The 72,089-nt window shown below is 32.7% G+C and overlaps 2 protein-coding genes across 3 annotated transcripts; both read left to right on the top strand.

Moving 5' to 3' along the window:
• Positions 1 to 18,170: 18,170 nt before the first annotated feature.
• Positions 18,171 to 23,658, top strand: LOC109021261. 2 transcript variants are annotated; one of them, XM_019003861.2, is made up of 3 exons: positions 18,171 to 18,254; positions 18,863 to 18,947; positions 21,548 to 23,658. In XM_019003861.2, exon 3 carries the CDS (start codon positions 21,578 to 21,580, stop codon positions 23,486 to 23,488), a length of 1,911 nt encoding a protein of 636 aa, XP_018859406.2. In that variant the 5' UTR covers positions 18,171 to 18,254; positions 18,863 to 18,947; positions 21,548 to 21,577; the 3' UTR covers positions 23,489 to 23,658. The 2 variants fall into 2 exon arrangements, with proteins under 2 accessions (XP_018859406.2, XP_018859407.2); XM_019003862.2 differs by having other exon boundaries at positions 21,554 to 23,571.
• An 8,010-nt stretch (positions 23,659 to 31,668) lies between these two features.
• Positions 31,669 to 50,590, top strand: LOC118347677. Its single transcript, XM_035687697.1, has 2 exons — positions 31,669 to 32,130; positions 50,444 to 50,590. The coding sequence occupies exons 1-2, from the start codon at positions 31,669 to 31,671 to the stop codon at positions 50,588 to 50,590; spliced, it is 609 nt and encodes a 202-aa protein (XP_035543590.1).
• Positions 50,591 to 72,089: the final 21,499 nt, after the last annotated feature.

The raw sequence follows: 72,089 nt of genomic DNA, 5'->3' as shown, positions 1-72,089 counted from the left end.
CTCTCACGTTTTTCCCTCTTCTGGGTTTTCTCCATGCATGCCCGAACAAATCGCAGCCTCCACCATCGAGAAGAGCACCTTCAACCCACCATCGACGGACGCCAAGGCCTTCTCCACCATCGACTGCCGACGATTACCTTGGTATCTTCTGAATTTTCTGCACTTTATTATTTACATAGTTTTAGCTACTTTGTATAAATATAGAATAATCATTCAGATACAAAATCAAGAGGCAAAGCACTTAAGAAAGTATGTAATTGGTGAACTTAAGAAAGTATGGATTGTTTTACCGAGACTACAACTTTTTCTACTGTGATATTTTATCTCAGTTGAGGTTCCTGCATATTTATTTATGCACTTGTTTATTTTAGCTCAGTTGAGATTTTAGCTCAGTATAGGCTCGCATGCTTGTATAGTCAACTGCATGCACTGATCAGATTCTATATATGGTTCTTAATTTATTTCTTGCATTATTCTGTTTTTTTTTTTGAAGGAATATTTTCTGGATCTAAACAGCTAGCTATATATATATATATATATAATTGTTTGTAAATTTGAAATGAGCATATATATATAATCATCAACCTGAATAATATATCAATTAATGAACCAGCCAGTACTAGTTTTCACCTTATTATCCTTGGAATAATCATGCATGCTCTCCACTCATGATTCCAGCTTATATTAGATCACCACCATCTATGCATTACTATTTCTGCATTGTCGTTATAATTGTTGGCTGAGTCTACACTTTGTTTTATAGAAAAGGAAAAGAAAGACCATTGTTTGTGCATGTAAAAAAGGCTAAACAATGGGATGGTTTTACGGGCTGGGCTGGGCAAGGATAATTGATCAAAGAAAAATGGGAATAGACTACATGCCACAATTATCTACTCTCAATTTTTGTCAACTATCTACATGCCACAATTATAAAAACAGACTATCTAATCCCCATTACTTCCACTATCTACATGCCATTTTTTGTCAACTATCTTGTTTATCTACTCTCATTCATAAATAGAGCCCAGTCCGAATGGGGGGTTGGATAATTGTGGCATGTAGATAGTGGAAGTAATGGGGAGTTGGATATGGGAGTGTTAATTATTTTACCTATTTCATTTGCTTCTACTAGATTTTAGTGGAAGTAAATGAGAGTAGATAAACAAGATTTAACTAGATTATTTCTAGAAACAGTATAAATGATTTTACCTATTTCATTTGCTTCTACTAACATATGGGAGTGTTAATTTGTTGTGCTTTAAATATATATATATATATATTTTTACTCTCATGTTGTGCTTCAAAAATATATGAAGATTGTTCTTGATGGAGAAAGGGGAAGAATGCACATCTACTAGGCGACCACTATTTTTTTCAGAAAGCGATAATTATATGGATACCCCAAATGTGAGAGATGATGAGGTAGTGATTGATAATAATCATGTTGTATTGATGGGGAATGATGATGATGATGTGGTTTTAGAGCCAACGCCGGGAAATGATGATGATGGGGTTTCAGATCCAACGTCGAGAAATGATGATGATGGGGTTTCAGAACCAACACCAGGAAATGATGCTGATGGGGTTTCAGAACCAACGCCGGGGATTTTTTTAAAACTGAGAAATAACTCATTTACTACTACAAGCAATATGGGAGACAGGCTGGATTCGGCATAATGACCCAAAGAAGTAAAAGGGAAGATGATGGGAGTGTTAGATATGTAACACTTGGGTGTGCTCGTGGCGGTAAGGCAAGGAAACGTATTACCAACATTTCTAAACCACGCCTGATAACGAAGACTGATTGTAAGGCAAGAATTAATGCAGTTTTGGCTGATGATGTCTTACGTATAACTACTATCTGCAATGCACATAACCATGGGTTAAGTCCACAAAAGGCAAGATTTTTTAGATGTAATCGAGCAATTGATGATTCTGTGAAGAGGCAGTTAGAAATTAACGACAAGGCAGGCATAGGTATGGCCAAAAGTTTTAACGCATTGGTTGTCGAGGCTGGTGGTTTTGAGAAATTTCCATTTATTGAAAAAGATGCAAGGAATTATATAGATAAGGCTCGACACCTTAGACTTGGCAAATGAGGTGCTGATGCACTTCGTGGTTATTTTGAGAGGATGCAGTATAAGAATGATGGGTTTTACTCATCAATGGATTTGGATGATGAGGGTCGATTAAAAAATGTATTTTGGGCCGATGCACGCAGCAGAGCAGCATATGATTATTTTGGGGATGTTGTGACATTTGATACAACATACCTAACAGATAGATATGGCGTGCCATTTGCTCCGTTTGTTGGTGTTAACCACTATGGACAATCAATACTGCTGGGAGCAGGTTTGATATCAAGTGAAAATACTGAAATATTTGTTTGGTTATTTGACACTTGGTTGAAATGTATGGATGAGAGGGCGCCAAAAGCTATTATCACTGATCAAGACAGGGCCATGAAAAATGCTATTGCAATAGTCTTTCCAAATACCCGGCATAGATACTGTTTGTGACACATAATGAGAAAACTACCAGAGAAGTTGGGCTCACATGCTGAATTTAAGTGTGGGTTGGAAAGTGCATTACAGATATGTGTTTATGATTCTCAAACTTCTGACGAGTTCGAGAAGTCTTGTGAGGTGTTTATTGACACTTACAATTTGAAGGAAAATGCATGGCTTCAAAGTCTCTATAGTGAGTGAATGTATTGGGTTCCCGTATACCTGAAAAATACATTTTGGGCTGGGATGAGCACAACTCAGAGGAGTGAGAGCATGAATGCCTTTTTTGATGGATATGTACATTCAGGGACTACGTTGAAAGAATTCGTTGATCAATTCGACAATGCACTGAGGAAGAAAGTAGAGAATGAGATGGCAGCGGATTTCCACTCATTCAATTGCACAGTCCCTTGTATATCTCATTTACCCATGGAGAAAAAATTCCAAGCTGTGTACACGAATTCTAAATTTAAAGAAGTGCAGTCAAAAGTAATGGGGATTATCTACTCTCATTGTGTTGTCATAAAAACAGAAGGGGCAATTACCACGTATCAAGTTAATGACTAAAGGGTAGTTGAAGACGGCATCAAGAAGTCAACTTTGCAGACGTACTTCAATGAAGATGAGTGTGAGGCCAAGTGCATATGTGGACTATTTGAGATGAGAGGGATTATATGTAGGCACATTCTTTCAATTTTTGCTGCAAGGGATGTCCAAGTGTTGCCGGAAAAGTACATTATGGAGAGGTGGAGGAAGGACATTAAACGTAGATATGGTCTCATTCGAAGCAGTTACGATGACTTGAGTGGTAAACCAGTTGCTAGTCGATACTCTTGTTTGATAAAATTATGTTACCAAGTAGCTACAAATGCATGTGAAAACGAAGATAATTCTTTGGACATGACACAGAGCAATGAATGACATTTACACTAAATCGAAGCCCCAGGCCACAGTTGCAAGCACTCATGCTTCCATTGATGTCGAAACTGGAAGTTCGAAGAAAGTGTTGAGCCCTCGTGTTGTTAGAGGCAAGGGCAGGCCCCCATCAAAGAGGAGACAACCTACAATAGAGAAATGACAAACCAAAAATAAAAAAGCTGGTGGCAAGCGACAAAGAAAGAATGTACGGAATATTTAAATAATGTGATTTTGATATAGTTTAAACAAATTTATACATAAGTTATGTCATTTGTTTATGTATTCAAATGTAGCCCCAATCACGGATGGAAGACGTATTAAACCCCACAGAATCGGTAATACTGCACGACACACCAGAAGCTGTTGTTTCGCAGTTGCCTGGTACACAACAAAACGTTATTTCTCAGGTAAATGGTAAATAATATTCCTTTTTGTCTATATTTTGAACAAATAATGTTGAGTACTGCATAATGTTTTACAAAATATTTCAAACTACTTGCAGGTGAACTTCGCATGCCCTGGCCCTCTCGATGATTGATGAAAGACATCGTAGACTGCTGCCCCCATCAAAGTATTTGAGAATTGAAAATGCTGTAGACTGTTATGTTGAGAAAAGATCATAACTTCATCTGTATAACTCTACTTTGTATTCCTGTAAACTTGGTGTATTTTTTGTAACATTAGATAGTTATACCATTTCACTTGGTTGAAATGTTATGGGTATGAGATATGTTATTATTGTTCGGAATGAGGATTGATCAAAGTGTTGAATGCTTATATTAAAGTGTTAGTTCAAAGTAATAATCTCATTGGTTTTATGTAGAACAAAATACATGAAATATAGTGCAAGGAAAATACTTCTCATAACCATTCATAATGTTCACAAGGCTGATGGGTTTGAATAATACAATATTGATAAAGGTTGTAAACCTATCTATTACAACCTACTTAACAACATTATACAGTTTGATATACACTTATACTAATTTTACACTGTTCTTGATCCTATCCAACAACAAAATATTAGAATTGCAAGTCCCCAATACACGCAGGGTCGCATGCTTGTATGGTTAATATCTTTCATTACACCCTGAAGCTCATCCCGATCATTTCGGATGTCATCTTCCGATTTATGCATTTGTACCCTTGCACGTTGAAGCTCTTTCTCCCTCGCTTGGAGTTCTTCCTCCCATTTTTTGAGTTCTTCCTCTCTTTTTTGGAGTCGACGTTCTCTTTCGCACACAACTTTTCCTTCATTTTCTACTTCAATATATGCCCATAAAAAGTACTCGCAGTATGGCCTTCCCTGCAACAAACATCTAATTAGTGTGATAAATTACAAATAATACAACAATATATGAAATCACAAATTATTTTAATGTTACCTCTCTATTGTAATTTGGACAAGAATAAAAAGGTCGGCTTGGATTTTTTGTTGTTCTCGATAATTTTAAACGTGCCATCTCTCCGCATAGACATTTTGGAGTATGATTCGAAGAAGATGAAGAATGCGATGAAGACATTGCGTATCAAATATATTAGATGCGCAAAAGTCTAGATTCTAAACATCAGATAAAAAATTAGATATATTAAAACATATGATATATAGAAGAATGAAGAGTGCTTGAATAATGACCCATGGTTGAATGAAAAGAGTGTGAATCTTTATGCACACCAGCACTGAGTGTTTTGACAAAAAGGGAAAAAAAACCATAGTTTGGGCATTTTGTATATAGTTGTAGCAGACTAGCAGTGATATAAACTAAGTGTGGAAGAGAAAAAAAAATGTAGCCACAAAGGAAAGTTAAATATGAATCAATTTGGGGTTCAAGTTAAATACAACTAACCATTTTTTCCTCTCTATTCCTTAGTTCTCTTTCTTTTTGACCTTTTTTTTTTTTTTTTAATTCCATTAGGAAGTTAGAAAGGCATATATAGGGAAAATATTCTGACCATGATGATGTTTTACTTATCTGAGCTTTGATTGTTAATTAGAGTGAAATGCAACTAAAGTTGATACAATTCATCTAAAAGTTTATTTCTTTAATTGTTCCTGAAATGGCTTTTCACCAGTATAGCAGATGCTTAATATTGAGGAACAAGTGCATGGATGGCTGGGCTGGAATCAGGAAACTGATCCTCAACACGTTTTCACGTTTTCATGTTTTGGAATCAGGAAACTGATCCTTAACACGTTTTCAGGAAACTGATCCTTAGCACCACTGGAAATAAGCCTTCATAATCCAATAGTTTTATATACACTTACACTTCAACAAGTCTGAAAGTGAAAAACACATACACTTCAAGTACAAATTATCATACGGAACCCGTTCACAAATTTTAACAAACACGTAGAGTGCATTTCTAGAAGTAAAAATATTTTATACAACCAAGTAAAGATCTTAACACAAATTTACAAACTAGCTATATCAATTCAAGATTCATGCTCAAGCGAATCACAAACCAGAAAATAGCTTAAATCACAGAGAAAATCGATCACTGTTTTACCGCTGAAATCGAGAGATAGAAATCCCTCACCAAGATGGAGATGCCCGGGACAGATGGAGATGACCACGGCGACGGCACTCGGCGATGGCGATGGCGTCGCGATGGGCTTGGGCACGGCGACGGCGCTCTGCGATGGGCTTGGTGTGCTCGATCAGTCCTAGTGCGATGAAGGGACTCTAACCAGCAGGGGCGAAGGGGCGATGGGTCTGGGGCGACTGCAGCGTTTCATTTCATCTGGAACAGACGGGGCACGGCGACGGCGCTCTGCGATGGGCTTGGTGTGCTCGATCAGTCCTAGTGCGATGAAGGGACTCTAACCAGCAGGGGCAAAAGGGCGATGGATCTGGGGCAACTGCAGCGTTTCATTTCGTCTGGAACAGACGCAGCGCCTCAAATTCGTATGGGTTTGAGGATTGTATGAAACGCAGTGTTTCATTTCCTTTAATGAAACGTTACGTTTCATTAAAAGACTGTATTGCAATCCCCCATTCGAGGACTGCAATAAGAATTTCTCTATTCGTAATGGTGACCTTACGAAGATTTTTTTGGTCCAGTAAAGTAGATATGAAAAACTTTATTTATTTGTAAGTCGACATAAAAATACACTCTTTATATTATTTATTTTATAGAACTTAGATTTGCAAAAGAATTTAATTTTAAACTCTATTTTTAATTCAGTCCTGTCCTATCAACCATGTAAAGAATGTATCCTTCTAACTCCACTTCAGTTTCGAATATAATCAAAACAATCGTGCTGGTTGAGAAGGGGTAAATTAGGAATGTTAATATGAAACGATTTGTAAATTTGATATAAACATGATATGAAATTAATAGACTTTGGTTTGATATAAATATGTTTGTTAAAATGGGATTATCCGAGAAGACAGGATTAATAAACGAATCAATTGCGAGTCAATTTGTGAAACCCGTAATCAATCAGTAAAATACGAATAAATTCTATTTTTAATTTTTATAAATATTTAGTTTTATACGTTTATTTATTGTTGTTAGAATATAATATTAATTTTAGTATTTAACTACTTAACTAATGTCACAAACTATTGAGTTTTGTTGTTAATATGTGATTTTATTTTATGATAATATTATTATTTTTTTATATATTATGGGTTTGGATGTTAAAAATAAAATATTTTATCCCGAATCCAGTTGTAATTGTGAATCATTTTATGTATTTATCATTAATTATATATAAAATTATATTAATTGGGTTAAAAAATAAATATACAAATCAGTAGGGGGAAACATTTTCGGTTCGGACCGAAAAAAACTGACGAGATCGGACCGAAAATTGATGTGGTCAGTTTCGGTCCACAATTTGTGGGACCAAAGGGGAATTGTGGACCGAAAGGGTTCGATTTGGTCCTGTGGTTTGTAAGTTTTGGATCATACCGGACCGAAATCGACCGATTGAAATATATTTTTAAAAAATATTTTTGAATAATATAATATATTATTTTTATATAATGATTATAAGTTAATTATGTAATTTTTATCTATTCTATTATTATTGACCATATAAAATATTAAAAATATATACTACCAATTAATAATGTATCATAAATCATATAATAATATATGTAGATATATAATACATTCATACATATTCTACTATTTACAGTTAATTATTAAAGTAATTAGATAATTTTTTTTTAAATACCTAAGTTGCAAGCAAGTATGAATAATTTATGTAAAATGAAATTATTTAATATTCATTAACTATATATAAAATATAGGAAATTATTAATAATGATGCATACTAAAAAGTAAAGTCTAAATTATGAAGTAATAACTATAACATCATAAATATAATCATAGTTAAGTATTTTTTAATAATTTAGTTAAATAATTTAGTTACATGATTCATATTAATAATTTACTTTATTTAATTTTTTATTAATTTATTGGCAAAAAGGAAAAGATGAAACAAAATAAGTGGGCCAAACCGATTTACACCACTAAAACTCAGCTCAACCCATTTATATAAAGAATAAATCTTCATAACTTTCTCATACTCCATACTCTATATTTTTTTAATTTTTATTATATTTTTTATCAAATATTTATTATATAAATAATGAATAGTAAATTTGAAATAATTTGAAAAGAATAAACTCAAAATTTTTTTTTTTAAAAATATGGAGTGTGGAGTGTGATGGATATTGTATAGCAAAACTCTTATATAAAATGGACCAAGAACCGGTTTAGATAACAATAAATTTTTACAACCTCCTCACACTCTATACTCTATATTTTTTTTTAATTTTTTCTTTTATCAAATATTTATTATATGAATAATGAATAAAAAATTTGAAATAATTTAAAAAAATAAACTCAAAAAAAATTTAAAAAAATATTAAAAAATTAAAAAATTTTAGAAAAAAGATGAAATGTGGAGTATGATGGATGTTGTCTAGCAAAACTCTTTAGATAATGAGATGAAATAATTTTAAATAAAATTTAAAAATTAAATAAAATATCATTTTTCTTGTTTAATACATCTCAAGAAATAAACAATTACATAAATTTATTGTTTGGCCTACCCTAATAATTAGGTAGATAAACGTCTTAATATGCATGCTGATGTCATGTGTAGTGACGTAAAGGTTTTTTTTTTAAGAAATATTTTGGGGTTTGAATTTGTGTTCTGAATGGAATTTTTATTTATTTATTTATTTAGTGATTAAAGAAATATGTTTTATTGATGTTATGAATATTTTAAAAAAAATGTTTATAATAATTAAAAAAATACAAAAAAAAAAAACTAATTTTACCTTTTCGGTAGATTCTCGACTACATCTGTCATGAGATAGAACTGTACTTTTTTTTTCTAAATAATATATGAAAAAAAATATTATTCTTATCAGTGATTTTTATTGCTAATCTTTATTGCAGTGATTTTTTTATTTTTTTTATTTAATGATTAAATAAATACTTTTAAATAATATTTTATTTTTTAAAAAATATTTAAATGTATTAAAAAATACATTATAATAAAAAAATTTTAAAAAAAAAATCTTAAAACCAATAATAGAGCCCGAGCGGAAGCTCTAGAGGTGAAAATAGCACCGCTCATATGTTAGACCTGAAAATCTAAAATATTTAGAATAATGTTAGAGCTCCCGCTAGAGCTCTAGATGTGTTTTTTATATGTTTTTTTTAAATTATTTTTTATATAGATTTTTTAATATTTTTAAAAAATAAAAAATATTTATAATATTATTAAAAAATATTTTTTTATTTCGTGATTAAAGAAAAATTTTTTAATATTTTTTTTTACTTTCTAATTAAGAAAATAATTTTAATTAAAGATGTTCTAAATGTATTTTATTTTTTAAAAATATTAAAAAAATTTATATAAAAAATAACTTAAAAAAATACGTAAAAATACATATAAACACATGCTGTTTTTATGCTATAGCATCATCCAAAAATTATTGTTCGGCCTACCCTAATAATTAGGTAGACAGACGTCTTAATATTTATGCAGGCTGATGTCATGTGCAGTGACGTAAAGATTTTTTTTTATAAACAATATCTTAGACCTGAAAATATAAAATATTATGTCACCTCTAAAATATCGAAGACCTGGAAGTCTTTTCTGAACAGTTGAGCTGTATACAGCTGTTTCGAAAAGAACCAACGTGGATCATATATAGACCACAATGACCACGTGAATCCATGATCATTGGAAACAAATATATATATATATATATATATATATATATATATGTGTGTGTGTGTGTTATATCCAGCTGATCTCCTAGATTCGACGAGAACTTGGAGTTGCAGGAAGATGGTTTCCAAGGCATTTCTCCTCATCCTCTGCATAGCGCTCATAATTTCGGTAGCCAGATCAACGGGCAGTTAGTTTCGTTTCTTCTTATCATTTATTAGCATGTTTTGGCGATGAGATCAAATCACAATTTTATGAATAGAAAAAAATAGTTTATAAATAATAATGAATAGTTTAAGTTAAAATAATTTATTAGATTTTAGAAAATAAAATAAAAAATGTTATAAAATTAAATTTTTGTTTAAATATTATTTGTTAATATTATTTTTGTTTTAAAAATTTAAATTGTTTTGTATTTTTTTAAATTTAAAAAATTATAATGATGAAATAATAATTTGATAAAAAAGTTTAAATATTTAGATTTAAATAATATTTAAGAATGAAATTATATTTTATGTCGTTGCCAAAGTCGCATCCTGAGTGGTCGTTAATTGGTTTACTTTCTTATTTAAAAGTCGAATACGAATAACTATAGTTTGGGAACTGTTGCAGAAACACTCCAGTCCGCCAACAAAAAGTCCGCCAAAAAAGAGTCTTATGCTATGACATCATTCAAGCCCGTTGCAGGAGGAGGCCGATTCAAGTCCGCTGCACGAGGACTCAACTCCGTTGTACGAGGACTGCTCAAGTCCGTTGAGGGACCCAAGTCGTACCCCCTATGCCAACAGGGTGATCTAAGCTGTTGGTTGGACTATCCGACTATCGCTGACATATGTCATGGAGCAAACAGTTTTCTAGTTCCAGCAAAAAAAGAGAAGCAGATAATTTCTTGTTATCAGAAATGTATTCGCACATGCGATGGAGATAATAGTAAGATGTTAAAGTAAAATGTAAAATCTTGTGTGTATAAATTTATAATAATGGCCAACTGGTTTTCTCGGTGACTAGACACCTGTATGTTTTCATCAAGCACTAAGCCTTTTGTGTTATATTATGCATGCTTAAACGAGTGTTGTCAGTTGTAACTTATTGTTCTATATGTGGAATGTATCCGTTTTTTTAATAACCTTCATGTCCTTTTTATTTATCCCATATTCATTTATTATTTTTAAGTAACTATCTTTTTTTTTTCCTTGAAAAAAAAAATGATCTAGACAAAAGAAAGTTTGATACAGGACACATCAATCACCTTTAAAATAATGGAATGTAAAAAAAAACCAGGGATTAAATGTGATTTGGATAGTGAGTTAAGATGATATGAATTGATTTGAAAGTTTAAAATTAAATAAAATATTATTATTATTTAAAAATTTAAAAAAATTAAATTATTTATTATATTTTATGTAAGAACTTAAAAAAATTGTAATGATAAAAATTTGATAAAATAAAAATAGATGAAATACTTATTATATTCTAACAGCCTAAAATTTGTATTTGAAATTTTGATAACTTGTGTGCAAAAAGTTCCATCAGTTTTTCAAATTTGCAGTACATTAGATTCCTTGATTTTAAAAACAGCCATTTTGCTACATCCATCAATCAAAAATACATATAGCATCAGTATGATACATCGGAAATAAATCAAATATATAAAAATAATTTTTAAAACAAAGAAATTAAAAAATTCCTAGAAATGTTTTTTTAAAGAAAATAGAGAAAAAAAAAAACCTAATACATAGAAAATTGATGTAACACTTAGAGTTAGAAATTAATATTTTAATATTTGATAAATCAACATTAGTATTTTATCTTTGGCTAAATATTGTAGCTTAAATCTAAATTATTTTATATATGTCTAATCCAATATAAGGTCTTTTTAGTATAGATTATCTAAATTTTAATTATCATTTTTATTTGATCAAGTCAATAAGAATGCACTTAGGAAATTCTCCGTCTCCATAGTGGGGAGATCCCTCCTCTCATTATTTATTAACTTTTTCTTTTATGCTTTTTTAAAAATCTTTTACCGACTTCTATTAAAATTTTATGTTTGTTTTCCATTTTCAAGCTTTTGGTTGATTTTTATTTTTATCCTTTGTCTTTAGGTCGATTTTATTCTTTTAGGTTTTATGGTTTTTCTGGTTTTAGCTATTTTTTATTTTCCTATTTTTTAAGAAAATGCTTTTGGATATTCCGAACTGATTTTTTATATAAACAGTTTATATATTTTTTCATTATTTTTTACTACTATTTAATGTTTTATCATTATTTTTCTTTCCTACTATCCAAACGTACGCAGATTGATGGATATTGTGATATTTTATTCTAAATTATAATTATAATTTTTATTCTATACAATAATTTTAATGGAGTTTCAATTAATATTGGCTGATCAATTATAGTCTGCAAAAAGAAAAAATAAAAAGAAGTTTGGAAATCGACCCAAAAGTTCAATCCAATTGTGCCTCGGCACTTTGTCCAACATATAGACCCCATCTACACTTCAATCCAATTCAGTTACCTGATTTAATTCCTTTCTCTCATATTTTACGAATAGGATCATTATAAATACTTTCTATAATTTAGATAAAAGAAATACAAATAACTTCTTGATCCTATAATATTAAATAATGTCAAAAAATAATGTGGCCTCAATATATAATATGACGAGCCTAGAGTGATTAATTGATTCGATATCTATTTTTAAATTTTTAAAACGGATGGATATCAATTCAATTCTAAAACAATGTCTAAAGTCAGACTGTACAACTCTATTAATGTCATGCGTGAAGCTTTAAAAAAATGTCACATTTTCAATCTTCACCAGAAAGTTTCTGAAATGGACCCATGGTCTGTCATTGGGTGAAAGCCATTACCTAACAGTAGAAGACAGTTATTACCGAAAAGGGCCAATATGACAAATGTGGCTCGTAAATGGACTACGTGATCTATGTAGACAATATTGATGAGGATTTAAGAGTCGGAGCAAGATGGATCCCTAAAGGCATCTCTCTCCATCCTCTTCATTGCAAATTCTCCTTTTTTGTTTCTTTTTTTTTTCACACGAGGAGATTCGATTATCTTAGTGAGAAAATAAAATATTAATGTAACATAAATTAATTTTATAATTTTTTATGTTATAACCGAACAGGTACATATATATTATTTTTAATTTTTTAAATTTTATATAAAATATTTTTTATGTTATATATAATTTTGATGTTATATATAATTTTTATATTATATTATATTCTAAATTGCTAATAAATATAATATGAAATTTTAAAATCTTATCATTCATGTCTATTAATCTTATAACATAAAAACTTAATATAACATTTAATATAACATAAGATTAATCTTATTTATCTTAATATAACGTTTTATCATAATTTTTATAACATAAAATTAATATAACATTAATATTACATAAAATGAAAGATATTGACATAAAATGAGAGATATTGATCAATTACTTGCTAAAATTTTATTGAAATATGATTTTGTTTATTCATAAAACTCAAAAACCAAAACAGACCAAAATAAAAATAAAAATAAAAATTTTTAATTATAGTTATTAATCGATTCGGTATCGTTTTTAAAATTTTGAAACTGATGTATCAATTCAATTCTAAAGAAAAGTGTATAGACAGACCGATTACAACTGAGCCTTTAAAAAAATGTCACCATAAAGTTTTGTCAGGAACAGGGGCATACAACTGTTTCTTAAATGGACCATACGACCAACATGGTCTGTCATTGGGTGAAGGTCATTTCCTAACAGCAGAAGACAGCTATCCTAACAGCAGAAGACAACTATTACCGAAAGGGACCAATATGACAAATGTGACTCATAAATGTACCACGTGATCAATGTAGACAACATTGATGAGGGTTTGGAGTTGGAGCAAGATGGTTTCTGAAGGCATCTCTCTCCAATCTCCATCTCTGAATTGTTTAATGGTTAAAATTAAATAAAATATTATTAATATATTATATTTTAATATTATTATTATTGTTTTAAAATTAAATTATTTATTATATTGTATATGCGAATTTAAAAAAAATTATAATGATAAGATGAGATAAGATAAAATTAAACATTTTCATTATCTAAATTGGGCCTAAATCTCTCAAAATTAAAAAAAAAAAAAGAAATTCAATTTCCCATCATAGAATTTACTCCTTAGAACACTCACAAAGGGATTTGTAAAACCTATTTTTATGTAAAATTTGAAAAAAAGTAAATCAAAATTAGATTATACATTTATTCACATCAAATCTTCACATTAGATTATACATTTATTCATTATATAGTAATGGATAACTAATAATTTCAAAAATATTTAATTTTTTTAATTATTAATTTATGTAATTTTATCATATTTTATTATTTTACTATTATATATTAATTAATAATCGTATTCTTATTAAATTAATATATCACTAACTCAAATTAATATATCAATTGTGATAAAGTATGTGATAGAAAGAAAGGAAGAGAGAAATAATTAATAAAATATATATTTGATATATGTACAGTAACTTTTAAATTTAAATTTTTTTTTGAAAGTTACTGTAGTATATTTGGAATTTGGCTAATTCAATGTAAATATATTTTACTCTCTAATAACTAAATACTCATTAAATTTAACTTTTAACTAATCAAATATGGTCATTACCTAACAGCAGAAGACAGTTATTACCGAAAAGGACCAATATGACAACTGTGGCTAATAAATGGACCACGCGATCAATGTAGACAATATTGATGAGGATTTTAGAGTCGGAGCAAGTTGGTTTCCGATAGGCATCTCTCTCCATCCTCTTCATTGCGATTCCCCTTTTTTTTTTTTTTTTGTTATTTATTTATTTATTTGTGAGGGAGGTGATTTGATTATTGGAGTAAGATGATTCCCTAAAGGCATCTCTCTCCATTCTTTTTATTGTCAATTCTTTCTTTTTTTTTTTTTTTTTACATGGGAGGAGATTCAATCATTAATTCTCTTAATGAGAAAATAAAGTAGTGTCAATTGATCCTTTTAATTCTCTTAGTAAAAAAGTAAAATGTTGCCAATTGATCCAAAAAATCGTAGCCTCTTCACTGCCCACTTGAGCATAAGGAAATTAGGCTTCCTGATTTAATTCTTTCTCATATTTTATGAATGGAAAAATCTATTTATCATTTTTTGTTATCACCGTCCTTTTGATATCTATTAAAGTGATATTAAATCACAGATCCATAAATAAAACATAAGATTTTAAAGTTTAATATGACCAACTGTTTAGCAAAACCAGTTGAAAAGCATTCCGATCCTGGTTTTGACTTTTAGGGCTTGTTTGGATTCGCAAGTCATCTCAGCTCATCTTAACTCATCTCAACTCATCTCACTACTATTCATTACTATTCAGCAACTTTAACTCACAAATCTCACTACTATTCACAACTCATTTCATTACTATTCACAATCCATCTCAACTCATCTCAGCTCATCTCAAGTCATCTCAACTCATCTCAACTCATCTCAAGATTAATCTTATTTATCTTAATATAACATTTTATTATAATATAACATAAATTAATCTTATAATTTTTAATATAACATTTGAATTTTTATAAAATATATAAACTCTAATTTTATAACATAAAAGTAATATAACATTAATATAGCATAAAATGAGAGATATTGACACAAAATATTAATTACTTGCTAAAATTTTATTGAAATATGATTTTATTTATTCATAAAACTAAAAAACCAAAACAGACCAAAATAAAAAAAAATAAAAATTTTAATTATAGTTATTAATCGATTCGGTATCGTTTTTAAATTTTTAAAATAGATGTATCAATTCAATTCTAAAGAAAAGTTTACAGTCAGACTGATTACAACTGAGCCTTTAAAAAAATGTAACCGTAAAGTTTTGTTAGGAACAAGGGCATACAACTGTTTCTTAAATGGACCATACGACCAACATGGTCTGTCATTGGGTGAAGGTCATTTGCCAACAGCAGAAGACAGCTATCCTAACAGCAGAAGACAGCTATTACCGAAAAGGACTAATATGACAAATGTGACTCATAAATGTACCACGTGATCAATGTTGACAACATTGATGAGGGTTTGGAGTTGGAGCAAGATGGTTTCCGAAGGCATCTCTCTCCAATCTCCATCTCTGAATTGTTTAATGGTTAAAATTAAATAAAATATTATTAATATATTATATTTTAATATTGTTATTTTAAAATTTAAAAAAATTAAATTATTTATTATATTGTATATGAGAATTTTAAAAAAATTATAATGATAAGATGAGATAAGATAAAATTAAACATTTTCATTATCTAAATAGGGCCTAAATCTCTCAAAATTAAAAAAAAAAAAAAAGAAATTCAAGTTCCCATCCTAGAATTTACTCCTTAGAGCACTTACAATGGGTTTTGTAAAACCTATTTTTATGTAAAATTTGAAAAAAGTAATTCACTATTATCTCCAACGGATTCTTTATTTTCAAATGTATTTTACATTTTACTATAGTGTTCAGTTATATGTAGTGTGAATTGTTCATAAATGTAAAAATATTTTATTTATTTATTATCTTTTCATATACTTTATCTTTTACAATAGTTTCTCTTTCTTTGTACTTTTTTTTTCAATAAACTATTAAATAATATAATATAAAAAAATAGATAAATTAATATATGATAAATTGTAAAAACTAATATGTAAAATAAAAAAAATAAATTTTAATGATATATTTTAAAAGATAAGATAGATAAACTTTTGGAAATGCTTAAAAGTAATGACCACTTAACGGAAAAGCGATCTATGGTTTATTGTGGGGACCTACTTATCCTTATCGAAGTAAACGATGCCAATTATATATGATCGAGCAAAAATAGTGTGTCCAAACAACAACACATGATATATACGCTAGGTATAAGAGTTTGTGTGCATGGCAAATATTTTCTGTTGAAAATGGTGCTCCATTTTTTATATTGATCTATTAGAATAAGTATGATAAATGTCAAGACGATCATAAATCTATTCAACAAATTTTACACATGATTATAAATATACTTGAAAAAAATGAACGTAAACACATAATAAATCAAATGTTTAAAACCCATTATATTGAAATAATAATAGAACATGCATTGCTCCACTTGTTATCAAACTTATAACACCAATTAGAAATGTACATACTAATATTGTTCTTATAAATGAAAATGTAAAATAATATTATTTTTCATTGTTTCAGAAAACTATGGATATAATTTTTATTCGAATGATAAAATTTAAAAATAGACTATTCATTTAAAATTAAAAAAAGTATAATTTTTTTTCAAATGAAAATAATATCAGTTTAAAAAGTGTTATTTAGTATGATTTATTATTATGAGAAATAATATGCAGAAAATTATTATCTTTTTGAAACAATATCCTATAATAATAAAATATTATTCTTTTAAGTTTAAAGACAATATTTTCATTTTGAACTTAAAAATAACATTATTATTCTTTACAAATTTGGAGCTGCAGTATCGATGTTAGAAAACAAAAGCATGTTTTAAAAAGAGTTTTTACTGTTTTTTTTTTTTTTGGGAAAGCCTTCTAAAAGAAGGGAAATAATTCGAGACCCGAAGTGTGTCTCCAATGTAATTTTTTTTTTATTGAATGATTAAAAAAAATATTTTTTAATGATGTTGTGATTTTTTTATTTTTTTAAAAAATATTTATGATGATTAAAAAAATATATAAAAAAAAAGAAAAAAAAGAAAAAATCTATTTGGGACATAAAATGAATTTCGAATTCGAGATCATAGCAGTTACCCTAAAAGAAATACAGTTCGGTTTTCACTTTAATAGTGGTTACAAAACTAGTCGTTCTCTGTCTCTGTCTCTCGTCTCATCCCTACCAATAACATTTATTGGCAGCACGAGCTTTCCTCTGCAATGCTTTAGGGTGGGTTTGGTTATCAAACTCATCTCAACTCATCTTAATTCATCATTATATTTTTTTCAAATTTCAATACAAAATATAATAAACAATTCAACTTTTTCAAATCTCAAAATAATAATAATATTAAAAAATAATATTCTAACAATATTTTATCATCTCAACTCACTTCAACATTCAAACACAACCTTAATTGTCTCATTTTGTCCATATTTGATTTATTATTATAGTAAATAAAATTAAAAAAGAAATTATTTTATTATATGTGGTTACGCTTTATTTCTTAAATCTTAAGGTTGTATTTGGATGTTGAAGTGAGTTGAGTTGAAATGATAAAATATTGTTAAAATATTATTTTTTAATATTATTATTATTTTAAAATTTAAAAAAGTTGAATTATTTATTATATTTTGTATTGAGATTTAAAAAAATTGTAATGATGAATTGATATTAATTTGAGATCCAAATGAAGCCTAAATCTGACGTCGGGGAGATGTCACACAGCTGAGCTCACGAGGCCCAGCTGACAGTAGAGTCTACGTCTAGTCAACGTTCCGTTTAATTATATATATGCGGGTGCGGAAGAAGGCTGCTGCATCTTTATACAATCTATCCTTTAGGCCTTTCCGATTCAGCCGGAGATCGATATTTGAGCAATAAAGCAAGTAAGTTCCATTTCCTTCTTTCTCCATCGATATTGAATTTTTGTCAGGGTTATTTTGTGGGTAAAAGAATAAATTGCAATCACATTACTACATGGTTAGATATTATAAATATTGAAAGATCTATGCATATTACAAATTTATTAGTATTTGAAAATATTTAGAAATAATAAAGACAATAAAAAGTAATGTTCAAATGATTAACGTTGCATTATATAATAAAAAGAATATATTCTTTTTCTATATCATTTAAACATTATTTTTTTTAGATAGTTTGATTAACGTTGCATTATATATAGAAATTATTAGTTAAAATAAATAAAGTAAGTTTTTATCAGATAGTTTAGATGGAAATATAAAGAAGCCATTGTGAATTCTAAGCCAACGCTTCCTTGGGTTATTATTATTTTTTGTGTTTAGGGTGTGTTTGGATGTTGAACTGAGTTGAGTTGAGTTGAGAAAATATTATTATTATTATTTTGAGATTTAAAAAAATTAAATTATTTATTATATTTTATATTAAAATTTAAAAAAATTATAATAATAAATTGAAATAATTTTAAAATCCAAACGAAATTAACTCTAGTGATTTTTTTTTTTTTCCTGTAAAGCAAAAGAAGCAATCTGCAGGGAGCGATCTATGGCGAATCATTAAGCAAGTCCATTACCGCATTTCGAAAGGAAAAGCTTAAAACAGTAAGGCCATCATTGTTACCTTTCTCTTCTTTTTTGCTCTCTCTTTATGCTAAAGCCGTACCGTTTCAGAACTTCACGGTAGAAGTCTTCTGAAAACTGAAAAGTTCTAAAATCAAACGGTACATGAATTTTATAGTTTCAATAGTTATTATTGGTATTACCGTTTCAATGGTTATTATATGGATTTTACTGTTACATTAGTTTTTATATTAAATCGTTTATTTTTCTAAAAAAGAAAGTAACCAAGATTTTATAAATATTTGATACATAATCTAAATAGCAATACCAATATTAGAGTTTTCACTCTCCTTTTAGCAAATTAATATCCAGCTCAAGTCACTTCTTTTCAACCCAATCTTTTTTTTTTTTAAAAGGCCAAAACCCCAAATCTTATTAAGGAAACCTCGCTTTAGGCGGTAGAAAACCTTTTTACAATAAAAAAAAAAAAACTTGGGGAATAGAAGACTAGAAGTAATCCAAAACTAAGCTTTAAAACTACAACCTCATGTAAAACTATTCTAGAAACAGATAGTATAAAGCAAATCAAACTATCTATAAGGCTAAACATATGTCAAAATAAAGGTCAGGAATACTATCGCAAGTAAGGGAGATTCCAGCTTAATCTACGTATAAAAATACCCAGGTCCCAAACTACGCTTGTGTAGCTGAGAGGGAGAGTGGCAACAAAAAGTAATGCCAAGAGAACATATGTAGTAGCTATGCATTTCTTTCCCTATAAACATGGATAATGTTGAATAAAAATTAAGGAATTAACATGACAATGCATGATGTCATCCAAAATCTCACAATATTTCTATGGCAATTGAGTGACATTATTTAAACCAATTCACTATAAGGAGAGTTTGATTCAATAATTAGGTCTGATACACTATGTTGGTAGGATAAAGTCAAGCCAATTTTCAAAGTCGAAAATTCTGTAAAAGTGTTTGTACCATTGCCCAAGAAACCGGAGGCTGGAGCGACCAAGCATACAAGAGCTATAAGAGCATATTAAACCCTCTCACAGCCATCTAATCCACGGTTTCCCTTGGAAGTGCCATCTATGTTTAATTTAATTTTCCCTACATGAAGGGCCAACCAGTTAACTAGGAAAGGTTTTCTTACCTTAACAGTCGGTTGTGCAATATGAAGATCAGATAAAATAGAGATACAGGTCCTGGATGGCAAAGATTTGGGCTTAAGGAGAGAGTTCAACTCCCCAAGTCATTTCAGAATTCTGTGAGAAATAGTATTAATAGTCACCTTTACATCCTCCAACATGGCTTTATTCCTTGTGAGCTAGATTTCCCAGTAGATTAGTGATGAAATAAGCTGTGCAAGTAGATTAAATTGATATGATCGATCCCTTGAAAGAAGCCTAGCATAGGGCAGCTCTATCTCTCCAACATCTAGGAAGTGTAAGTGAAAAACCAAAAGCGAAGGAAGAGTATTGCCATACAACACTAATTAGAGCATAGCTCGAGAAAACATGAGATGCAGACTGTGTAAAACCATGAGAGCAACATCACATTTCAATGCTGAAGGAGTTCCACTCAGTTGAATTTTATTATCAACTGGTATTATTAATTCCTTTATGCCGCAGTTTCCAAACAAATATATATTTACCTTTGTGAGGTGGATATTGTTCCATATAAAATTGGAAGGAGGAGAATTGGGACTTGGTCCCTGAATAAGGTCCATGCAAACTTCAAAGTAAAAAGGCCATTTATAGTATGTTACCATACTCTAGTGTCTGTTCCTTGCCGCAGCCTGATGGAGATTGTTTACCTTCTGAAGCAAAGCTAGGTTATTGAGTGCCTGAACATAATTTGGAATGCACCATCCAGTGGTTGAGCATAGATCTTTGACCTGTAAGCGAGGGTGAGTACTGAGGATAAGTGATGAGAAAACCCTTATGAACCAAGGATCCATTCCTTGCCCAGTTCCCAACCCAAAGAGAAGTTGAGTCCTCTCGAATAGTCCATTGGCTTTCTTGCTGAATAATGGGCAGAAATTTGCATATAGTCTTCCATTTTGGCGAATGGAAGCTATGGACAGTACGATACTCCACTAATGCTTTTCCTTCCAATATAGGTGCTTTACTTTACCTCTACAAAGTAATGCCATAGTATTTCCGTTCAGTTCAGCTGCTTTTGTCTAGACAAAATAATTAGAAATGAAGAAACCCCAAGATAAAGAGATGCATAATTCTAGCTTTAGCACCTTTTAAATTGTAATGGAAAAAATTCCTCAGACCACTAAATCAACATGTATCCCTTAAAAGACTTGTATTAATCCTATTAAAAAAGCATGTGTTTTGTACATCCTCCTTAATGACACAAGATAATCTAATACAATCCTCCAATCTAGTTTAGTGGAAATCTTAATTTGTCTTAGTCGATACACGTTATTTTTAACAGAAAATAGTACAAAATTAGCTGTGACAATTATTTGTATGCAAATACATGGAGCAGAGAATTGTACTATTTCTCTAAAATATGAGGCCTGCTCTCTTTAGTCATATTACCAATTAAAAAGCTTGCATTTTCCTATCAGAATTTTTTGTTAAAATTAGTGAGAATTTGTATGCTTTGTATTAGAAACAGAGACTTGTACTACTTCTCTACAATATGGGCAGGAAGACACTCTCCACTCGTGTTAAGGAAATTGGGGAAAATCATGTTGGCTTGACTAGAAATGCTAAAATGTATAAAGTGCATGAGCAGTTACGTCACGTAAATGCGAAAGCTTACAAGCCTACGCTGCTTGCCATCGGTCCTTACCACAACCAAGACAAGGTCGGCCAAGGGTTTATGAAAGAGCATAAATTGCTCTATCTACGACAAATGCTTCAAAGAACGAAAGGAAGTGTAGAAAAATACATGAAGGAATTGAGCAAATTGGAAGTACCAGCTCGTAACTACTATGTCGATCAATGCATTCATCGGACCCAAGATAAATTTGTAGAAATGATGATACTTGATGGGTGTTTCATTATTGAGCTGTTCCGCAAGTACAAAAGCTTCAAAGATGATAATGCAACCATCAGTACTGATCAGCATGAGAGGCAGGATTCAACATACAAAGATGATCCAATCTTTCAAATGACGTGGATGGTTCCTAGAATAGCTCGTGATCTACTATTATTTGAAAATCAACTTCCATTCTTTGTTCTTGTTAAATTGTTTGGGATCATGAGTAAGAGTAACGGATCAGGAAATTCAGGAGAATGCATTGTCAGTATGGAGGATAAAGATGGAGCTAGGGTTAATCCGATGATCCTAGAACAAATTAGTAATCTTGCCCTTGTTTTTTTCTTTGACTTTTTACCATTTGACTTTTCGAGTTATAATTCAACCGAAAAGATGAAAGATCTACTTTCTAGGATGCAGAAAGCAAAGTTTGAGCATCTCCTTGGTCTCATAAATGCAACTATTAGTATTTCAATACTTGATGGAGTTGAATTAAACCATCATGCTCTTACAGAGAAAGAAGACAGGGCAACGATACCTGTTGCCGTTGAACTTGAAGCGGCTGGAAGTGAACTCAACAAGGCAAATAATCTTAAGGAAATATATGATCGAAATACGAATGATAGAGTCGAAACAGGGTTGCAAATTGATGGAGTCGAATTGAATGCGATACAGAACGATATTGAAAACTGGAAGTCAATACCTAACGGCGAAGAGCTTCGTAAGGCTGGAGTCGAGTTCGACACGACAAAGAAATTTAAGCTTCTATATGCTCACAAAGAGAATGATGACTGGAAAAAAATACCTTTTGCCGATGAACTTCAAGAGGTTGGAATTGAACTCAACAAGGCAAAGAAATTTAAGGAAATATATGATCGAAATAGGAATGTGTTACATAAATTTAAGCGTCTACTTTGTCTGAACAAGATTAGAAACTGGAAGTCAATACCTTTTGGCAAAGAGCTTTGTGAGGCTGGAGTCGAATTCAACAAGGCAAAGATTGATGACAGGAACATACATAGTGCCACAGAGCTTGAAGAGGCTGGAATCAACTTTAAGAAGGCAGAGAAATCTAACCCGTTTGCCATAAAGTTCAACAATGGGATAATGGAGATTTCACCTTTGAGCATAGAAGATGATACAGAGACTTGCTTACGAAACCTCATTGCATATGAGCAATACCGTGATATCGGAAAAAAAGATTACAATTGCGTTACTGACTATGTGTGCTTCTTGGACAATCTCATTAACTCTCCAAAAGATGTCGAATTACTCCGTCGAAAAGAAATTATCCAAAATAGTTTAGGTGATGATGAAACTACTTCCATCATGGTTAACAAGCTTGGCCTCTATATCGCTTTTTCAGCCAGCAATTCCATTTATGCTGACATTTCCGTGGCTCTGAACATGCATTGCAGAAAACGCAGGTATAGATGGAAGGCAACGTTGATGCGAGATTATTTCAACACTCCTTGGGCATTCTTTTCATTTCTGGCGGCTGCCGTATTGCTTGTACTTGCATTTGTACAAACTTTATTTTCCATTCTGTCCTTTTTCATTACTCCTTAGGTTCTTCGTGCAGTGTGTTAATCTTGATGTGCGCTCTCTTAGCTAATCTTGACTTATGTGGCTGATCCGCACCATATCGTTTGTCGAGCTATATATATATATATATTGAAATTGTAGTCACTCTCGTTAGACCAAAAAGTCTTGTACGTTATATATACAGCTTGCATGCATTTGCGAAATGAATGCTTTGCATAATGTGTTCAGGTTATACATTTGATCAGAATACTGTATTTATTTTCTTCTTTATTTTACTTGGCTTAGCTTTCCCTATAAGTTGGCGCTAGGCACTCTTAATTTGCATAACATTAATTAATCCAGAAATAGAAGTTATAGCTCGTTCAAATTCTATTTTACTTATTTTCTACGTGGCATTAGAACCACAGGTTGCCTATGAACTCTTTGCGTATTTTTTATGAAGTCCTTTTTTTCGACGAATCTACCACTACTCAATTGGTGCTTTCAGACCTTCATCGCAATTCATTTTGCACTAAAAGTCTTAGAATCAAGTTCGCCAGGTACATACCGTCTGCTCTTTGAAAGAATCGATCTGATCCACCGTTAGACACACAGATCAAAATGTGATTTCTCAAGGAATCGTGGTGCCCGGGATGTGAGCCGGTCTGCTATATCCATTTTATTCGCGGGACCGAATTCTTGTGTGCCTACATGCCAAGCACACGTGTAAGAAAATAGCAGCAGAATGAGTAAAAGGAATTAATCGAAGACTAATCTAGTAGTAATATACAAATACCCCTTATTAATTAATAATAACGAGTAACTGTAAATAGTTCATTATACATAACGAGTAACATTGCTTCTTATCTCTCCTATCTTGTAGATTTCTAATCGCTGCTTCTTGATGATCCATCATATCCTTCACTTCACTCAACACAAAGTTCAACCGCTCAAACTGTTGTTGCATGACTTGCAACACAAAGGAAGAGTTATCTGCCATCCCCATTGGTGATGAGCTACTCCTATGAGATATCGTAATGTGCTGCACAAAATAATGTTAGTGGAAAACCTCATACACTCCCTTATGTGTTTACACTCGAATAATGGCACTCCACTCGTGTTTCACTCTTGATTAGCTTTTTCTCGATAGTCTCACACTCTCTTACTTTTTACCTCAATTGTTTTTCCGCTCAAGTTCTTTAAGAATTAGTTGAACTAAAACAAGACAATATAATTTTCTATTTTTCCAACCAGCAATAAGTTCAAGAAACAAGAACAAGAAACAATGAAGGATTAAAATGACACGAGACTCAAGGAATTTATATGAGGGAAATATTAATTATAAAACAAGACACCAACTAGAAATATGTATTTAGCCCATTTGATGATAAAACTCAATCAACAAATGTCTCTCTTTCTCTTTGTTGTAACTATGTAGCAACCTGATAATATGCTACATTTTCTTTTCTTTTTCCTTTCATTTCATTTCTTTCATTTCCTTTTCTCTTCTTTTCTCTAATTCAATCACAAACAGCAATATTCAATTGTGAAAATCAAGCAATTGAATTCAAACATACAATAATTGACAATGAAGTAGAAGAGAATCAATGGAGCGGCACTCTAAGCAATTGGCAAACTTAGAGATGCAAGAAACCCTAGAATTTTGAAACCCTAGGTGATGCAAATTTCAGCCAAACCAAAAACCCTAAGAATCTCGGCAGTCTACTTTTTGTTTTTGTTTTTTTGGCAACCCTAGAACAATTAAGCCCTACAATTAAATTGAAAGATGTAAGAATTAAAAGATAGAATAAGATCTAATTGGAAACCTTGCTCTAAAAATCAAATGATATGAACCCGTAGGAATAGAATCCCTTGAACCCACAATCAATTTGAAAACTCACCCAAAAAAGTCAAAATCAAGTCAATAGATGAAGAATTTAGACCCGTTGAGAACTCGTTTCAAGAAGTTAGATTATATTAAAATCTAGACCCGTTGAATAACCTGTCTCAAAAACCCAAATTACAAGGAGGAATGTCACAAAGGTTTTGATTTATCTTTAATAAGTTCAAAAGTTAATCAAGAATAAGAATAGTAAACTCAACTCACAATGAAAATTCAATAATTTCAAAAACAAACTTGTATTGGACGGCTACAAGGTATTTAAATACCTAAACCCCAATTAACCCTAGGCCAAAACAAGGCCCCTTTTACCTAAAATGCCCTAGATGAATAGTGTCGTAGCTACAGTAATGCGACTACAGTAACTTCTGTCCAACGTGGCTACAGTAACTTCTTGAAACTCTAGTTCAACAAAATAAAACATATGTGGGCCAAGCATCCTCAAGCCCGATTATTCTAGCTTAATTCCTATGACTAATAAAATAAATCTTTTAAATGATTTAAACAAATTGAAAGCTTTCAATAATAATAGGCCTAAACAATAACTTTAAGTCATGTCTTCCACAGCTTGTATCAAGTGGATCAAAATTGGTTCTTCAAGCCCATCTTGAGTGTTGGGCTTGTGCTAGTTTCATCCCAAGTGGATTGCACCAATCATTGCATTGCTTCTTTGATTTTTTTTGCTCTTAATCTTGTAATTGGCCCATCTGGAACTTGCAAAAGATTTTAAGACTAGGCTTACCTTGGTTCCCATCACAAAGGGTCTAAGAGCATAATTGTAGTAAATATTGACTGAATCATTGTCTTGAAGAAGGCTGGATAGTGTTTTCTTAAGCTGGAAAATCCGAGGCCCGTTTTGTTGAGAGAAACGATCCTGTAGATTGGGCCAAATTTTTCGAGCATCATCGAAAAATACAATGCTAGATTTGATGGAGGGACTGATGGAGTTCTGGATCCACGAGACGACCATGTCGTTGCAACGTTCACACAGCTCAAGAAGAGGATCCTTTAGATTGATAGGTTGTGGGATGGCGCCAGAGATAAATCCCAATTTGTTCTTCGCACGGAGTGCCTGTCGCATAGCACGGGACCAGGTGGCGTAGTTGTCTGTGGTGAGTAAATCAATCACGATGATATGGTAGGATTGTCAGCATTGTCCAAGCGGAAGGGATTGCCAGGGTCACCAAGATTCAAATATCGGCATGCAGGTGAGGTGTTTGTGTTTAGGTGTGAATGAGTAGAAGAGGAATCATCAGAATGTTCTGGTGTGTCTTCCATGAGAAAAAAAAATGCTCTTAGGCTCTTGATACCATGTAAGAAAGGTATATTTAGAAGGAAGAGTCAGAGAATCAAAGAGTATAGTGCATGGAGAAGGAAACCGTGTATTCCACTAAAAAGTACCGGAAGGAATTGCAATGGGCAGTGCACTGGTGAGGGGCTACTATAACTAACAGATTCTATCTACTAAAATAGCTGCCAGCAAATCAGCTAATATTTACAAATAATAAAAAGTTTAAACAATGTAAATGAATACACAATGGAAAGTCATCATTTTTCATACTTTAGTGCTGTGCGGCTTGTAGTTGCTGCTGAAGTTATACGATCTGCAGCTACAGCTTGTGAGTTAGTTGCATCTTTATTGTGTAATAACATGAAATAAATAGGAATGATGAGAGGCGAGGCTGGTATATTACCCAATGCTTGTTGGCCTTGACTGTTTGCTCTATACAACTGTGTAATGATAGCAACCTACACTAGGGAGGAGTTTTAATTTAGAGATGAGCCATAAAACATGGGCATACTGGGGTACACATAATATATGCACATACACACATGCAGAGACCATCTTTTCCATGAATTTCTAGTTGCTCAACCAAATCAGTGGACTTCCATAATTTTGATGATAAAGAAAACTGATATATCTTGTTTTTTAGTCTATATATGTGTTCTGCTGTAATGGGTGCTTGAGACAGTAGCATTAAGAACTGCTCTTTTTGACAATGGAGCATATTATGAATTACTGTGTGCAAAAGAGCATGTTATGAATTAATTACTGTGTGCGCATAAGATCTGCGGGTTCAGTCTGAATAACAGACACAAATTTTTGTCCTCCAAACTGCAAAAAACTGAATAACCACCCCTACAAAAGCATTTCAATCTCTCCATGCCAATGTTCGTAAATATTGCATAATATATAGGAAGCTAGCATTGTTCCCGTTTTTCCAAAGAAACAAGACACATGAAAACCCACAAGAATGCAAATAGACATAGGCCATGTTTGGATAGTGAGATGAAATGAGATGATTTTAGATAAAAATTAAAAGTTGAATAAAATATTGTTAGAAATTCATTTTTAATATTATTATTGTTTTAAAATTTGAAAAATTTAAATTATTTATTATATTTTGTGTGAAAATTTAAAAAAATTGTAATATGTAATGAGATGAGATGAAACCGTTTCTGTATCCAAACAAGACCTCAGACAAAAGACAACAAAATAGTAAATGTTGCAGAAAAACGAAGAAGACAAAATACCACACCTCCTGGAGCTTGACTTTGTGGTCATGGAGAAACCCGAGGATGACAATTGTCCTGGTGGATTGAGAATATAATCAGGGAGAGAAAGAGACTTGCAAACCCGATGGTGGTACGGCCAAGAGAGACCGGTGGATCCCGACCACGGTGACAAAAATGGAGAGGGCCGATAAGAATGAGAGGTTAAAATGGGAGGAAAAAGGTGTTGAAATATGCTTTCACATGTTGAAATGGAGGATCGATGATTCAACGGAAGAGGGCTAGAATTTTTTTTTTTGAACCGGAACATAATTTGCTACATTTGAGTCTACTGTTAAAAATAATGGGAGGCAGCCTCCGTATTGATTGGTATAAATAACCCCTAATCACCGCATCAAGCGCTATTGTCAATGGGAATGTGAAATAACAGCGAATATACTTTAGAGTTGGCAGGCAAGATCAGATCGAGTAGACTCTATTGCTGCTAAAGAATAATTGTGAAACTTAGCATGTGCATGGTCTTTTAAGGGCTTAGGAATCACATGAAGAAATGCAAGTATGTTTCAAATAACTAATATTTCTTTTTTAAATGAGTTCCATCGTTTTAAGTTTCTGAGTGGATAGTCATTAACCGAGAATTCGATATTTCTAGTAGGGGAAAATTAAGCTACCTGTTTGGTCTCAATGGAATTTTTATTTAAAAAATAAATTCATTAAAAAATCCATTCATCTAAGCCCCATTTGATACAGAAACGGTTTCATCTCATCTTATCTTATCTAATCATTATAATTTTTTTAAATTCTCATACAGAATATAATAAACAATTCAATTCTTTCCAATCATAAAACAATAATAATATTAAAAAATAATATTCTAACAATATTTTATTCAACTTTTATCTAAAATCATCTCATATAATCTCACTGTCCAAACGACACCTAAGTTTTCATTCCTTTGCTCTATTAAAACTAACTAATAAAACCATCTTATGGAATTCCCTGAGAATTAACAAATTTGTAGATTAATTATTTGAAAAGGAGTGATGCTCCCAGTCCCATTTGCGTCCATATATAAGTGATGTTTGGATAGTGAGTTGGGATGACAGTTGAAAATTAAATAATATATTATTAAAATATTATTTTTTAATATTATTATTGTTTTGAGATTTGAAAAAATTGAATTGTTTATTATATTTTATGTAAGTATTTGAAAAAATTATAATGATTAGATTAAATAAGAGAATATGATTATGAGAATATCTAAGGTATTCTCAGAATATTTCACTACTATTAATTATTTTATTATTACTTTATATTTACTTTTTATTACTATTCAATATTAATCAATATTCTATCACTATTTTTTTATTATTATTTATAGAATACTTAAGAATATTTCGGGTTGGTGTGTTTCGGGTAGGCATTGAAGCCTTTGCTGGAATTTCTTATTGCTGTAGCGTACTCATGCAGTTTCTTCTTCGAATTTATTTTGATTTTATCCTCATTTCTGCAGTTTGTTGTTGCCGTGAGTTGAGTTTGCATTTCGTCAGTTCTTGGGCTTCCGTGGCTTGCGATTCCTAATTCTTGGTCATTTAAGTGAGTAGGCCAACACTTTGTATTAGAATGGTCTTAGAATTTTTGATTATTGGTGTTGGACGTTGACTTTGGAGGGTGTTTTAGTAAATATTAAGATTAGTATATGATATTTTGGATTGAATTTAGGGCTGTCCAGATTACTACTTGGTTGACTTAGTAAGCTATTTTTGCTATAATATGGTTTGGAATTGTGGGTTTTAATTAGTTAGATGGAGGTTGTGTTATTTGCTTTTAATACTTAGTTTATATATTTTTTTTATGAATAGGTGGCGAGATTGATAGAGGTCAATTTCAAGGTATAGATAATACGCTGCAGGAGTCAGGTAAGCGGGGTTCCTATGCTGGGTTTTATACAAGTTAATAAGACTGAGGTTGATTTTATGAAAACTTGCATAATTTGTGTTGTGTTGGGAACTTGTGAAAACAAAGATCAACCTCGGTCACTATTCTGCATTATTCATGAAATCTGTGTGAAAAAGAGAAAAATATGTTCTGACATGCATTGTGTAGACATGAGCTAAATTCTGTCATGTGGTTTCTGAAATCTGGAAAAAGAGCGATATTGAGAATATGAAAAGTTGTGCATTTATTTAGAAAGATGTTCTGGCTTTTGTGTTCAGCGTGTGTAAACTGTCTGATTATGTTTTGGTACTCTGTATTATTTTGATATAACATCTGAAAACCTTTGGCATGGTGTACTGATTTTCGTATCTGACTCTGTCTTTGCTTTGCTCTGCTCTGCTCTGTTTGGGTTGGTACCAACTTCTCTGTCTCTGAGTGCACCCACTTTGGAAACAAAGTGGTTTTATTGTGGTCTTTCCTGTGTGCACACTCGGGGCTCCGAGAAGAATAAAGGAAAGATTTCACCTATGTCTCTGCCTGGTTTGGCTACCGGGGTTAGCACAACCCTACCATGGGGGTGAAACATGGTCTCTGCTCTGTTTGATGCTCTGTTTTGATCTGATGATGATACTCAGTTTATGTCATGCCAAAGTACTATGGGTTTTACTTTTCTTAAAACCATCGCTCTGTTATTTCTGAAAATATGTTCTGTTCTGCATGATAACTCTGGAAAATATTTTTATTCTGCATACTCTACCTTATAAATGCTCATGTTTGCAAGCTAGCATATGATTTTTGCTTACTGAGTTGTTGATAACTCACCCCCTATAATTATAATATTTTTCAGATGATGTGGTGAGTCCAAATGAGGACCTGGATTAGAATTCTGTTTGTGTTTAAGCTGAGGAGATGTTGGTAGAAGAAGGACTTCTGGTGTTTTTAGTTTTAATGTCTTTGAGTTCTATTTATGTCTTGAGTTTAGTATGATTTATGAAATATTTAGTTGGTTTGTTATGACTACCGGGAGGTTATGGACCCCTTTGATTTATTATTATTGCATTAAAGATTGTGTGGAGTTTGTAATGAGATTATTGAGATGATATGAGATTGATTTCATTTATGAAGTTTTTGGAGATTGTTCTTTGGATGTGTTGGGAGACATGTTTATGAGTGACAAGTAGTAATTCTCCAAGCCACCCGGGTTTGGGGCGTTACATTTTGGTATCAGAGACAGGTTTGAATTCTGCATACTATAAACTTTGGAGGTTTAGATTTCTGTGGGTTCATAGGATGTAAAGATTTTAGATCATTTTCAGATTTATTGTGGTAGTAAAGCGAACTAAAGGATTGAATATGGTTGAAGTGGGAAGTCTTAAAATTCGCAGGCTTTAGGAATAGCTATGAAGTGTAGTATTTCACAGGTCTATGAACTAAGTTCATGTTGATTAAGGTTTAGTTTAATAACGGAGCTTTCCTAAATAGTTAAATGGGTTAAAGTTTTAGTTTGTGGAGATTGATTATTGCTACGGTTATATGTACTTCTCTTTTCTCCGTTATGCGTATTCTTATAATTTTTGAATTATAATATATACGTTTTGTTTTTACAAATACCACTAATTTTCTATGTTCTTATAAACTCTATTTTTGAAGCGATTATTAAAAATTCTAGTTATTTTGTCAGGATGCCACCTCGTCGTAGAGAACGAAGCATGTCGGATCTGAATGCGAACGAGAATGAAAGGGAAGCAAACCCGAGTGCTTCCGAAGTACTGCGAGCGGCTGCACATCAATTAATTGATGACCTTGTGCAGAATCCCGCGGGTCGCCAGCGTAACTTCAATGAAGGGGTTGTACTGTAGAGCAATTCAATCGAATGGACCCTCCTTTATTTGATGGGAGAGGCGATCCAACTCTGGCAGAGGATTGGATTCAGGACATTGAGGAGATTTTGCGAGTCCTAACCTGTATTGAGGAGCAAAAAGTGGCGTACGCCACATTCAAGCTTACTGGGGAAGCGAAGAGGTGGTGGATCTCTGAAAGATCTATCAGGGAAGTAGAGGGGACAGAGATAGTCAGTTGGCTGCACTTCAAGCAGATTTTTCTTGAGCGCTTTTTCCCTAGCTCATTCCGTGAGGACAAGGCTATGGAATTTGCCACCTTGGTTCAGGGAACAATGACGGTTCATCAGTATGCTACTAGGTTTACTGAGTTATCCTGTTTTGCTACTTATCTGATTCCCGATGAGGAAAAGAAGGCACGCAAATTTGAGCAAGGACTGAATGAGAAACTGTATGAGCGTGTGGTGGGTTTCCAGATTCGGAACTTCTCAGAATTGGTGAATAAAGCAACAGTCCATAAAATATTCCGAAACTTAAGGTGGGAAAAATTAATGGTTGAGTCTTAGCTAGGGCTTGGTTTGGAGAATTTGTTGACTTCGAATGCTAGGGTAGTTTGTTTATAGATGATGGTTAGGGGTTTTTCTTTGGATCTACATTGGTTTCATGCATATGCATACTGAAACACTCCCTCTTCTCTTTTTCGTGTTTGTGGGTTTGTGGGTTTTTTGGGTTTTCTTCGCTAGCCTATGGTTCGGCCTCGGCGGGTAGGGACCTGCCTTGGTGGGTTGGCTTGAATGTTGTAAGGTAAAAAAATTGAATGTCTTTTACTTTTCTCGAGTTTTCCATGAATTATTTCTTGAGAAAGATTAAACGTGTATTCATTTTTTTTGTGGGTTTGCTGTTCTTACTCTAATGTGTTGGTTTTGTGTCGTGAAATTATGGTTTCACATATCATCTCCTTTTCCTTATGGAAGTTTAGGCTTTTGAGTGTTTCTTCGCTGCGAATCCGAGTATTCATGTGACTAATTGCCATCTATTTCATCAATGGTTTGTTTTTCAGTGTTCGTTCTTCATTTTTGTTTGATTCTGGGGCGAATGGTGCTTGGATTAATCAGGGTTTGTTCCACACCTTTTTCTGGTGTTGTGTTCAATTTGAAGTTTTTGTGTTAATTAGGGGTTTTTCTTTGGATCTGCGTTGGTTTCATGCATATACATCTTGGCTATTGAAAGAAATTGAGGTGGTCCTTTTTAACCTTTGAGCTGGTTTTATTTCGTTGCATGTTGCAACATTATTAGATAATTTTTTCTAGATTTTGTTTTTCTCAAGATTACGAATTAGATAATTTGTAAAGACTTTTAGTTCTTTACGTGCTATGTGTATGTTGGATTTGTGGTTGTATTTTATCTTTGAATTCCGGAATGAATATTTTCTACCAATTTACCTTATCACTTTTATGGTAGCTCTGGTTTTGATATCTGATGAATCTAGCAACCTACCTCCAGTACCATTTAAATGTATTTGTATGTTAATTGTATTTGTAGGGTTGCTCTAGTTTTGATATCTGGTTTAGTTGTTTGCAATTTGGTGATGGTATGTTAAATGTATTTTTTATCTACAACTCTTAATTTCAAACATCTCCATACTCTCTTCTGTCTATGTTCAGTGAAAATTTAAAAAATAATCTTACAACTATTTATAGATTATTAAAAGTGTTGTTTTTTGTTTGTGTAAAATTGTATTTTTTATTTAAGTTCATCGAGCGACTTATGTTATAATTGTTTTTTGGAATCCCCTGTTAGTGTGAAATTTTTTGGTTGAGATTTTTTGAAATTGCTTGATAGATACACTGGCATTTCTGGTTGGGCCAAACTAACTTTCTAAGAGCATCCCCATCCGAATGCGTAAAGTATTGTTATCCCTAAAATTTGGAGATAAATTTAGGGGAATCTGGAAAGGAGCCTCCCATCCCATTCCCTAAAATAGGGATTTGTTTTAGGGGATCCACAGTCATTCCCCATATTTGGGGAACCACTGTATATCCCCAATCGACCGAATCTTAAATATGTTGCCATTGGTCCTGCGCTCCTCTCTTCCTCTCGATTCACAGCAAAGACCAAAATCGCTCATGCCTAGCTTTGTTTGTAGGTAAGGATTCTATCTGTTCATCTTTCAATCTGTTATCGCAAGCAACTTTTATATTTTTGTTTTCGCAAAAACAGTAGCACATATCGAAGGCGGGCGGTTTTGTCAAAACCCATTGAGCTCAAAAGCTGTGCGAAATCATGAATCATTATCATCTTCAAGTAATATCCTCTTGATGTAGTTTTTCTTGTTTGGTTGAGGATTTTTAATAGGTTGATTAAACATTCTCTGAAACCCATTTCCCCATCTGGGTTTCGGTTCTTACACTCGTTTCTGTTTTTACACTGATTTATGTTTTTACTCGTTGTTTCCATGGAATTTCTTTTTTCTTATGATAATTGTTTGAAGTTTTCCTTTTGTGATTCTCTTCAGATCTGTCCAGATTAAATTTGTCACTAGAGACGAGTCTTGGCTGCCTTTCTTATGATAATGCTGCCTTTCTTTTGCCACTAGAGACGAGTCTTGGCTGTTCATTTGCATTTTTGGGTCGTTTTAGGTTTGTTTCAGTTTGTCTTGCTCGCTTGGTTCTGTTGGGTTTTAGTTTTCAAATGGAATACTCTATGTGCAGCGTTCTCATATAGTTGGACGAAGCTAAAATTTTTGGGTGAAAATATCTTTTCTGTGCAACTGAGTGTTGATATCAAGATATGAGGTATTCAGACAAGAGGAAGTTAGAAACATTATTGATGTTGTCTTGAGAATTTTTTTTTCCTAAATGAGAAGTATTTTGATTCAGTAAGAGGAAAATATGCAGGGCTTGATAAAGTTCTTGAATGAAGATTAACGTACGGAGAGCTTAACTTTTCTGAGTTGGTAGATCTATATGTTGAGTTGATGATATAAAGCTTATTATGAAGCCTTTTTGGATTTGAAGCAGTAAAATAATAACGTGAGAACTTATTATCAATGTGGTCTGTGTTTGGACTTGTTTGAAGCAGTCAAATAAGTGATTCAAGTCAACCAGTTTGGACTTGTTTGTGCCCTGTGTTTGATGGTTTGAGCCAATGTGGTCTCTTTAATTATTGTTCTCATGGACTGAACTTTGTTGGTTTGACAAATTTAATTTCTGTTTTTTTTGTTCTTATGCATTTTGCTTGCTGCTTAGTATTGGATTTTCCTTCTCTAACCCCTCAAGTGTGAATTGGTTTGTGCTATTGGGACCTTTGCAGTGTTTGGTACAGATGAATAATTATTACCTGTGGGGGAGGGAGGGGGCTACATGTCTACTGTTAGGCTATGATGATGGTGTTTAGTAGGGTAATTCATAAGTGTTAGTGGGCCCCATTGAGATGGTGAGGTAATCCTCACCCAAATGACCATTTTGCAGTTTGTAATATTTTTCACAAAAGGCACGTGGGGTTTGGTAAGGTTTTGCAGCCATTTGATGTTGGGTTCATGTCTCACACATGATGTAAATTCTGTAAATCATTCTAAACCATATTTAAAACACATAAGTGTTTAGGGAAGTGGATGAGAATGTTCTTATTAAAACGTTTGCAAACTAATTTTGTTATTGGATTTGAGTTGTCTTAACCTCTCGGCTGTGATGATAAGAAAATCTGAAAATCTGGCCAGAGGGATATACTGGATTTTCTGCAAAATAGTCACGGAAAAGGCGCTCGTGCTCTTGAATATGATCATGCCGAATAAACTTATGACGTTGTCGATTGCCACGATGTCTCGATGACTCTTCATCAGCCTCGGCATTAATAACAACATCCAACTCATCATTAGATGACAAATATGTAAGCAATTTGCGAAGAAAAGAACGAACCATTTGATGAAGGGAGTTGGAGATGAGACTTGAGTTTTTGAAAGTGTGAATGCAAGCAGAATTCGTATTTATAGAAGAAAAAGTTACCGTTACATATAAGACAGAAAATGTTACAATTGGAGAAAAGATAAAAAAAGTTACCGTTGGGGAAGAGATAAAAAAAAGTTACCGTTGGAGAATAGACAAAAAAAATTACCGTTGGATAAATGACAAAGCATGTGTACTAATCACGGCGAATTCAAAATGTTATCGTTGTACTATTTTGTAAAATATTTGATCATCAAGACGTGGAAAATACACATATTTTAAAAAATTATTATTTTTAATACTGATATTGAATTGAAAAATAATACTGTATTTGGAAAAAAAAAATTGTATAAGTATTTATAAAATGTAATCTTTGAAAAGAAGAGAATAAGACAAAAGAGTTAGTGGTTAAAAATGGAAATGGAAGTGAGAGAAAGAACTATTAAAGAAATAATAGAATAATATTATTTTAATAGAATAGATAAAGGATAAGGAATTAGATGTAGAAAATTTTTTGAAGATGAATAAAATTTAGGATAAAATTATAGGAAGTGTTATTTTTAGTTAAAATTTAAGAAAAATTTTAAAAAACCCAATAAGAATGCTCTAAAGGGGATAATTCGTTCAAGATATATGTGTAGAGCTAATTTTCAACAGAAAGAGTGAAGGTTTCTTTTAGAAAAGCAGAAAACTGCTTGCCCATTTTTTCGGTTGCCATTTTGCACCGCTTCACAATTTTAAATTTTTCCTAATTTTGTGTGTTTCTTTCGGTGCTGTCTCAGCTGCAAATAACAAACTGTTAGTTCTCATCATTTCTGCAAAGCGTTGGCCCTGTTTTTTAATTATTTATGAAAACACTGCTTCTTAATTCAAAGCGTCGGTTGATAAAAAAAGAAAAAAGAAAAAAGAAATCAATCGTAATGAAACATCAACAATAGAATGCACGGTTTGGAACTTTGAAAACCACCGCGTGATGTAGAGAAGCCGAATATTGCGGACTGAATGCCAAGTCATCAATTAAAACTTGGCTTTTATGTAATTAAATAGAAGTGATAGGGTGCTTGACTCTGTAGGGGAAACAAATGAAGCCACAGCTTTATTTTATGGGAAATGTTATGCATCTGCCCCACACCGACACACACTTCACATCACTTTTTTTTTATTATTTTTACACTCAATAGGTTGAGTGTATGCCGGTGTGGGGCAGATACATATATTTTTCTTTATTTTATTGGAGGGTTAGGCACGCTTTGTGCTGACATTTTTTATAGGACAAATTTTTCTTAATTCATTTAAAAATTGACACGTACACTTGAGCATGTGAGAAATACATATTTTTTAAAATGAATAAACAAACAAACGTTCGTTTTTTAATTTAATCTTTTAAAAAAACATATATTTGGCACATGTTTAATGTATACTTGTTATATATATAAATATATGTATACATATACACACACAAAACCGAAGAGGGGGAGGGGGGCCTGCCCCCAAGGCTTGAAGAAAAAAATTCACTGGTTACTTTGGTTGTATGTCTTCATTTCAACTTTTGACAATTTTCCTCATAAAAAATTAAGGAATGTATATTGTCCTTAATTTTGTAAGTTGACTTTTTTGTCATCAATTTTTTATATTTAATTTTTCTTAAGGAATGTATATTGAATGACTTTTTTTGGTCTTCAATTTTTTATATTTAATTTAATTTAAAAATTATAATTTGATATTATATTATTTCTCTTTTAAAATTTATAATTATCTTAATGAAAAAAATTTAATGAAAAAATCTACATTTGGTTTAATAGCTAGCTACACAATATGTAATTCATGTACTACTTAAAACCTTTTAATATAATTTATGTTATACATTATTTAGAAAACCCAAAACTTAGTTTGTTCTTTTTCGGGGTGCTACCCGCCCCTAAGGGGCGAGGCCATCCCTTCCCCGCACCCCACCCAGCATGGGGCAGGAGGTGAGATTTTCAACCGCGTCCCCCGCCCCCGGGATGCGGGGGCAGGGTGCGGGGCAAATTCTCAATTCGTCCCGTCCCCGACTACTTAAAAAAAACATTACATTTTACTTGATTTAAAGATTATTTCTAATTTCAAAAGTAATTAAAAATACATTTTGAAATCCAAATTATAAATTTAAATTTTGTAAATATGACTATAATTTAAAAATTATGTAATTTTTAAATTTGCTAGTACATATTTTGTATAATTTGTAGTGTATTAATTTTTAAACTATATAATTTTTAAATTTGCCAGTACATATTTTGTGAACAAGTCTAACAAATTGTAATATATATTTATATATACACAATTTGTAAAATATAAATATATATGTATGTTTATATATATATATATATATATTGTAGGTGGGGGCGGGGCGGGGGAAATGCAGGGTAGGGTTGGGCCCTCCCCGCCACTCGCCCCCACTAGGGGCCCTAGATGCAGGGCGGGGAGCCCAGCCCAACATAGACAAAGCGGGGTTGCTTGCCCCGCTATGCTGGGGCGGGGTGGACTGGGGAGGGGTAGCGGGGTGCGAGGCCCTACTGCACACCCCTAGTCCTTCCCATATAATTTTCTCTTTTTTATAATTCATATATAACTCGTTTCCAAAGTTTAGCCTTTTTATTTTAATTGCAATATATGATAAGCATAAATGTAAAGTTTTCGAAATTATTGGAAGAATGAAAATTTGAGATTTATTTTTTGTATCACTTGTTGATGGTGTTCCTAAAAAGCTTCAATTCAACTATTTATTCTAGCCTAAAAATATTTGGCCCCTCTAAACTTATATCCAAGCTTCATGTGTGCGTGCGTGCGTGCGTCCAGTTGGTGTTAGAAAAACTAGATCAGAGTACAGCGAAAGTGTTTACCACGAGCGAAAAATCATAAAAAGGATGTGGTTGTTCCACAGACTTCTCCATAGGTGTTGTTAATCCGAAATCATCATTTCCATAGACTTCTCCACAGGTGTTGTTCATCCAAAATCATCATTTCGATGATGGAATGTGCTACTTGGTTAGACCAGAGGAACACTCAAATATTCTACAACCTAAGTGCCAGAACTAGAAAGAACCATACTTGAGAGAGAGATTTTCACTTTTGTGCTATAAGTACGTACCTCATCCAAATGGGGAATGAGCTATATAAATAACATCTCTAAGTGTAACCCCATGCTAGCCATCAAGATTTATGAAGTGGTTATTAAGCCACTTCATAACCCTAATCATGGGAAGGGGGAAGGGGTACCCACTACGGGCACCCCTTTACTACAAGGAAAACACTATTCCTAGTCCGATTCACACCCCCCTCACATGGCAAACCCAGTCTGAAACCATGTCCTAGTTCATCAACTAATTTTGGATTCCTCAATTGCAACTTCCAGACCTTTGAAAGGTGTGAATCCCCCCCCCACCCCCCCAAAAAAACAAGAACTAGGGCCAACAAGGCTAGGTTGAGAAATGCTTCTCACCTTGATCTAGTTGCCTCGTGCAATTCTCTCCCTCCCTCTCATTGTTGCTTTTCCAAGTGTGAATCTCCTCCCCCGAGTGTAGGATTGTAACCAGTAAGTTTCGGTCCGGTTTTGTACATTTTTTTAGAACCAAACCAGTATACACAGATTTTGAAAATTTAAGAATCGATACCAGACTTATTTAATATTGAAACCTGAACTTCTAGTTTTTCTAATTTCTGTCCAGTCTGGTTTTTCCTATTTTGCGGATTATCTATGCTAGTAAAAATATGATGATTACATATATTAAATTATTAGTCTATTTATATTATAGTATAAGTACATTATTTTCTAATAATTAACACATACGAGTATAGTATTGAGTTTAACTATAGTCTATATAAGTTCTAGACTTTTTATATGATTATATATGATCAAATGTGTAAAAATGTATTTATAAAAAGAATATATATATATGATAATTTATTATGCCAAAAATGTATTTATCCTTTATATATATATATATATCAAAAGTAAGTTTATATTAATATTTATGTTTAAAATTAGAATATAATGTTATATTAATTTTATATTATAGGATTAAAATTTATAAGTTATATCAAATTTTATATTAAAAATTATAAGATTAGTTTTAATTTTATGTTAGAAGATTTATAGACTTGAAGAATAGGATTACAATTTCATATGATATTAACTAGCAATTTAGCATATAATATATATAATATATTATAAAAGATTATGTACAATATAAATAATTATAAATATATATATATCGGTCAGGATCGGTTTAAACTGGTTTTTAAAATATGAAAATCGGTACCAAACCAATTTAGGATCGGTTTCGAATCTTAAGAACCAGTACTGCACTAGATCGATTACAAACTGGTTCGGTTTGGTTTAACCGATTTTTCGATTATTTTTACAACCCTAATCATGAGTCATAACTTATAAACTCTTCCTAATTTCTCTTTTTCAAACTATTTTATAAATTTCAAAATAAATCCTAAAATATTAATAGTAATAAATATAATATATAATTATTTTAAAAGTATTTCCCACAAAAATAATCCCAAATGAGAAAGAAAAATAAGAATTCTAATACACCCAAGCAATAATCATTCAGGTCTCGTTTGAATACAAAAACACTATCATCATTATAACTTTCTTAAATTCACATACAAAATATAATAAACAATTCAATCTTTTCAAATCTTAAAATAATAATAATATTAAAAATAATATTCTAACAATATTTTGTTCAATTCATCTAAAACTATTTTATTTCATCTCATCTCACTATCTAAATGAAACCTCAATATAATCTCCATCTAACGTGCTACATCTTTCTACTATTTAAATGTACAATGGGCCGTTATTAATTGAAGAAAATGAACTGCGGTTTATGTTTAGGAGCAAACCTATTTTTGACAGGGGATAAGCTTAATTTTTTAAAATAGTTATATTAATATATTTTTAATAAACAAAACATAATGAAAACAATTATATATATATATATATAAAATAATAATACTAGATACAATTTTAAGATGAGTGAGTTCACGCACACTATTTGAAAAAAATTAGAGTTCATCATTAAAAAAATTATTTTTTTATGTGAGTCTCAAATTTATTTAATTTTTTTAAAAGACAGTTGCACACCCTAATTTTATAAATGTCATTTCTCAAACCATATAGGAGAATATAATTATAAAAAAACAATATAGGAGAATATTTATTTATGGCACACCATTCAACACCCTAAAGCAGGCCGGGAGGAACTACGTTTAGGGCATGAGGCACCAAAATTTTTGAAAACCCTTTTTTAATACATACATTTTGTTAAGATGTCCTCAATATAAAGACAATTTGACACCCTAAGAATTTTTAAAAATCTTACTTAGCACTTAGTTCTCCAAGTTTCTTTTAATTTTTCAATAATTTTTTCATACTTGCACCTATTTTTTGGTCAATAATAAAATCTCACATTCTCCCATATATTGATTTATTTATTTTTTTCACATATCATAATAGGCAAGAATATAATTATAAAAAAACAATGGAGAATATAAGTACTGAGATTATGAGAAGATCCATTAATGTTGTCAATTTGAATATTGAAGTCAATTTCTCATCTAATGATGATCCCCTAATAAATTTGCGGGACCCTAAATTTGAATAAAGATGCTCCTAAATCCTCCCCTACCTTGACAATGTGACATCTTTCCCTCTAGTCCACGTGAAAATAGAAATAACTATAAATCAGAAATATAACATCTACAATGGTAAAATAAAAAATAAAAAATAACTTTTTAATAATAAATATACGCATGCATATTGAAATCAAAGACACAAAAAAGCATTTTCTTATTATAATCCATGCATGGAAATAAAGTCAAGTTTTCATCTAATAATGTTTCAACGTAATAAATCAGTGGGACCCTAAATTTTCACATATCTCCTAATGTTATAAAAAAGTCTTTGGGCATGTGAACAGTGAAATTTATTTTAAATTTGTTAATTACGTGTTAAGCCGTGCATTGCTTTTTGTCAAAAAGCATTAGAAACAAAAATAATAAAAAATGGTGTAGAATTGAGTGGTGCTAGGCGACCGAAAATTCTAAACCATTTTTTTATTATTTTTGTTTCTATTTTTTTCAAACATTTTTTAAACCCATTTAAACATTTTTAAATTAAAAAAATTACCAAAAAAAAAAAACTTTCTTAATCATAAAATAAAAAAAAGTTAAAAAAAAAATCGATACGAAATAGATGTTAATTAATTTTTTTGGTGACTCTATCATTTCTCTTTCACAAATTGTACTCTAATAGTATGGATAGTAGTATGAGTTTGAGTTTGAGTTTGAGTTTGATGGAAAATTTACTTTCTTGTCCTTGATGTTTGTGTTTGATGAGAAAATTATATTTTTGTCCTTGAGGTTCTAATGAATTTGATAGGTAAAATTATCTCTTTTTCCTTGAAGTTTATGTTTGATGTGCTACCTTTTTGTCCATAAGGTTCAAAAATAGTTTTTGTTTGGCAGGCAAAATTATCAAGGTTTTCAATTAAACGATTACTGTCACTTTTTTTTTTTATCATCTTTTTCTTATTATCTATTTTGCCTTAATTAAATTATTTTGTCTCTTATATAAAACTACATTTTTACCTTTGAGATTCTTTTGGTCATCCCCTTGTGCTATGACACGCTTGGATTAGATTCATGTGCCATTGTCCATTAACATCTATACAAACTTGGTCCAATCATAAGGGTTTGCTAGCTCCAAGAAAGTCATATGGGGTAGCGTACTTAAGAATCTCAAATAATGTTCTATTTTTGTTCATTTCTATTTTAAATTGTCGTTAGTTTAGTTCAAAGCATTCAACTTTCAAGATCATCTTCATATATACAAACAATGTAGACCTAGGTATGAGCCTTTGCAGTAAAAGAAAACTAACTATACATGAGTTGGGATATCAATTTTATGAACAAAACAAATTTCATCTCCGTAATACAAGTTAACTATCTTCTTAATAGTCTAATCATGTGTGAAACATATAAGTGCCCGCAACTAAGCTAACAAACACTAAATTTTACAATGGTTGTATAAATGTCTCATGACTTAACTAGTTAAGAAACCATGTTTTGATTCACACACACACACACACACTAGGTTTGCTACATTTGCTACTATAGATTTAATAATTATTTTTTATAATTAACAAAACTCTAAAGTACTTTCACATTTTTTAGTTCATTATCATGTTAAGAGTTATTAATTTTCCTTGATGATTCTAAGTCTTAATGATTAGTTCTAATTGACATGCATTTTGAAGATTATATTTTCCCATATAAAAAATGCAGCAATACTTTCACTTGAACATACGTGCCTTGCATAGTCCGAACAACACATTGAGCAAAAATTTAGCCATTGCTCGGGATTACCAAGCAAGGGCAACCCAACCGACACATTGTTAAAAAATTTCGAGCATCGCAAAGAAATAAACCTTGCTCAAGATCACCAAGCAAATCCAGTCTGACAGACACACTTGTCAGAAATTTTGAGTATCGCAAGAAAATAATCATTACTTAGGATCACCGAGTAAGACTAGTTTGACCACCAATACATTGCTTAGTAATTCTAAGAATCGCAAGAAAATGATCATTTATAGGGATTACTGAACAAGTTCGATCTGACAGACACACTAGTCAGTAATACCAAGCGGCATAAGAATTTAATCCTTAATCAGGATCACCAAGCAAATCCAACTCGGCGTACACACTACTCGAATATTTTAAGCATCACAAGAAAATAATCTTGACTCGGGATCACCAAGTAAGATCAATCCGATCGACATATTGCTTAGTTACGCCATCTTCAACAGTAGACACAGATTTGCAAATAATTATAAAAAATAGCAAAGAGCGCAACATTTAGAAAAAATAATTTAACTAACATCTATTAACAGACAAATAGGAATTTTAAAAGTTTGAAATTCATAAAAATTACTAATCGAAAAATTCAAATAAATTTATTATACTTTGCAATAATAGTGTAAAAGAATTTTAAAAAATTATCAATTTTTGATGCACGAGTAGTTGGATATATAATAGATTCATAAAAATAAAAAAAGGCTAGACGTTGGATAATAGCTAGGTACAAGAACGTCCCTTTAAGCCAACGTGAAAATAGCAGGGATCGATCATGGATACTTAATCAGAGATGAAATCAACGTCATAAAAGATATCCTCCCCAACTTTGACATGTTCCACTCAAGTCCATCGTGTGAAAATATGATAAAACAATTATGGAGTGACTCGGCCTACTAAAAACAGAGCCATAAAAATACTGTCCGTAATTTGTAACATATTAAATAATTTCTCATCTAATATTAGTGGTCCTATTAATAACTCCGCAGACCCTCAACGTCACACATAAAAATAGAATGAATAATGACGTTCTCTTGCATTCGAATTTAAGATACAAATTTTAAAATTTATCTATTAAATCAAAGATAAAAAATAAAACATTTTCTTATTATCCATGTTAGCAGCTTCTTGTCCATGCACTGTCCTGAAAATGTTCCAACCTAATAAATTAGTGGCACCCTAAATTCTCATATAATCTGCCAATTCTTAATAAATTATTGTGATCCAGAGTTTTCATCGTTATGTGTAGCCGACCTTGACTTCTCGCCATGTTTCCTTCAAAAGTAATGCAACATACATATACATGTGGTCATGTATATAAGTATTATACAATCAATTTAAAAAAATATAAAATTTTTTATTAAAAAATTAATTTTTTTATATAAATCTTATGTTTATTATTATTTTTTAAATAATTATATGATGCTTACATATTTACGACTGAAAATATCATTTTTCTACCTTCAAATCCTACGTATTTATAGGTCCGATTGCGTATATTAATTTACTCTCCATGGATCTTTGACAAATATTCTACCTCTAGCCTGTTGCAAAAAAAAAAAAAAAAAATATTCTACCTCTAGCCTTTACTAATGTAAGGTTTCACGGCATGTTAAGAGAAAATCAGCCAGCTTGTTTTGATATCGTGGGATTTACGTACTTGGCCAAAAATTAAATATGCACTAGAGTTTCTTTGTGGCCGGGCATGATCCTGGGCGGCCACTTCGGTAAGAAAGGTGCAAGACGGCTTCGGCCATTAATTTGTAGCCTCATTCCTTTGCCGTACGTACGTGTGCATGGATAAGTGGAGAGTTGTGGCCAAGAGTTCTTACGTTGAAATTCGACAGCTGGCCGCACGAATACGGTCCTTTGCTGCCAAACTATGGATTAATTATTAGTTCTTATTAAATAAAATTATTGGTTTGATCGTGTGAACGAGAGTAATTTATTTAAAAATAATGTTACTATATCCTTTTAATTTGTCTTTTTATTTTGATCATTGAGATATTTAATTTTTTTAATTATTATTTAAGAAAGTTATTTTTAATATATTGATATTTTTTTAAAATATTATATTAAAAAATAAAAAAATAAAATTTCGTAAGCTGCAATGTCTGGACCGCAATCTAACATCACTCTGTATTTAAATTGAAAAGACTGATGCGACAGATCCCGCCATAAAAGCCTATTTTACCCAAGAGTCGAGTGTATACTCTGAAGATGAATCTCGACAGGCCCTTTGATCTTTTTTTTTTCAAATATTTTTATACTCTCAAATATTTTTAAAACAAATTCACGATAATATTAAAAAATCAATACTTCTATATACAATTGTCGGTGCAAAACCGGTGCAGAACCGGCTCATGTCAGCCGATATTTAATTAAAAAATAAAAAAGGGAGGGAGGGGAGGAAACGAATGAAATGGTTGAAAGGGAGGGAAACAAAACAAAAGAAGCTCGAAGGTCGTTATTCATCGCTGAACCCCCATAGACCCTCGGAAGGATTCCGTCTATCCTTGTCACCGCCGTGGACTAAAGAACTGGTTGTTGCAGTCGCCGTCCATCACATGGCCCAAGGATTTGAGCCGGCGTCTACGTGGGTCTGCTCTTGATTTTGCCGTTTGCTTCTTCCACTGTATAACGACAAAGTAAGAATTTCTCTTGTTTTAGATTTGATTTTCTGTTGCTCTTCACACATTCTCAACAAAGTATATAGAAGAATTTGTCTTTGTTTTAGATTTGATTTTCTGTTGTTCTTCACACATACTCAACAAAATATATAGAAGAATTTCTCGTTTTTTGGATTTGATTTTCTGTTATTCTTCACACATTCTCAACGAAATATATAGAATAATTTCTCTTGTTTTAGATTTGATTTTCTGTTGTTCTTCACACATTCTTAACGAAATATATAGAAGAATTGTTATTATAGCAGATCAACCGCCTTTGGTTTTATGGATTCAATCTTACAAAGCTAACGTTAATATCTACAAATAAGCATTGCTATTTGTTCAACGAAATATATAGAAGAATTGAGGCAAGTTCAAAACTAGGTAGTTTTTAACTTCTTTTATTTGACAATTAACTGGTGCTGATATCATCAAACATAAAGATATAACCATTTATTGGGGCTCTGTATGCATACCCTCTAGAGCCATGGTCCATATGGATTTGGGGGATCACAACAGGCTGGGAATTGGTTACTGAAATGGGATTGCAGTTAAAACGATGATAGACCCAACTCGTAAAAAGCTTCATTTAACTAAGGAAATTTTTCATCCTGCTAGAGGCTTGAGAAAGGTTCTCCTGAATTTTTTATTTTTATTTTTCCCATTATGTTCATTGATTTGGTCTTCCAACTTTCAGCTGCCTTCCCAGTATCATTGTGTCTAGAACCCTTATGGATTTCCACAGCAGCCCATTTGTATGATATTATTACAATGGCTATCTACACTAGGGAAGGAAAGTTAAATTACATAAGAAGCGAAAGCAAGCAATAACTATCAGTAGTACTCAGTTTCGTTATAGTCAACAATATGTAGCTCTAGTTATCATTTTTTTACAGCTATAAGAGAGATATGCTTGAAAGGTAAGAGCAGTTTAATTCCCTCCACCCTCTCCCAATTATTTAAAAAGCTCAAAATGGCATGCGTCTTTGAACATCATTTCATTCTACATCTGCAATCCTACCTTTCTCTGTTATCTTTTTTGATAAGCAAATATAACTTTTGTAAAAAAAGGGTCTAGACCAGTACGTAAAGAAGAGATTCAGAAAAGAAAAAAAAAATCACAAATAAAGCGCATATCATCCACGTACAGTAAAAGGGTTAAAGCTATTGAGAGTTCATTTAATACCTGAGCATGTGTTCTAACTTTCAGCTTCCATCTTCATTGGACTCGGATGAAATGCTCTGCTCAATGCACAACACAAAAACAATAATCAAGGGAAGGAATGAGGCCAACTGTTTTAGAATATTTTCCCAAAAATTTGCTAGTGAAATGAAACTGTTCTTTATCTATAAATAGAGGATTTTTCATAAAATAATGAGAAACAGGGGAAATCGAGCAAGATACTGAGAATCTCTTTATATTTTCATTCCATTTATAACTCCTTCTTAAGTTTCCTGGAGTCTTCCATTATTCTGTTCTTTTCAAAAACCATTCTTAGTACCTCAAAATTAACCATGCAACTCATTCTACCATGTCATGGCATTGTTATCTTTTCATTTATGGGCAGAGACATTGTTCTAATGGATTGAAGTTGTTTCCTTGTGATTAAATAACATCATATTCCTTATTGAGCCTTATAATTATAACTCATGGTTACATGGATGCCCTTTCCCTAAAAGTCAATAATGTGCAATTCACTTTAGAAATACCATTTCTCAATCTGCTGAATGGTGATTCTCTAGTTTATCTTGGGTGATTGAATTGGGAGGTCTGATTTCAAATGATTACGGATCATCATGACCGTGGGTATGTCTTGGTAGAAAAATACTTAACTACACCAATTTGATAAAATTATTTTTATTTTCAAAGAATAGGAGAGTAAATATGATAATCTTATAATAAGCAATTTTCAAAAAGGAAATAAAAGAAGGAAAAGAAAAAGAAAAACCCATTCTGAAAAGAACTTGAAAAGAGCATAAAAACATCAACATTATCAATCTAGAATCATTATATAAAGTATATAGATATTAAACTTTGCATCGCCACATGCTCAAATAAGTATTAAACATTTTATTTGAAATGAGATCTATTGTACCAGTTAATAGATTTTAATGTGGTTGGAGTTATATAATATTGCTATTGACAAGATGCATTTGTGTCCCTCTTAGCATGGAAAAAGAAAAAGAACAGCCATCTACCTTAAGACCATCTAGCTCAAATCTTCCATTCGCGGTATGTTATTTTATTTGCAATATATCAATAAAATTATATTCGAGATTAGTTGATATTTATTTTCTCAACACATCAATAATTTATCCAAACATACCATCAACTTCTCCAAACATCTCAATGCACGGTTATTATGGACCCCCATCCACGGAATGTTATTTTATTTAATTATCAATAAGATTAGATTCGAGATTAGTTGATATTTATTTTCTCAACACATCAATAATTTATCTAATAATATTTCAGGACATACCATTAACTTCTCCAAATATACCAATGCACGGTTACTATGGACCAGTGCTTGCATGGTCATCGGGTTTTCTCCCATTTTCCGTTGTCAACCAATATCCAAGCAATATACAGGTTGATGTCATGTCTGCCGTTTAATTTTCATAAGTTGGTTTTTTTGAAGAGTTGAATTGCAGTTGGTTTTTTTTTTTAAGGCTATGTTTGGGTACCAAACATTCCTCAACACTTTTCAAGTATTCTCGTACTTTTGAAAATACTTCACATGCCAAGCAACTTAAAATACTCTCAATGGGACCCACAAACTCACTTCAATCTTTACTCATAACTATTCACAAACATTCTATAATACTTATCACTATTACATATAAATAAAAAATAAAATCACTATAATATTTATCACTATTAAATATAAATAAAATAAAATCACTATAATATATAAATAAAAAATAAAAACACTATAATATATAAATAAAAAATATTTATCACTATTATATATAAATAAAAAATAAAATCGCTATAATATATAAATAAAAAATAAATCACTATAATATATAAATAAAAAATGAAATCACTATAATATAAAAATAAAAAATAAAATCACTATAATATTTATAACTATTAAATATAAATAAAAAATAAAATCATTATATTATATGAATGAAAAATAAAATCACTATAATATATAAATAAAAATATAAATAAAATCATTATAATATATAAATAAAAAATAAAATCACTATAATATATAAATAAAAAATAAAATCACTATAATAAAATAACTATAATATATAAATAAAAAATATTTATCACTATTATATATAAATAAAAAATAAAATCACTATAATATATAAATAAAAAATAAAATCACTATAATATATAAATAAAAATAAAAAATAAAATCACTATATTATATAAATAAAAAATAAAATCACTATAATATATAAATTAAAATTAAAATCACTATAATATATAAATAAAAAATAAAATCACTATAATATATAAATAAAAAATAAAATCACTATAATATATAAATAAAAAATAAAATCACTATAATATTTATCACTATTAAATATAAATAAAAAAATCATTATAATATATAAATAATAAAAAATCACTATAATATATAAATAAAAAATATTTATCACTATTATATATAAATAAAAAATAAAATCACTATAATATATAAATAAAAAATAAAATCACTATAATATATAAATAAAAAATATTTATCACTATTATATATAAATAAAAAATAAAATCACTATAATATATAAATAAAAAATAAAATCACGATAATATATAAATAAAAATAAAATAACTATAATATATAAATAAAAACTATTTATCACTATTATATATAAATAAAAAATAAAATCGCTATAATATATAAATAAAAAATAAAATCACTATAATATATAAATAAAAAATAAAATCACTATAATATATAATAAATAAAAAGTAAAATTACTATAATATTTTTCACTATTAAATATAAATAAGGAATAAAATCATTATAATATATAAATAAAAAATAAAATCATTATAATATATAAATAAAAAATAAAATCACTATAATATATAAATAAAAAATAAAATCACTATAATATATAAATAAAAAATATTTATCACTATTATATATAAATAAAAAATAAAATCACTATAATATATAAATAAAAAATAAAATCACTATAATATTTATCACTATTAAATATAAATAAAAAATAAAATTACTATAATATTTATCACTATTAAATATAAATAAAAAATAAAATCATTATAATATATAAATAAAAAATAAAATAACTATAATATATAAATAAAAAATAAAATCATTATAATATTTATCTCTATTATATATAAATAAAAAATAAAAACACTAAAATATATAAAGAAAAATAAAATCACTATTATATATAAATAAAAAATAAAATACTATAATATTTATCACTATTATATATAAATTAAAAATAAAATCACTATAATATATAAATAAAAAATAACATTACTATAATATTTATCACTATTATATATATATATATATATATATAAAATCATTATAATATTTATTACATTAAAAATAAAATCACTATAATATTTATGAGACCCACACATTTTTCAACTACCTACTCAAAAGTCAACAACTCAACATACTTCACACATCCAAACAACTCAAAATACTCTCAATGGGACCCACAAACTCACTCCAATCTCTACTCATAACTATTCACAAACATTCTCAACACTTCTCAACACTTTTCAACACCCAAACGTACCCTAAGAGTTTAATTGCATTTTTTTTTTTCCTTTTGTCCAGAATGCTAATTACACATTTCAACATGGCATGGAAGGCGAGTTGTCTCTCAGCAATACCTCCGTTACAAGCAGATTTCTGGGTACGGAGGATAATAGACCCTTAGTTGGGCAAACTGAATCGCCAGCTACATCTTCAGATGTTGAATAAATTCATCCTGATAGACCAGATATAGAAGAAATCGAGTGTGGTAGTGCAGGAACATCAGAGAAAGTGCAAATGGATGGTGATGATGAGCCAGTTTCGGGGATGATGTTTAATTCCTTAAAAGATTTAATGAGTTATTATAAGGAATATGGTAAGAAACGCGGGTTTGGGGTGATGACAAAAAAGAGTGAGAGGGGAGAAGATCAGACTGTTAGATATGTCACCCTTGCCTGTACCCGTGGAGGGAAGGCACGAAATAGGACTATAAATGTCGCCAACCCACGGCCGAAAGGAAAGACGGAATGTAAGGCAAAAATTAATGCCTTAAAAGTTGCTGATGGAAAGTTTTGGCTGACTACAGTTCACAATATCCACAACCACGACTTCAGTCCAAAGAAATCTCGCTTCTTTCAATGTAATAGAGAAGTGAGTGAATCAGTTAAAAGGGTCCTAGACACGAATGATTTGGCCGGCATCCGAATGAATAAGAGTTTCAGGTCTCTTGTTGTTGGCGCGGGAGGTTTTGAGAACCTCCCGTTTTTGGAAAAGGATTGCCATAACTACATCGACAAGGCACGACATCTACGATTGGGCGCAGGTGGTGCTAGAGCGCTTCAAGACTACTTTTTACGGATGCAGTTTAAAAATTCGAGGTTCTTTGCACTAATGGACTTAGATGATGAAGGGAGGTTAAAAAATGTATTCTGGGCAGACCCCCGTTGTAGAGCAGCCTACAAATATTTCAGAGATGTCGTAACCTTCGACACCACATACTTGACAAACCGATATGGGATGCCCTTTGCGCCATTTGTTGGTGTAAACCACCATGGGCAGTCAATTTTGTTGGGAGCTGGCTTGATTTCCTCTGAGGATACTGAGACCTTTGTGTGGTTATTCCAAACATGGTTGCAGTGTATGGATGGTATAGCGCCGAAGGCTATTATCACTGACCAAGACAGAGCCATGAAAAATACAATTGCAATAGTTTTCCCAGAAAGCCGACATAGATTTTGCTTATGGCATATCTTGAAGAAAGTCCTTGAAAAGCTTGACTGTTATAGTTCTTACAAGACTGGAATGAAAACTGCATTGATGAAATGTGTATATGATACCCAAACGCCGGATGAGTTTGAAAAAAGTTGGGATTAGTTGATTAGCATGTACAACTTGCATGAGAATGTTTGGTTGCAGAGTTTATAAACTGAGCGGCATTGGGTACCGGCATTCTTGAAGAATGTTTTTTGGGCTGGAATTAGTACAACACAGCGTAACGAGAGTATGAATGCATTCTTTGATGGTTATGTTTATGCTAAGGATAGGTTTGGGGGGTGGGATGAGAATTTTGTGTTTTGTTTTGAAGTTTAAAATATTAAGTTTTAATATTATTATTGTTTTGGGATTTGAAAAATGTGTATTGGGATTTGAAAAAGTTGAATTGTTTATTATATTTTGTATAAAGATTTGAAAAATGTGTAATAATGAGATGAGATGAGATGAGAATTTTGTGTTTTGTTTTAGCTCCCAAACCTGCCCTAAGACAAACTTGAAAGAATTTGTCGATCAATATTATAATGCCTTGAAAAAGAAGATTGAAAATGAAAATGCCGCGGACTTCCAGTCATTTAATGTCACAATTCCTTGCATCTCTAGATCTCCAATTGAAAAGAGATACAAAGATTTGTACACAAATGCTAAATTCAGGGAAGTTCAGCACCAACTTACTGGTATTATTGATTTGGACCCAGTTTTACTTAAGTCGGATGTTCATGGTAAGACCTATCTGGTAGAAGATGAAGTTCATGTTGAAGATTTCACTAAGCTGGTTACACATTCAGTGAATTTTTGTGAGGACGATGCAGTCGCCAAGTGTTCTTGTGGTTTATTTGAAATGAGGGGGATAGTGTGCCGGCACAACTTCGCCGTCTTCAAATGTAACGAGATTAAGACAATACCAGATAGGAACATTTTGGATCGATGGAGAAAAGACATCGAAAGAATATACATGTTAATCCATAGCAGCTATGACGCAGGGGATCAACGGGAAGATGCTAATAGATATTCAAGTCTATTGAATATCTGTTATAAGATGATTACTTGTACATCGAGTTCAAAAAAACATACTGAGGATGCAACATCTAAGTTAAATGCAATGATTGACCTGTATGAAGCGGACCAAGAACCTCCATCGATGACCAATAACTGTTTAAATGTTGATGGCATGACAAAGGACACAACTACAGTTGGTAGTTCAACAAAAGTACTTAGTCCACGTGTTGTCCAAGGAGAAGGCAGATCTCCATCTCTGAAGAGAGCATCTAGGATGGAGAGAGACATGCAGAAAGTTAAGGAGAAGACGAAGAAAGCTGCGGAAAAGGGAAAACGCAAACAGGTGATTCCTTGTAATATTACGTTGTTTATTTAAATTTTCATATAAATGTTATCTGACAAGGAAATAACTATTTTATTAGCGAGATGGGGAAGATACACCAGTTGGGGACACTTGCAGGAGGCTATTTGGCCCTTCCGATTTGGACTTTTTCAATGTTGGACACGCGAGGGTAATATAGTAAGTATATATTTTTATTTGAGTTATGAGTTATTGCTCTATTTTTTACAAGTATTTATCATCAGGCTATTCCAGAAAGCATACCAATTGTTGACATTATTGGAACCCAAGGCCGAGAAACAGTACTTCAAAGTCAAGAAAGCGTAAGTAGATCAAAACTATAACGGTATTTTAATGATATTAGAGGACAACACATTAATATGAGTTAATATTTTTTACAGATGCAATTTGGGTTTGATGGATCACAACCACGACAATGAGGAGATCATCGTGGGTATGTATCAGATAATCATTGTTTTGGTTTGGAACTCAAAACTCTTCCAACTCATCACGTGGTTTAATTAGCTGTTGACATTGTTTATATTCTGCATGGTACTTCAACATGCACCAACTAATAAAGTTGCCTATATTGATGGCATATATTGTTTGATAAATCCTCTATAAAGAGTCTGATATATATAGTAGTAATATATTATTACTACTATGGCCAGCTCATCTAACATAACCTAGTAATCTTATATATAACTCCATGCATGGTTATCCCCAAGAAGAGAATCAGAAATGTAGATTTGGAATAGGAAAATGTAGATTTGGCTGTCCCAAAAGGGCTTGGTGTATATTGGATGGGTTTCTAATTTCTCCCTCTTCGGCGATGTTCATTAGGGGCTCTGTATTATGTGCTATATGTTTTCTCTTGTATACACCCAAATGTATTGTTACGCCTATCGATATTAATACATTATTTACTTATAAAAAAAAATATTCTATCCTTTATGCATAAATTTCGTAGATAATTATGTTATGAGTCAATTTTGAATTGGGTTGGGATGCATGTATAATGGTTAACTCAGAATAATGAAAAGATGCTGCAATTAAATCTCCTGTCCTACTCAATATGAATTGTTAGAAGCTAGCGGTAGCACCAAATTAATATGAAGTAATACATTGCAGCTTAAATGGTTTTTTAGTTTTAGATGCCTCAACATTATGAAAGCATCCTTTCTAGCAATCAATTGAATCCAAGAAGATGAGTGTTGGGTTTTGCTATTATATTTATTTATTTTTGGGGGCGTCCATTAACAATGAATTTTATCTATCGTTATCTGTGTGCGTATTCCTTTATCTGGGAAGCTTTCACTACAACACAATTGCTTTTTAGTGACGGTTGGGAAACCGTCACTAAAGATAGAATGAGATTTTTTTACGTTCCAACGTATGAGAAATATACGTTACAACGTCACATATATGTTCGAACGTTATGTCTGTTTACATTCGAACGTAAAATGTTTAGGCTCAACCGTTCGAATATTATTAATTAACGTTCGAACGTAAAATGTTTGCGCCAATGTTCGAATGTTAAGTAATAACATTCGAACGTTCATTGTAAATTTAAATTAAATGACTTTAATTTAAAAATTATGTGGTTTTTATTATGCATAATTTGTGAACAAGTCTAAAAAATTGAATTGTATATATTTATATATACACAATTTGTAATATATAAATATATATTTATGTTTATACATATTTGAAATGCAGTGATTTAGTATTAAAGTTGGAAAATATAACATCAAAGAAGATTAAAAATTGAAATTAAAAAACGATAGAAATATTCAATAATATTTTTCGTTACAAATATTAAAAATAAAATAAAAAATTTGATAGAATGCAGTAAACAACAGTCAGATGATAACGTTATCCACAAAAGTCGAACTCCATACCTCCTCAGTTAAGGTATCAACCTTGTCGTTGAGGATAGTTACACGATGGGTGAGTTCGGCAACAGACGCCGATATAGCTGTGAGATGACCACATCAACCCAAGCAGGCCGCACATCTCCTACAGATGTACTCGGCGTATGCTGACTACTACTCCTGACATGACCTGGCTCAGGCTACGTCGGAGGAACTAGATCCTTTACAGGGGGTGGCTGACGTCCCCTCGCCTGTCCAATGCTACGTTTATGCGTGGTCCTGTCGAGGGGGCTCATCTAATCTTTGACCCGCTCCTCTGGCTGGGTCGGCACTCCCTGTGCAAGTAATAGTCGGCTGATTAGGACACCGTATGGGAGATTATCCGTGGAGACGATGCTCGCCTCGTAACGGATCCTCTCAAAGATGTGTAGTGACAAATCTATAGGATCTCCACGTGCCACTTGTATAAACAATTGTGCCCGAAGCCGACTAAATGTGGTTTTATGAGCCACGAGATTAACATTTGTTGCAACAATAAGGTGCAACATGCGGAAGAAATACAGCAGATGGTTTTGATTGAAGGCGTTCTTCCGCTCAATTTGCATGCGGTCCCTCCCGATGAGGATGTAGAAATTCTTGTCTCGGTCATCATCCCGAGTCTCGACGCCAATATCCTCAGCCTCTGACTGGCCTGTATCTCTGGCTGATGCTGGCTCAAATGGGTGGCCAATAGATGATGTAGAAGTGCCTACATCCTCTAGGGGTGTTGAGTGTGCAAATGTCTCAACTCCTCGACGAATCTCGAAGGTGCTCGCTGATGACATCTGGTGATACCTCAATGGAAACACCGCGTACAGTCACGGTGTGAAAGGATGCATCCTGAGGTATGTCACACATCCCCATATAGAATTCTTGAACCATTGAGGGGTATACCTTCTCCCTCAATGTGCAGATATTTCCCCAGCCCTTACTGAGGAAAACATCTCTCAGGTTCGTCTGCTGCCAATAGAGTTCGTCAAACTCATTAATCAGGACCTCTCGCTCTACCATAACAGTATGAGCTCCGATACGAGCAGTGTCCGACGTGGCTCCTTCCCTCCCTCGTTTCCTAGTATGCAGTGAAAGAGCCATATCATAAAAATAGAAAAGGAAAAAAATTTATTTACATTAATGCATTTTTTTGTATTAATTTTAAGCTGTTCTGCATTAACGTTCGAACATATCAAAATAAACGTTTGAACATTAAAGATAAAATGTTTGAACATTTATTTATATGTTCGCACGTAAAATAATGTAAATAACTTTACGTTCGGACGTAAAACATATACGTTCGAATGTAAAACATAGACATTCAAACTAAGCAGTAAATAAATATAGGTTGATGTACGTTCGAACGTTTATGTTATACGTTCGAACGTATTTGTTTTACGTGTGAACGTAAAACTGAACGTCCGAACGTCGAAGTATGAATAAAGTAGAAAATCACTACGTTTGGACGTTATAATTAAACGTCCGACCGTATGTAATTTACGTGCGAAAGTAAAATATTCACGTTCGAACGTATGTCGTTTAATAATATTTAAAAAGTAGTACGTCCAGACGTATACATTAAACGTTTAGACCGAAAATTGATGAATATGACGTCCGAATGTAAGACAATGAACGTTCGAACGTAGAAGCAGTAACGGCTCTGTAATTTAAACGTCGTACGTTCAAACGTCTTGGTGAATCATTCGAACGTATTGGTGAAACATTTCTACTGTGACTATTTGGCCAATGGCTGGCCGGAAAATTGAGTTGAAAATCCGGCCACCACTTATCCAGTTTTAAACAAAACTCAATCCAAATCTCAATAAAATACATGTTATTTGAATAAAATATGAACGCCTACCTTTTAGTGACGGTTGTGGCGGAGTTGACGGTGGTGGTGACGGAGGCGTGGCGGCGTGCAGCGGAGTAGACGATGGATACATTTTGGAAATGTCGTTTCAACGTTCGGTTTTGACCTTATATACACGGAACGTTCGAACGTTTGTCAATTTAATTTCTAAAATATTATCTATAATATATTATATTATAAATGTTTATGTTATATATTAGGTTGTTATATAATATTATTGACAATTAGATTAATTGGTTTTTTTGTGAGTGCTTGTTATATTTCTAAAGTTTAGCAATATGTTTATACATGTTGTTGTGATTTTATGCTTACTCTTAAAGTATTATGCTATCATACTATACAATGTAGTATATAGTTATAGATATATAAAATGTAGTATATATATTATATTATAAGTTAGAAGTTCGAGTCTTCTCCAAGAATGCTCCAAGATTTTCAAGTTTGATTTTGGAGTTTCGTCCTAGATTAGTCAGTCTATTACGTGCATGGATGGTTCCGGGGGCTGCCAGCCCCCCCCCACGTCGCATGCAAAGACACGCACGTTTGCGGAATTGGTTTCCCAGGTTCCTCAGGCTCTCCCTGAGGTCTCGATACCATTCAGGCCTCCCAAATGTGTTGAAGGTGAGTTCTTTGTGCAATTTACTAAGGAGGAGTTGGATCGTTCGGCTGTTCCTTTTCGGTTCTCTATGGTTTTAAAATTCTTAAGACAAAGACCTTCTTTGGATCGCATCAGAGGGTTCATTCATAGCAGATGGGGATTAACGAAACAGCCAGTCGTTTCAGCTATGCGGAAGGCTCGGAATGTCTTTGTGCGATTTTCAGATGAAGATGATTTCTTGAAATCATTGTCCCGTGAAAGCTGTGATATTGAAGGGGTTGCTTATAGACCCTTTCAATGGTCTACTGATTTTACTGAAGATGACGAACCATCATTGGTTCCAGTTTGGATCATGTTGCCCGGATTACCTCCAAATCTTTATCAAGAAGCGTTCTTGCGGAATATAGTTGCACCGATTGGAATCTTTTTAAGGAGAGATAATGCAACACGCTGTGCAACTCGTACCGATGGTGCAAGGGTGTGTGTTCTAATGAATATCGATCATGAGCTGATTCATTCCATTTGGATTGGGACACCGAGACATCCTACAAGCATTTTCCAAGAAATTGAGTCTGAAACACTGCCTGCATTTTGTTCCGTGTGCAAGGTGCAAGGGCATAACATAAAGACATGTAAGGCAAACAAGAAAGAAGGAAAGAGCAGCAAGAGTTTGAAGGTGATTAAGTCAAGTAAAGTCTGGGTGCCAAAAGATAAAGAAGATGATGCGAAGACTACAGATCATTCGGAGAAAACCACAAAGTCCCCTGTTTTGGCTTTGGAAGATGTTGAGATTGAGGTGCCGGTCTTGGATGGTGGCAAGGATGTAGGGAAGTCGAAGTTGGGGTCTGAGAGTGTTATCGCAGAAATGGAGGCCCCCGAGCAGAGGTTGATCTGTGGAGAGGCTAGCGGGACTTTACCAGCGGAGGAGTTGGTCTTTTTACCAATAATAACTCAGGAGCTGTCTGCTGGAGTTGGTGGCCATTTAGAACCCAGAAGGGAGGAATTCATCGAGCCAATTCCAGTAGTGGATGTTGCTGTGCAGAAAGACGATGCTGTAGTGGGTGGCCAATTAGAACCAAGAAGGGTGGAATTCATCGAGACATCATCTGTAGCGGAGGATGCTGTGCAGCTGGAGTCCAGAATTGACGTGGTGTCAAGCGGGAATATCCCAATAGCAGAAGGAGAGGTGCAGATAGACACGGTTGATTTGCAGATGGAGTCCAAATCTGAGGATGAAGGTAAGTATCACCACCCAGGTAAACAAAAAGATGATTTTTCTGATTCTGATTTAGTAGTTAGGAAGTCTCCAAGTAAGAGTTTGTTACGTAGGTCCTATAGGGTTCCTAGCAAGCCCTCTAAGTAGAATCCTTGATTAATAAATTGTTATTTTGGAACATCCGTGGCCTTGGTACCTCGAGGAAACGTTTGAGGGGGCTTGTACGTGAGCTGCAGCCTATTATTCTTTTATTGCAGAACTGTTTAGGGATGCTTCTCTGTTGAATTATTGGAAGACGTTTCTTGAATTTGATGAGTGTCTTTCTAATGCAAATCAAGATGGTAAGCTTCGGTGTTTTTGGAAGGCTGGTTTGAAGGTGGAGGTTATGGGTGTTTCGGATCAGCACCTTACTATGCTTATTAACTCTAGCTTATTGATCTCTCCGGTTTATGCAAAGTGTCGGTTTTTAGATTGGAGGCCTTTGTGGTCTAATTTACTTGGTGTTAATAATTTACAGTTTCCTCATGTGATTATTGGGAATTTTAATGTCATTTGTAATGATAATGAAAGAAGAGGGGGAAATCCTAGGATGCTTATTGCAATGGAGGATTTTTGTTCCTTTATTGATGATGGCAGATTTGTTGAGATGCCTTTTTCAGGTAATGGCTTTTCTTGGTGCAACGGTCGATTAGGAATGGCGCGTTCATGGGCTAGACTGGATAGAGTTTTATGTAATTCCAAGTTTAAGGATCTTTATCCGTCGGGTAGAATTCAATATCTTCCTAGGAGGACTTTAGATCACTCCCCTATGGTATTGGGTCACTTGGTTTCATCTGCTAGGTATGGTCAAACCTCTTTTAAATTTCAATATATGTGGACTAATCATGAAGATTTTTGGAGATGTGTTTCTAGTTCTTGGCAGGTGGAGGTTAATGGTACGGGTTTGTGGAAGCTAGCTGCTAAATTGAAGAGGTTAAAATTGGTTCTTAAATCTTGGAACAAGGAAGTGTTTGGCTGGACAGGAAAGCATATTAATGAGTTAGAAGCTAAAGTGGAGGAAGGTGAATTAAGACTTCAAGAATGTTACTCAGAGGATGTAGAAGCTGATGTTTTAGCGAACAAGGTTGAGCTTGATGTCTGGTTACAAAGGGAAGAGTCTCGTATTGCTCAACAAGTTAAACAAAAGTGGGTATCGGAAGGTGAGGTTTCGACTGCTTTCTTTAAAGCTTTGCAGAATAACAAACATAATATGGTAGTAGAAATGAAGCTCTCTGATGGCAGAGTGCTTAACTCGCCTGAAGATATCCATGAGGCTGCGTGTGTTTATTTTGTGGATTTCCTCAAAGCTAAAGCAACCAGTTCTGTGCCAGATCTGGTTGGGTTAATTTCTGAGGAAGTTTCGGAGGAGGAAAATCAATATTTTGGTAGTATCCCGTCGGTTGGGGAAGTAAAAGATGCATTTTTTTCTATTCCGGTGGATAGTAGTCCGGGGCCGGATGGATTTGGCTCGGGTTTTTTTCAGCATTGTTGGTCCTTGGTGTATCAAGATTTATTGGAAGCAGTTAGTGATTTTTTTGGCGGGGCTGTCTTACCAAGGTTTTACTCTGCCTCTTTTATTGTCTTAATTCCTAAAGTTCAGAATCCTACGTCGTTTGGGAATTTTAGGCCCATTAGTCTGTGTTCAGTGGTCTATAAAATTTGTTCTAAAATTTTAGTGAACAGATTTACTTCAGTTTTCAGTAGGATTATTTCTATGGAACAGGGTGCTTTTTTGCCTGGTAGAAGTATTTTTGAAAATATTAGTCTTACTCAGGAGCTTATTCATGATATAAACAAGCCTATTAGAGGAGGTAATATTATGATGAAAATTGATTTTGCAAAAGCTTATGACACTATTGACTGGGGTTTTTTAAGTCATATTTTGAAAGCTTTTGGGTTTTCCCCGAAGGTTTGTCATTTGTTAGCTCAATGTGTTACTACACCTTGGTATTCTGTGGTTATGAATGGTGTCGCCAAAGGTTTTTTCAAGGGTGGACGTGGTCTCCGTCAAGGAGATCCTCTATCTCCTTACTTGTTCATTTTGGTAGAAGAAGTTCTCTCTTGGTTGTTAAAAAATAAATTTGAAATGGGGAGAATTAAAAGTTTTTCTCATCCTAGGTATGGTCCTGTTATTTCTCATCTTTTATATGCTGATGACATGGTAATTTTTGCTAATGGAGGAAGGTCTTCAGTTTCGAAAATTGTCGAAGTTCTTCGTATTTATGCTGAGTGGTCTGGTCAACAGGTAAATAGTGCCAAGTCTTCAATCTTCTTTTCTAAAAGAATTAATTCTGTTAGACGTAGACACCTTTTATTGAATACACAGTTCACGGAAGGGGTGTTCCCGGTCAAGTACTTAGGGGTGCCTATTGTTTCAAGTAGATTGAAGTTAATTCATTTTCAGGATGTTATTCAAAAAATTCGAAAGAAGATTGAAGGTTGGAAGGTGAGTTTTCTCTCCACAGGGGCGAGAGTCATTTTATTAAAGCATGTGTTGTCGAGTATGCCAATTCATTTGTTATCTATGATGCAGGTTCCGAAATTAGTGTTGCTTCAGTTTAATAAATTATTTAGCACTTTTTTTTGGGGCTCATTTAATGGGAATCCCAAGAGGAAATGGATTAAATGGGACAAATTATGCAAACCTGTTGATGAAGGAGGGGTTGGTTTGAGAAGTTTTGTTGATGTGCAAAGATCTTTGCATCTTAAATTTGCCTGAAATTTGTTAAGTTCAGATTCTTTATGGAAAAGATTTTTTTGTGCTAAATACTTGCATGGTTAGCATCCGATTGAGCTTAATCCATCGAGAGGCTCTAGGTTTTGGAAAGCTATTGTAAAAGAAATTCCTGTTGTTCTTTCACGTTCTAGGTGGAAGATTAGGGAGGGGAACGTGTCGTTCTGGAGAGACAATTGGCTAAATTCTGGTCCACTTATGGAGCAGTATCAGATGGTGGGTGATCCAAAATTGAAGGTGAAAGATTGTATGATTAATAATAATTGGGATATGGAGCAACTTGAGCAGCTAGTAGGGTCTGATAAAATGGAGGATATTGTCAATGAAGTTAGTAGTAGGAGGAATGGTAAGGATCAGCTTATTTGGTTGGAAAATTCGGATGGGTCTTTCACGACCAAAACTGCCTGGTCTTTTGTTCGGATTCGTAATCCTAATTGTCAATGGTCGGATTGGATTTGGAATTCAGCTTTACCTAAGAAGTTTTCTGTGCTTATGTGGAAGGCCTTAAACTCATGCCTTGCAGTGGATGATTGTATAAGGAGAATTGGTGTGCCTTTAGTCTCGAAATGTGAATGTTGTAGGGACGGGGCCATAGAGGATATTAATCATGTGTTATATAGTGGTAATATTGCTAAGGCTATTTGGAAGTTTAGTTCTAATATTTTGGGTATTCCGTTTGTCCCGAATCGGTCTTGGAGGGCAACTGTTGAGGCATGGTTCCGTAGAGCTTCGAAGTCCTCTCAGTTAGGTATTCTTATGGGAGTTATTCCTGTCATTATCACTTGGAATTTATGGATATGGAGATGTACAGCGAGAATGGAAGGTAGAAAGGAGAAGGTTCAGGTTTTATAGAGATTGATAAAGTATTGGATTAATTGGGTGGGTATTAAGATTCATAAGGATTCCCGGCTTGTGGATAAGGATGTAAAGATATTGAAGTCTTTGAATCTTTCTATTAATTTTAAAAAAAGAGGGGTTTCTATGGCAGTTAGATGGGAGAGACCGAAGAAAGATTGGTTTAAACTGAATGTGGACGGAAGTAGTATTAATAACCCTGGTATTTTGGGTGCAGGAGGAGTAGTAAGAAATGAGTTTGGGAAGATGGTTTTTGCGTTTGCTGAATCCATTGGGAGTGGTAGTAATAATCTTGCGGAAGTTATTGCCTTGAGAAGAGGGATTGAACATTGTAAACATTTGGGGATTAATAATATTAATATTGAAATGGACTCGCTTTTGGTTGTTAATTGGGTTCAGGACAGAAGATGTACTCTCTGGTACCTAGAAGATTTTTGGGAAGATATTATGAATATGTTGGCAGAAATGAATTTCTCTATTAAGCATATTTATAGGGAAGGTAATAAGGCTGCAGATTTTTTGGCTCGATTGGGTAGTAATGGGGTCTCTCATGAGTGGTTAGGGCAGACGGATGTTCCTCATCTATTAAGAGGTATTCTTAGAACTGATTCCTGTGGTTTGGCTTATCTCAGGTAGTGTGGTTGTATTTAGGATTGAGTGTTAGTTCTCTTATTTTCTTAATATTCCTTTATATTGTTTATTTGAGTTTTGAGTTGGTGTCTGGTGCTTGGGGCTTATTTGGTCTTTCTTATTATTGTAAAGACCCGAGTACATATGTTTGTTACCACGGTATTCCTCCGCCACAAGTGAGAGGGCTTATTAATAAAATTAGGTAGGGATCACTATTGGACAGGTGATTTCTCACTCTTTGAGAAAAAAAAATATTACAAGTTAATATATAATAAAGAATTTAATAAGTAACAATTTAATATATATTATTGATTTATATATATGGTATAGTTTATATATTATATTATTATGTTCTCATTTAAAGTATTATGCTATCATACTATACAATGTAGTATATAGTTATAGATATATAAAATGTAGTATATATATTATATTATAAGTTAGTATAGTAGGAATCGTACGTTCGAACGTTTCAAGTTAACGTTCGAACGTTAAACTAAGAGGCGGGAAATTTCCCGCTCGATTAAGGTATCTTTGTGATTATTCAGACGTTTGGACGTTTATACTATACGTTTGAACGCTATTTGATGAAAATCACTAGAAAATTATGTACATCCGAACCCCAAATCTATTAACGTCCAAACGTTAGTTAAATTAGTGCGGGAAATTTCCCGCTCAAATATGGTAACACTTTGAGGAAATGTACATTCGGACGTTTAAGTTAAATGTTTGAACGTTCATCTGTAAATCTACGAACGTTCGAATGAAAAATTGTGATACATTCAAACATATATGAGGAAAGTGCGGGAACTTTCCCGCTAGATTTTATGTTATATCATAAGAAGGGTACGTTCGAACGTGTATTTTAAACGTCCGAACGTTCTGGGCGTGAATAATTTTAGAATATAACGTTCGGGCGTACAACTTAAACATTCGAACGTTTAAACTAATAATTTTAGAACTTAATCAGTACGCGCACAGGAAGAAGCGGATCATTTCTTCTTCTCCCGTGCACGCAACAGAGAGAGAGAGAGAGAGAGAGAGAGAGAGAGGGTCAGAGTGAGAGAGAGTTGAGTTAGAGAGTGAGAGAGAGTTGAGTCTTGGTAAGAAAAAATTTTGATTTCTTGTCTTTTTTTGAATTTTATGATATTTATATTGTGTTTTTGTTATAGAATATTTCTAATAAATTAGTGTTGTATTTTTTTGAAAGATTGATTGTTTTGGGAAGTTGGAAGATTTTGATTTGTAAGAGGATATTATGAGTGCTAGGTATATTTCTAAACTTTATCAATATGTTGTTGTGATTTTTTGCTTACTCTTGAAATATTGTGATTATTATTTGTATAGTTTATAAATAGTTTGTGAGTTATTGTAAATATGTTGTGATATAGATTTGAAATATTGTGTTTATTATTTGTGAATGACGTTTTGAAGAAACATTATTAGAAATATATTGTCATTAGGCTTTGTTAATACATGTTTATTGCTTACTCAAGTTTAGGAATATGTCAATACATGTGACATATTATTTTGTGAATATATTGTGAGTTATTGTGAATATATTGTGATATGGACTTGAAATATTTAAATTATTATTTGTGAATAACGTTTGAATATGTTTACATTGTTACAAATATATTGTCCTTAAGCTTTGTTAATACATGTTTATTGCTTACTCAAGTTGTAGAATATGTTAATACATATGGCATGTTATTTTATGCTTACAATTGAAATATTGTGATTATTGTTTGTATAGTTTATAAATAATTTGTGAGTTATTGTGAATATGTTGTGATATGGATTTGAAATATTGTGATAATAATATTTCAAATTAAGTAATAACAAATAAAAGTAACTCTTTAAGAATTATAATAATTAAAATTATATTATAACCTTTGAAATTTAAGTCTGATAATTAAAATAGGAAATTTTAAGAATAGTAATAATTAAATATTGATAATAATATTTGAAATTAAGTAATAACAAACAAAAGTAACTCTTTAATAATTATAATATTTAAAATTATATTATAACCTTTGAAATTTAAGTATAAAAATTAAAATTATACTTTAAGAATGATAATAATTAAAATTATAATATAACCTTTAAAATACTCTTCAATAAAAAAATCTTGAACCTACTAAATAAGTAGAGTTGGAATATGTAAATATACTTATTTATTATAAACTAAAGAGAAAGAAAATAAGGATCAAATAGATGCTTATATAAAAATTATATATTTATTGTCTATATAAATAAATAACTCACTCAATTAAGTATAACAATTAAGATTATAATTGTGGAATGATAATAATTAAAATTATATAATAACCTTTAAAATTATATATAACAATTATAATCTCTAAATTTTAGTCTAATTGCTTGACTGTCATAGTCTCTTCGGCCTTGACTACTCTCCTCCGGTCTTGTCATACACTAATTGAGAGTTGTCAGGATTGGAGAGTCTATGACAGTTAAGCAATTAGATTAACCTTTGAGTATAAGTATGATAATTAAAATTCAACTTTACGAATAGTAATAATTAAAATGTGATAATAATATTTGAAATTAAGTATAACAATTAAAATAACTATTTACGAATTATAATAATTAAAATTATAGTATAACCTTTGAAATTAAGTATAACAATTAAAATTATACTTTAAGAATGATGATCTCGTACACAATGAGGGAATATGATCTTGAAGAAATGTTGGAATTTCAATTTAATTGCTTGACTGTCATAGTCTCTTCGGCCTTGAGAGTTGTCAAGGTCGGACAATTTGTGATGGTTAAGTAATTAGACTAAAATTTAAACATTTCTTCAATATCATTCTCCCTCGTTGTGTACAAGACACGAAACTTAGGGTCACATAATCTTCCATCTCTCTTTAGTTTAACAATAAAACACTACTTGAAGGTGACATTGTTAATTTAAACAACATGGAGATATTGTTTCTATGATTTTTTGATAGATGCGCGTGACATTGCATAAATACCCTTAGACCCGTTTGGGAATCAGTGTACATTTATGTGTCCACTGATTCCTGAATTGTCCAGTGTGGACAGTTTGGGATTATATTATCTGTATTGCACATTTTTGTTATTCGCTACTTTCCACATTTAATATGAAGTTTCGGTGTCTTCTTCTACTGTTTTTCGGGTATACTGTTCGTAGGGTCACAATCTCGATATTTGAACATGTATACTTGGAGAACTATGGGGAGGTGCTGTCGAAATTTCTACTAATGTGGAAATTAGTATAGTGACGAGATTTGTGCAATATGGAGAATATAATCTCGAATGGGATAGAACGAACTACCTTATCAAAAAAGTAATGAGAATTGGAGCACGAAATTTTCAAAGCACGTGTTATTAATATGTATATATTTTTAGAAATGGACAAAAATTGAATGCATCTGGACGATAGACTTGGAAAGGATTACGTACCCTATGCACGTGGAGTAAGAACCTTCATTGATTTTGCAGGGGCCTCTGCTGATAGTCGTGGTTACATTAAGTGTCCATGTCGAGGGTGCAAAAATTTGTGTACGATAGGATTGGATGAAGTAGAACGTCATATATTTGTGAACGGTATGGATCTGGGGTATACGCGATGGGTACTGCATGGTGAGCCGTATGAAGGGTCAGCAGTTGTATTGGTCGATCATCACAATTATTTACTGCACATGGATGATGATTATGAGCATGATGAGATGGAGGAGATGTTGGGTGACATTAGAGCTGGGATGTTTATGGATGAGGTTAACGACAATGCCTCAAGTGGTGAATCAGGGAGTGATTGTGAAAATTTTCCTTCACTGTGGGAAGATGCAAAGCGCGAGCTTTACCCAGGTTGTACAAAACATTCCAAAATGTCGTTTATTGTGCGGTTGCTTCACATTAAATCATTGTGTGGGATGTCGATGAAAGCAATAAACATAGTATTGGACTTATTTAACGAGGTGCTTCCCGAAGGGTCTGCATTGCCCAAGAACTTTTATGAAGCGAAACAGTTGAGAAATGGATTAGGATTTGAGTACAAGTCCATACATGCATGCAAGAATGATTGTGTATTGTTCTGGGAGGAGAACGAGGAGAAACAAACATGTCCTGTATGTGGAGAGTCGAGGTGGAAAGGTAAGAAAAACGTGCCGGTTAAGGTGTTGCGGTATTTTCCCTTGAAACCTAGGTTGCAAAGACTATATATGTGTAAGAAAACAGCCCATGATATGAGGTGGCACGAGGAGAAAAGAGTTAAGAATGACGCATATATGAGGCATCCAGCTGATTCACTTGCGTGACAGTCTTTCGATAATCAGTATCCAGAGTTCGGGATAGAAGCTCGAAACGTGCGCCTGGGACTCACAACCGATGGATTCAACTCTTTTGGTCGGGTTTCGATACATAGGGATAATCACTTTACGAGTGTCAATACTGCATCTAAATGGTACGAAGATGATCCATTCGTATTGGCTTGTCAAGCTACCCAAGTCTATTACTTGATTGATCCAATGAAAAGTGCTGATGAAGATAGTGGAGAGATAACTTGGCGAGTCGTACAAAAATTTGTTCCTCGAAATATATATGAAGCAGGAACGAGTGCAGATTATGAGAATAGTGGAGATGAAGATGACACTCTGATTGTTGAGGCATACCAGGAAGATGGAGAGGGTATTAACTTGTTTGTTGACCTCGGTGCACTCGAGTTGCTCTCCTTGTGTAGAGATGATGTCCCACCCGTCCATCTCGACCCGTCTGTATTAAATGATCATTCAATTCAAGTAAGTAAGGAGGAAGAAGAAGAAGACGAGTCAGAAGATGAAGACGAATCAGAAACCGGGCAGGAGGTAGATAAGGACGATGAAGAAGAGGTACATGATGATGTTGAAGATGTTATTGATGGAGATTCTGAAACAAGCATGGAAAATTCATCTAAAGATGAAGAATAAAAGTACTAAATATTTTATTCATATAGGTGACTATAAAATATCTTGAATTTTCATAATTTCTTCTAATTAATTTTCTTTGATATAATTAATTATTTTCAAGAATGCCGCCAAAACGACAACGAAGAAATGTGCCTTCGCCAAGTCCAAGTCCTGAATCCATTGAGGACTCCCCACTCGAGGAATCCGTTCCTGAAGATCAAGCTAACACATAAGAGAACAACAGCCAGTCGACACCTACCAGTTAGGAAATATTGTCGTTGATAATTATATATATAGTTAATACTTTTTTCTCAATAACTATATAATTATAATTATAGTATATCTATTATCATGTAGTTGATGCATCTGCACGTCGCGGTTGTGTCTATACACGTGGAATCTCTCTTGAAAAAAATAGAAGGCACGGAAAACTGAAGATCACAATTCCTGATAATTCCACTGGAGGAGTGGATGATAGTGCAGCAGCGCTTTCCTCCTATATTGGCACAGTAGTTCGAGCTTATACTCCATTTTATGTGCGCTCATGGCGAGATGTTCCGAATGAGATTAAGAAGCACATTCGAAGTCATGTGCTGGTGAGTTTACTTTTTAGTACATTTTTTTCACCTAGATTAGTATATTATATTTTTGACCTGATTCCCTTGTTAGGATGAATTCGACCTTGACTTTGGCCGTAGCAAGGATTTGAGAACCGTGAATGAGTTGATGGCTACACTATTCCGATGTCACAAAGGACGATGTCATGACCACTTTAGTAGATGTTACGAGTTAATACTTGTTAGGTTAAGGGAAGAGCATAGATTTAGTAAAGAAAGGTGAAATCTAAAGTTGGCCTGCCTAGGCATATTGCCATAAAGACTATTAGTAGATTTTGTTTTGGTAACCATAACTTATTTTTGTCACCTTCAGGCATTCTAATATTTCCGATACTCTTATACTATGAATGAAAAATCTTTGTATCATAAGTTTGTCGACAATGAAACAATGATATGGAATTCTGATATACATTATCTCATATTCAAATTATTTAGAAAGCATCATACACATATTAATCATTTTAAACACTATATTTTAAGTACTATTGGAAAGCAAGTTCTGAAAATCAAGCCATGATTGCTTTTTGGGAGACTAAATCTATAGGCAATTATGTCATATCAATGGCTTCCCCACGCTGATATAGATACCATAAACCTAGATCACACGTAGGCGACATTTTCCTTCCACCACCATGACGCACATCCTCTTTTCTTTCAACAAACTCTTCCTCCTTATCACTCTGTATCCCACTCCCTCACGGTAGTTCTTCCCCCCTTTTCACACACCACTCCAATGTTCATCCCATCTCTCTCGTGCACTGAAACCAAGAAACCACCATAGAAACACTACAACTAAAGACATAACACCTTTATAGCCTCCATTGCCACCGCAGCCAACCACTAGCCCACCCCATGCTAACAGAGTACTAGCATCACCAAAGCCCAAAGACCCACTAACATGCACTGCCAGCCCGTCCAGCATCACCACCCACTGAGATGGGCCGAGAAACGAGGGCTGTAGGATACCCAACGTGTAAACAGGTTCCTTAAGACGTGTACAGCTACACTAGAGCCGCCGTTCATCTCCTCCCTCTGATCAACCACTTCCCAAGCCCACCTAGCCATTCACCACCACTCCACTCACAAAAACCATCGACCTAAGGCCTAGCTATTGCACCTGCACAAGGCGCCAACCACGTATCGGAACAAACCAAGAGGAAGAAACCAACTCTCGTGCGTCCTCTCCACCACAAAAGCATAACCCATGTATGTCCACCGCACTTAAAAACTTCCCCAAACCTCACCGTTGTAGCCCAGCCGTGAAACCACATGGAGCCACAATTGGCCATCACTGAAAAAGGGAACTCTATTTTTGCTTCCCAAAATAGTGCATCTACCTCTCCATTGTGAGCTACTGCAACCACCACAACTGAGAAGCAAACGTGCCGGAAACCATAGAAACCACCTATCGTTGCCACCCTAGGTTCGTCATCCCCCTCATGGTAAGCCACTGTCGCCTTCACCTTGTCTCCCCCTCACGACTCTTTCTCTAACTGAGTTCTCTCTCTCTCTCTCTCTCTCTCTCTCTCTCTCTCTCTCTCATTTTCAGGCTTTGCCGCCAAAACATCCACAGTTACTCACCCATGTCGGAGGTTCATGGCTGAACCCACAATGCATGTTGCATGCATACACTCGCATTCGAAAGTCACTCTCCTCCACTTTACATTAAGCCCCTTAGAAGTAAATTACATGTATGCCCCTTTTAGTAATTGATTTAGTATTTCTTAATTACATGGATTTTTTGTAATAAAACTAAAAGATATTAGATGTTGGAAGTTGTAGGCATTTTAGGTATTTGCTTAAAGTATTTTGGAGAGTGACGATATTTTAGGGTTTCAAGGATTTTTTTTATATACTAGGAAAATATAGATTTTGTATAACTCGGGTGTTGATTACGAAATATGCGTTCAATTGAAAATTTACGAAAGTTATGTGTGACTATTTTATTGGTGATGATCGATTTTCAGGTAGCATTGGGGTAAGAAAATCCAGAGAAACTAAAAAAGTTTAGGTAAGCGTGGTTCCTATGCTAGACTTTACATAAAAGAAATGAAATGATGTTGATTTTAAAAATATACATGTTTGTGTTGAAAAGAAATTTTAAAACAACCTCAAATATGTGTTCTGTATATGCATAAAATATGTATAAGAGAAAGTATTTTCTGTCATGACTGGTATAGAGATGAGCTTATTTTGTGCATTCTATTTTCTGAACTATGAAAAAAGAGTGAATATAAAATTTATGAAAATTTTTCCATGTGATGCGAAGATGTTCAGAATCTATTTTTGAATATGTGAAATGATTCGAATTTATTTCAATACTCTATTTTGATATGATGTGGCATCTGAAAAACCTTTGGCATGACTTTCTAATTCTGTTCTGACTCTATCTGGTTCTAATATGGTGATTCTGATTCTTTGTTGCTCTAATATATGGGCCTGCCATGGGAGATAATAGTGACCTCTGTCTCTGTCACGTGATATAATATTGACCTATATTCTAACTGCAATCGCTTTGGTATCATGGTGATATATGTTCTGCTTGGCTTTTCACAAAATGCACAACCCTTCTACGAGGGTTAAACGTGGTCTCTGTTCTAATATGATGATCTGATCTGATCTGATATAATATGATAAGATGATGATGTTCAGTCATGTTTTGCCAAAGGACATTTTTTGAATATGATCATTTTGAACTGTCGCTTGGATAACATGTTTTTGGATCTTCATTTTTTAAACTAAAATGTTTCGTTTTGCATTCTTAACTCTATGAAAATGCATATGTTTACATTCTAATATATGTTCTTTGCTTACTGAGTTGTTGATAACTCACCCCTTATCTCCACAATATTTTCAAATGATTTGAATATTTCAGCTGAGAATTAAGATTATGGAGCATGGGTGAGATAATTTAAGCATGGAGGTTTATATGAGTTTTGAGAAATTTTTATTAAGTAATTTTGTCGTTTTCTTATAACTTGGTATTTTGGGAGGTTGAATATATTGAGGTAATTGGTTTGAAACAATAATTTTTATATGGCATTGAGATTTTGGAGTCTATATTGCTACCATGATATATGATTTTAAGCGAAAAGAAGTAATACTCCAACCCCTATAAGACCGAGGCATTACAGTTGTGGTGGAGTGATGTGTGAAATGGGGGGAAGAACTACCGCGAGGGAGTGGAATACAGAGTAATAAGAAGGAAGAGTTTGTTGAAAGAAAAGAGGGACGTATGGGTCATGGTGGCGGGAGGAAACTTTTGCCTACGTGTGATCTAGGTTTATGTTATCTATATATATGGATGCTGATGAAACCCTAATGAAAGAGAAGAAGCAAATCAACGTGCATGATGGCCCATAATCAACGTGCCATAGAAGAAAACTTGCATTTAAAGATGCCAAGGTCCTAAAGACATAATATAAACAAATATAGTGGTAAATATCACTGTTTTAAATACCGTACCATACCGGCCGATACGACCGGTATATGCCAGACCGGCCACTGGTCTGGTACAGGTATTGTATATATTTCGTACCGGGCTATATTTTGGCCCGTACCGATCTATATTTTGGCCATTAATTTTTTTTTTCATTTATGTATTTATATATAATTTATTCATACATATACTATTATTTTGAAATATAATTTTGGAATATAATTTATTTATTTATCGACTATCCCGAAATGATACCGGTACGGAAATATTTTGTTTCAGTGCC

Source organism: Juglans regia, chromosome 2 (assembly GCF_001411555.2).
Source record: "Juglans regia cultivar Chandler chromosome 2, Walnut 2.0, whole genome shotgun sequence".
Taxonomy (NCBI): domain Eukaryota; kingdom Viridiplantae; phylum Streptophyta; class Magnoliopsida; order Fagales; family Juglandaceae; genus Juglans; species Juglans regia.
This window is presented reverse-complemented; position numbering and strand designations above follow the sequence as displayed.

Excerpts from the sequence above, each read along its gene's own strand:
- LOC109021261 (XM_019003861.2), top strand. The coding sequence starts at position 21,578 with ATGGGCAGGAAGACACTCTCCACTCGTGTTAAGGAAATTGGGGAAAAT.
- LOC118347677 (XM_035687697.1), top strand. The coding sequence starts at position 31,669 with ATGGACCCTCCTTTATTTGATGGGAGAGGCGATCCAACTCTGGCAGAG. Across the intron at positions 32,131-50,443 it reads TTCGGAACTTCTCAGAATTG|AATGCTAATTACACATTTCA; the intron begins GTGAATAAAGCA and ends CCTTTTGTCCAG.